At 52.5% G+C, this 69,076-nt stretch overlaps 6 protein-coding genes across 7 annotated transcripts; 3 read left to right on the top strand and 3 right to left on the bottom strand.

Annotated features, from left to right (window-relative positions):
- Positions 1 to 16,572: 16,572 nt before the first annotated feature.
- LOC100903325 (chymotrypsin B) lies at positions 16,573 to 17,812 on the top strand. Of its 2 annotated transcripts, none has more exons than XM_003745192.2 (3): positions 16,573 to 16,896; positions 17,091 to 17,324; positions 17,413 to 17,812. In XM_003745192.2, exons 1-3 carry the CDS (start codon positions 16,593 to 16,595, stop codon positions 17,760 to 17,762), a joined length of 888 nt encoding a protein of 295 aa, XP_003745240.1. In that variant the 5' UTR covers positions 16,573 to 16,592; the 3' UTR covers positions 17,763 to 17,812. The 2 variants fall into 2 exon arrangements, with proteins under 2 accessions (XP_003745240.1, XP_018495797.1); XM_018640281.1 differs by having other exon boundaries at positions 17,091 to 17,328.
- A 409-nt stretch (positions 17,813 to 18,221) lies between these two features.
- Positions 18,222 to 20,388, top strand: LOC100905345 (cathepsin L1). The gene is made up of 8 exons (XM_003745206.1): positions 18,222 to 18,266; positions 18,356 to 18,463; positions 18,602 to 18,787; positions 18,970 to 19,164; positions 19,273 to 19,444; positions 19,563 to 19,683; positions 19,883 to 19,970; positions 20,272 to 20,388. The coding sequence occupies exons 1-8, from the start codon at positions 18,222 to 18,224 to the stop codon at positions 20,386 to 20,388; spliced, it is 1,032 nt and encodes a 343-aa protein (XP_003745254.1).
- Positions 20,389 to 23,112: 2,724 nt separating this feature from the next.
- On the bottom strand, positions 23,113 to 27,335 carry Mcm10 (minichromosome maintenance 10 homolog). The gene is made up of 18 exons (XM_029112005.1): positions 27,326 to 27,335; positions 27,122 to 27,213; positions 26,950 to 27,029; positions 26,737 to 26,866; positions 26,437 to 26,559; positions 26,269 to 26,359; positions 26,093 to 26,171; positions 25,896 to 25,992; positions 25,688 to 25,798; positions 25,250 to 25,465; positions 25,001 to 25,113; positions 24,760 to 24,916; positions 24,574 to 24,686; positions 24,375 to 24,489; positions 24,120 to 24,263; positions 23,745 to 24,017; positions 23,342 to 23,604; positions 23,113 to 23,233 (listed from the first exon to the last, which is right to left on the bottom strand). The coding sequence occupies exons 1-18, from the start codon at positions 27,333 to 27,335 to the stop codon at positions 23,113 to 23,115; spliced, it is 2,328 nt and encodes a 775-aa protein (XP_028967838.1).
- Positions 27,336 to 28,857: 1,522 nt separating this feature from the next.
- Positions 28,858 to 39,043, bottom strand: shn (zinc finger protein schnurri). Its single transcript, XM_029112004.1, has 13 exons — positions 38,695 to 39,043; positions 38,069 to 38,569; positions 37,563 to 37,822; positions 37,232 to 37,418; positions 36,619 to 37,008; positions 35,635 to 35,873; positions 35,274 to 35,533; positions 34,996 to 35,179; positions 32,247 to 32,485; positions 31,489 to 31,946; positions 31,095 to 31,276; positions 30,196 to 30,916; positions 28,858 to 30,032 (listed from the first exon to the last, which is right to left on the bottom strand). Exons 1-13 carry the CDS (start codon positions 39,041 to 39,043, stop codon positions 28,858 to 28,860), a joined length of 5,145 nt encoding a protein of 1,714 aa, XP_028967837.1.
- A 10,028-nt stretch (positions 39,044 to 49,071) lies between these two features.
- LOC100903180 (14 kDa phosphohistidine phosphatase) lies at positions 49,072 to 49,691 on the bottom strand. Its single transcript, XM_003745191.2, has one exon. It carries the CDS (start codon positions 49,556 to 49,558, stop codon positions 49,202 to 49,204), a length of 357 nt encoding a protein of 118 aa, XP_003745239.1. The 5' UTR covers positions 49,559 to 49,691; the 3' UTR covers positions 49,072 to 49,201.
- Positions 49,692 to 49,947: 256 nt separating this feature from the next.
- l(2)10685 (5-methylcytosine rRNA methyltransferase l(2)10685) lies at positions 49,948 to 52,339 on the top strand. The gene is made up of 7 exons (XM_003745203.2): positions 49,948 to 50,187; positions 50,459 to 50,667; positions 50,763 to 50,886; positions 51,001 to 51,358; positions 51,460 to 51,608; positions 51,806 to 51,930; positions 52,075 to 52,339. The coding sequence occupies exons 1-7, from the start codon at positions 50,101 to 50,103 to the stop codon at positions 52,337 to 52,339; spliced, it is 1,317 nt and encodes a 438-aa protein (XP_003745251.1). The 5' UTR covers positions 49,948 to 50,100.
- Positions 52,340 to 69,076: the final 16,737 nt, after the last annotated feature.

The raw sequence follows: 69,076 nt of genomic DNA, 5'->3' as shown, positions 1-69,076 counted from the left end.
CCCCGACGGCCGAGCTGACTGCTCAGGGTGCCGCACAGCTGACTGACTGCTTCACCTGGGGCAAGAAGAGCTCTGGTTGACTGCCCGGCAGCCAGTGAATGTTGTAGCCCCAGTGTCCCCACAGCAGCACTCACTTCATTATGGGCCCTTCGGGGTTTTTTGACGCCTCTCCGGCCTGCCTGCTCGTGTGTTTGTTCAACGGGGAGCACGCGTTCCGAGTTTGAAGGTGCACGATGGGACCGAATAGTCTCGTGTGGCTGGGAAGTCCTCGATGACGTGAGGAATTGACGGAGCATGAACCGCATGAACCGGTATTGTCGATACCTCCTCTTCGCTCTCCGCTCCGTTTCAATACCGCGTCAACCGTTTTTAGTTGATTTTTCCTTTTGTGGGATTCGCAATCGACGGGGTTTTTCCTCTTTCACGGTAGAAACTCAAATCGAGATTTCTGGCGATAGAAAATTCTTCAGATTATAAAAATAATCCGCGCCCAGATGCATGCAACCGCAACGCGATTCAGTCTCGGGAGCCGAAGTGTTTCGTCTGACGTTTGTGGACCTCGTTCACATGAGGGAAATAAATAATATCTGTATTTGATATCCGCGACTCTGTCCCCTCGCTTTGTTGAGCTCTCACGGTGAGACGGATGACTTCGTTTGAATGATCAGAGAGCTCTCCGAGCGGTGCACTGTGATCCAATTCGATTGATGTCTCTGTTCAGTGCTTCACTTCTCGAACTTGGTGAATACTGGATCTGACTAGTGGGGGAAGACGGCGCCAGGAGAAGGAAAAGGAAAAACGAAGAGCCTATGGGGGAGCGATAAGGTGAGAACCCAGTCGGCTCTGGATTGCTCAGCTTGCTTCAGTGCTCCAATGTTCTCTGATGCTGATGAGATTCGGACGTCTCCGATGGATGAGTCGCCCCGTTCCTCACCCGTCGGATGGGGGGACGAGTGGGTGGATGAAGTGACTGGAGGTGAGTTCAGTGAGGGCGGGGTGTGGCGACGAATCCACAGCCTATGCGGTAGCTCGGAAGTCGAAAAGGTTAACTGAGCTCGGAGTCGGAAAGGGGCTCTCCATCTCGTTGGCAGGTCTGTCTACGTTCTGAATGATCCGGCGCGATCCTTCAGTCTCCTCACATCAACAGCGTGGCCTCGTCTTTCGGGCAGCGATTTCCTTTCTCATCGCGGGACAGTTTCCCGAACCCGTCTCTTCAGGAGGGCCCAATTCTGGTAGTTCGCAGTCGAATTCGTTCGCATCATCCGAGACTCGTTTCGGGAGACTGTCATTGTTCAGTTTGCTCGTCTGGATGCTCTCTCGGAGACCGCGGTACTTGACGCTGTTCTGCTGCAGGAGCAACGACGCCCCGGTGGCGGCAAAGCATGCTCACTGTCGGACGAGTTCTCCTCTTGCTGAAGACCCTCCTCGTTTGAGTGAGAGATGTTCGAGCGATCTAGTGCCGACGTCGACCAGATTCGTCCGAAAGTCTCCCGCTCAAAAGACGGACTTTCGTCGTCATTCAAACGACCAACAACCAGGCCATTTGCGCTGCCAGCACAACGTCAACGAGTTGGCCGAACTCCGTTTCCGAGAAGGCTGAAATCGGCTCCATCGAATCCGTCTCCGGCTCCAGATTCCTCGCGACCGACTCGTACGGCCATCGCTCCCCGGGGCTTCCGGACTGAAATTTCTCAGGTGGCCACAGCTGTTGACCGAATTAAACTCGACAGCCTCCGATCGAGTGACGCAGGTACAGGTGGGAGCCATCAACTCCTTCAATAATTATTTGGACAGCTAATTAATAGGGATGACCCGAAAATTCGAGAAAATATCCATCAACACATGTATATCTCAAAACAGGTGATTTCCGGAGAAAATGGTTATCCTGATACGCAATCATCGATTGCACCCAGGCGCAGACGAGTGGAGGTAGTGGAGTGTACATGAGTGGTCAGCTCAGAAGCGCTCGCCTGCTCGGGGGCAACACTCGATTCACTCAGTCGGTCGGTCGGTCGCTTATGATTCGCGAGAGACAGTTGAGACCTCTGGTACTCCCCGAATTATCCACGGGACGGTCTCGCAAGCGGCCCAGCTCTCGCTACCGTTAGCGTCATAATTTCAGGAATGTGATGAAGTGCGAAATACTTCACTCCTCGAAAGTTTCCACGCTCACGCCTTCTCGGAGCAGGCGCGCCCTCCCACTCAGTTAGCTGGGGAGGCGGGCGAGGCGGCAAGAGAGCTGCCGTGAAAAACTGGGCACTGCCCGCGCTCTCATACAGAACTCATATTACGCTTGATTGTCTTCAATTGTTCGCTGCTGCTGCTCAGCACCGACGGCAGAGGAGGCTGGAACGACAGCAGCGACAAGAAGCATCGAAGCGGTCTCACCCTTAGCGTCCGAGCATTATCCCGGTTTTTTCACTCAGGATATTGCTGTAAGAAGTATCAATGTTCTCGGTGCGATCGGTCAGGAGAAAAAAGTGATTCGTGATATCACCGGGACTCTCACGAGTCTGGGAATTTCATTGTCATCTCAATAGTATCCATACAATCGATGTAAAGCGTAATTTCGGAGAACCTCGCAGGCCTACTCCACGTCTCACTGCAATCCCTGAACGAATTCCACATATTACATTTCCGAGCCCAGCGGTCAGCGAATATCCCGGCCCACAGCAGCTGATATGTGTCTCAAATTTATGAGTTCTCGTCCGAATCTCGCTTCCGTGGTGGAAGGTGTTCATCGCACCCAAGGGCCTCCTTGGGTCTAATTTCTAAAAACTTTACAACGAGCCTCCTTCTACAGGTCCCATTGTGCTCGCGAATAATTGGCTAGTGGACCACTCGGAGCCCACGGGACAAACGAGACGATAAGGGGACAGCGCCGGAGAATACTAAAGAAGACGCCATTCTTCGGGGTAGCTTGACAAAAGCGAAGAAAAACGACCTCTCGAGTGAGTCGATCGGATCTTTACGAAACAGAGAAATATGCGCGGGAGGCGCATGGAATCCGTCCGGGTTCGATCATTAGCCCAAGAGCGAGACGTCATATCATACATGTATTTCCACTTATCATATGTATTTATGCTTGACCGCCCATTATGGGGGTCTCAGGCTCCCTTCAGGGGCGAGTTCCCCTCGACTGAGAGTTCAAACCTTGAGGGGACTCGATTCGCACAGACCGAAACCCGGAAACTCGACTTTTCGTTGGTCACTCGGCTCGAATTTTCCACGGAAGGCGAGACCGTAGTACCAGGGACATTCCGACAGCAGCCCTTACGGAGGATTCACCGGACATCTCGGCGGACTACCTATACCCTGATGGAACCTATCGGACGTACCACTGCCAGAAGGAGGATACCGAGCCGGCGTCCGAACTCCGTGACCTCAAACCTGAGCTTTGAGTGAGATGCACCAGACGAGACTCCTCCGCCATCGGCCAAGTACAAAGACCAGCTTGACGACCTTTCTTCTTTCCAGACGGGCGACCCGGATAGCAGCGTTTCGACATAATCCCCGAGATGAAGCTTTTCCGACGGGAGCCCTCGCATACCGTTTTATGTAAGGCTGCCATGTCAGAGCTCGCCGCCGACTCCCTGCGCCATAACCCGTTCCCCGAGTCTCCTAGACGTTCCTCCGGAGCGTCCCTATCTGTGCCAGTTGCCCGTATCGAATGTTCAATCAGTAGAGACGCCCTCCTCTCACAGAACTCTGTCTATCCGAGGGCGACACCTCGGTGCGATGCGGCTTTGCCATCCATCCTTCTATAAAAACCTCGTTGCTTGTAACCCGCCTCAGTGACTGCTGTCTAGCTGTCGGTCTGGTCGACTGGCTGCTTTCTTGACTGGTTGGACGGCCGGCCGGCCGACCCACCGACCGCCCGTTCGGCTCGCGGGTCCCACCTAATAGAGATGGCATTACGCCCTCGGGGGTCGTTGTGCGTGAAACCCTTTTCAGATATCCGCGCAATCGACACACCTTACAAGAATCGGTGGCACGCGACTACATTTATGCATGCGCGACTGTCACATGCGTAGGATGCGCGACTGGGAACGGATGCGGCGACCCTTCGGCTCAGATGGAAATCGCTTTCAATGAACGAGCGCGTGCGGTAGCTCACATGGAAATGAAATCCCGAAGCTTTGTCTCACCTAACGCCTAGATCGACGCCGCTATCTGTCGACATATCTAACTCTTGCCATATATAACCCCGTGCTATCGCTCGCTGTCGACTACGGCGAGTCCTGGAGTCGCAGGCGGAGGGCGGGCACTCGCCTGGGACTTTTCGATGGAATCTGCGCCGCTCGGAGGGAATTCAGGAATCCTGGGGGGAGCTCGAAGGGCATCGACAATGGTCGGCCGGCTTTCGGTATCACCTCGTCTGATATCACCAGCTCGCTATTGGGTCCGAAATCCTCCTTAAATGGCACTTTCGAACCCCCCGATTCGGAGTAAGTCCAGTGCCAACTTCGTCGTTCGAAATCCTCCTCTCCAGATGTGGCCATTGGTCGAATCTGCGAACGTTAGGGGATCGTCGTCATCTTCGACGAGGAGACCACAGTGGAAAGACCGGAATCACGAAAACATCTTCCCCGATTGCCAGAGGATCATCAAACTGATGGAGATTAGCTATGAGGCGAAAAAGAGACAATCGGAGGGGGAATCTTGAGGATGGGGCAGGGGGTCGAAAATAAAATTTACTGCTTCTGCAATCGTTCCCTTAGCGTCTCGTCCCTTGGTTTGAACATACCACCCTGTCGTGTGTCATCCGAGCTCATTTCCAGCTTTCGATCTCCCTCTCTTGGGGGCTCTCCCCATTTTCTCCGACGCCTCTCCCCGAGTCCTGTTGTCGCCGAACATCTGTGGCCTCCCTGTGGCTTTCGCGGGGCATCGTGATTTGTCCCATCTGACAATTGGTTTCCGTCTCCGGCAAGAAGCCGAATCCTCAACCCGTTCCCTCTCTCACCGTCATTCTCTCTCCCTCACCGGAACCATCGGATAAATTGCCATTTCCTCTAATCAGAGCTCTATTCACGGTATTTTTCCATGTTTCCCCGAATCGAAAATCGTAGTCATTGACAAGTCGGTGAAGTCGGCCGAAACCAGCAATATTCGGAGACGAGACGGATCTTCTCCCCTACCGCGCTGGTTTCTCCAAACTGAGAATTTCGCTCAGCTCGAAACAAAATTAGATCTCATCTCTTCCACCCCTGTACGAAGCCTAGCAGGCGGCTGTTCTCACTCGCGGTACAATAAGCTCGCAGATTGTGTCTAAAACCGGCTTCTCGTCGAAGAAAAACGATCATGGAAATAAACTCCGCCGCGTTCTCGAGGAGCCAAGCTTTTGGAGCAACGCAGCGGGTCGTGGAACAGCGAGCCCGGTCAGTCAAGGTCCTTGATTCGATCGCTCTTTCCTTCATCCTCTACCGCGTTCCCCCAAATCGGCTTCTTTTGATACAACAACAATGATCATCGTTATACTAAGGGTTCCCTCCTTCGATTCCTTCGTTATTCGTGAGGTCTCGAAAGTCGCTCCGCGACGCGCAGACACGCGCAGTGACTCACAGTCAGACGGGCTGACTTCACAGCTGAGCGAACGTTCTCACTTACTCCTGTTGAATCCTGATGAAGCCGTTCTGAGTCGCTGGCGGGAATCGAGCAGCCGACGCAGGGGTAGCCGCGGCAGCGGGGGCAGCAGTCGGCCGGCGAAACCCCACCGAACGGAGTCGGCTCAAAATTGGCCACTTCGATGCTGAACTTGTGCGGGTTTCGTTCCCTGCGCCCGCAGTCTCTGACAAGTCGACTTCGGCTGACTGACAGCGCAGTATCGGCAGTTTTGACAAATTCCGTTGGTGTTCACCGCGCATAGCAGGCCACCGGCGCGCCGGAGTCTGTTCGCTCGATTTTGCCTCGTGCTTTTCGTCGCTGCGTCTCCGGCCGATTCCGCTTAAATCCGAGTCGTAGAAGAGAGGGAAAGCTCCGATACACATCCTTTCGGAGGCGTTCAGCATGCACGCCGAGAATTATTAGTTTCCACTCTGAGTGCACTTCACATAATAGACTCGAAGCGTAATCTGGAGTTCGGCCGACATTGCGGGAGAGAGCTCATCTCCCGGCCCCGCATCCGACGATCACAAGGTCCGACGGATTCGGCTCATTCAAAAAATCATCCGAGTCCCGGAGCAAAAGAAGGAGAAAACGGGGAAGGACGACGACAAGACCGGAGAGCGAAACTAGCTAGGACTAAGGGATTATTTCAAACACGGGCGTCGGCCAGCGTCCCCCGTCGAGACGGGGGAGCTCATCGGCGGCCGTTCTATTCCGCCGTCTGCCCTGCTCTGCGTTCAAGTTAATATGGACAAATTGCTCTATAACCCCTCTGGTAGCTTGCTCGTTCGCCCTGCCATTCACTCACTCACCGACCAGCGGCCATCAGACCGAGTGCCTGGCGGACGCATCGACTTGATGGGCCATAGGTCGCCACAGGACATAAACACAACATTGTTTACCCCAGTTGAAACGTGCTCCGCACCTGAGCGTCGTTGATACAGCGCTACGCCAGCTGAACCCGGGTTCGGGTTTAAGTTCCGAGCGAAACTCTCATGTTCGTTTCATTGAACATCTTTACGATTCTCGTTGGCGATGCTGAAGCTTCCTTCTCCGACCTCCACTTGGAAGCCGACGCCGAACGATGCCTTCGTCGAGCGTTCATTCTCCGAGCTTCATTACAAAGTTGAGAATAGGCCGAATATTCAGCTTATCTCTTTATATGTACTTGGCTCCATCTATCTGCCTCTCTCTCCCCTTGTCGCACATCATTTAGGCATTATTCCGAGGCCGGCGGAGGAGGCGCCCAGAAGATCAAGCGAGCGAGGAGAAGCGCGCGCGTATCTATGATGTATGAGCAGGACTCGGGTGAGCTCCGAGCGCTGCATTTCGTCGCTGTACCTTATTCGCACAGGGAGCAACGGGAGCGAGGCAGTCTACGATGTTTCTTTCGATTTTCCTCACTATGAAGAGATCGACAAACACGACGAGAGATTTTCGGATCAAGCATCTACCGGGGAATTCCACCCCCTGCTGCCCGCTCGCTTCCGAATCGGATCGATACGAAACCTTGAGACAAAAATCCGTTGGCGAGTGACATCGCACATCGATTTTGAAGCTGAATTGAGCCAAGAAAGACAGGAGGGTTCCCGCAGAGCATGGACATTGGGAATTCGATCCGAAATCCCCGTCATGAATGAGGTGTTCCTCTTGTTGAGGTTCCGAGAAAAGGCCTCGAGCCTTAATACCCTCCGTTTCCGAGCCAATGTCGCGAGTGTTCGGGATAGGTGCTCGTTCGTGGGTGTCGCCCCCTCCTCCCTATTCCCGCTTATTGAAAGTAAGCACCTCTTCAAAACTGACGTTACCGTTGACCTTCGTCTTTTGATTGAGTGCTTCGAAGGCAGGGAGGCGAGTAACGATTGTCTCCTCCTTCGCAAGCCTCTCATGAAGATACAGGCGAATCCTTTTGAGTGGAGCAGAAAGAAGTGGCTGCTGCTGCCAATGCCTCTGCCAGTGCCGACGATGGACGGTCGCTTTCCCTTCGATCGGATCGAGGCCGGAGCTCGAATGGACGCCCCCCTGGACGGACGGCTTGAAGCTGATCCGTACGTCGTTGTCGGTTTCATTAGAGCGAGTTAGGCTTGCTTTCTTTCTTCTTTTCTTTCATTCAATGGAGGCTTACGCAAGGGAACGAGCAGCACCGCCGGCCGCTCGGCCAACCGCCTTTTCGCTCTATCGCCCACCGGACGAGCCAACAGACGCACCGATAGGAAGCGACGAGCCATTCGAGGAAGAGACACCGTCAATGTTCACGTAAGGCGTGCCATGGCACTCTCGTCTGTGGAGCACGCGGCTGAAGCGATCGTAAGAGGAAATTAGAGAGGTGTTATAATTCGAATGAAGAGGAAGGAGAGGGATCGGAATTAAATCGGGAGGGCTGGAGGGAAGCTCTAGGGTCACTATGGGGCCCTGGTAGAGTCATCTGACGGAAACAGATGTGTTCTAGTCAATAGTTCGAGTTCGAAGACTTTAAACCTTGCTGGCCCCGCTGGCGCCCCTCGACGACCGCTTAGAAATCTTTTAATTAGATCGCGAGCAGAGAATAAGCGTCGCTCGCAGCTGAAAATTATTTCCGAGACAAGCTTCAAGTGGCTCATAATTAACGACTATCGTCAAGTTGACACGGAGTCTCCGAAGAGAGAAAAACGCATGGGGAGATATTCGCCTGAATAATCTTCATTGAGATCTGGTGAGCTTATTTCTCGGGGCCTTCGCTCGGAGAAGAGGGACCACGGATTTTTGAATGGTGGACCATCGGTGCGGTGGCATAACCTCCGAAAAATCCGTCCGATGATGTCTGAGTCGGGGCAATCGACATGAGGATCCTCTCGTATGACGAGCGGCATCTCGTATGAAGAGGATGAGCAAAACATTGAGTTCCCGGCGACGCCGACGATTCCTCCTCCATGGACGGTTCCTCCGTGCCGAAATTTCGCCAATACACACACCCATTGGCTGACGGTGAAATACGGGGCGGCTCCGCCAGGAATGCGGTGAGATCTCACGGCATCGAAAATTATTCCATTCGGTCCGTCCATGATCCCTCTATCATGTCGACGTATTTTGAGTTTGAGTATTCATGGATCGGCAACTCCTCAAAGTCCTCGTCTCCCGAGTGCTCCCCCACGAGAGCCCCGTTCGTCGACCCCGCTGGCTGAGATTGGAGTCGGTAAGTTGGCGAGAAGTGAGTTACATAAAAATGCTCCTTGGATTTCGGTTGGGATTGCTCCCGGCGTATCTCCGAGATTGGGATGGCGGGCCCAGCCAAGCGGGAGACGTGAGAGGAGGGATATCACAGGGCTGAGGGGAGCTTGTTTCATGCGAGAATGGAAAGAAAAGCTCGAAAAGAGAAAGTCACTTTCAGAAGCGTAAAAACGGACCGTTCATTAAGTTAGGAGCGAAAGGCCCGCGTGGTTTGGATTGCAAAGACTCTTGCGAGTTCGAGGACTTTCTTCCCGACTGATTCGCCTGGTGTGGCATGGAAATGTCGTTCTCACCTCCTGAGAGGTTGGAGCGGGGTCTGCCGTCCGTTGGAAACGCCACAGCCGTTCACAAGCACGCAATGGCGGAGAGACAGAAAATTTCGTGTCTGCTTCATATTCAACGAGGGAGTCTTCCGAGAGTGGGGCCGTGGGGAGGGGGTGGGGAAAAGCGCAGGGAACAGGAGGCGCTAAATGAATTCAAAATCATAAATATTCATGTATGATGTGGAATCAAAACCTAAAAGAAGAAGAATGTCTCGAGGCCAGAGTAGCGGTAAATTCCTCCAAGTAATCCCAGATTTCATCGCTGCTTTCCATTCGCGTACCACGCAAGCGAGCGGGACTCGATCGCATTCGAAAGCTTTCCTCAGAATGCGTCTGACGCACACTGAGTTTCATTTCGGCGGCGAATTGAAGTCTATGCCGGAAAGTTTTTCTGACGGAACACGTTGGACGATGGACGAAATATCCCAAGGGAGAGGGGAATAGGCAAGGGCGAGCGGTGAATTCACACAAGAGAGGAGTGACTCAGTGGCCAGCCTCTTACACCCAAGGGCTCTATAAAACGAAACTGCTAATAGTAGATTATCGAGATTACGATTCGGAGCACCACGTCTTTACCCCCAATGATCGTATATTGGTTAGCGAAAAAGTACGGAGAGTGCTGAGCAGCTCCTGCAGCCTACTGCTAGTGGATGGTTTCGGCCGATCGCTCGCCCCGAATAAAGGACAGCTGCTTCTCCTTTGGCGGAGGAAGAAGGGGCTACTTGAGAAAGCACTCCAGTGGATAAGCGGAGAAATTGCTGCGTTGACCAGCCCGTCGACCGTGGCGTGCCATGCCAACATGCCTCGTCCCTTCTTGTTGCGAATAAGCGTTTAATGCCTCGCGAGCGGGAGAATTGCGAGGCACCTCCGACCTACATAGGAGTCCTGAGCTCTTCGATGACTCTAAGAATCAAGTATTTCTGAGCGATCTCTGATTTTTCTTCCTTCCCCCCTTGCGAACGGGCACTGTGTAGAGGATCAGTCGATCGAGTCCGAGGCTCCCGGGTCGCTCGTGCACCAGTTGTTCGAAGACGGAACCTCAAGAACTTGCAGGCTCTCAGACTATCTCGAAGTTCTCGCGTTCGATGGCCGACTGCCGACCCGGGATCCAGTCGACGGACGCACGGATGGATGGACGAAGCAAACTAGCCTCAAGCTCCGAACTCGGCAGCGGACAGTCTCCGCCCAACAGAATCGGAAGAGAAGGGACATTATTAAAAAGCTGTTTGATTTCCCTTCCCGGGCTGCCGACCCGAACGAGCCCTACCATCGATGCTGCTGTCGTGAGCCAATCTTCGAACCCATCGGATCTCCTCGTCGCTGAAGCGTTGCCTCCTCGTGTACTCGAGGCCGGACGTCGTCAGTCCGAGCTTACGCGGCGTCCACAATCAAATGGCATGGACCTGAGTGGGTTTCATCTGATATTTGCGCCGTATCCGGGTTACCCAAGGACGCGTTCTTTTTCGCATGCCTTGTTGTCTGGAGAAGCTCAACGGAACGGAACGGCCCGCGAGTTCAATCTCCGAGTTGGCGCAGCAAAAGTTTTGGTTGAATAGCGACTGCCGGAAAACGAATTTTCCCGCGGAGTTTCCCGTACGCGAAAGCCACCCGCAACACTGCTTCGTTTCGCATTCATTTTTTCTCCCTTGACACCGAGTTCCGACTCGCTCAAATCCGGCGAGAATATTCGTGGAGCTCCAAGGTTTACCGTGATCATTGATCATCGTAAGAATTTCATCGGGGTCTATTCGCAGCTCAGTATTTATGGAATACAGCTGAAGACTTTCCACGGATGTGAACGCTTCCGGAAGCCGGTACTCGCTTCGGTTCACCGTGGCCGCTCTCTCGCGTTACGCCATCGAGGGATCAATCGCAACGCTTAAGTGTTTATCCAGGAGCGAGGATATTGAAAGCGAGGATCTCTTTACCCCCATGATGATATTCGACGAATTGAAAACATCAACAGATATTTCGGGAGACAACTTTCAAGGGGAAATTCGAATGCAGACCGTGTTTGGCTTCATTAGTTTATGAAAGTCTCGCCTGCTTCTCGGAGTCTCCTCCGAAGCCTTTTATCCTGCGAGAAATGAGTCTCGTATGTGTGCGGAGGCTTTCGAAAGCGACTGATGACAACGCAACGCTACCGCGTTCTCTCGTGGAACGAGTCACACGGGGCGAATGCGACCATACCGCTGCAGTTTGTATACGTTAGCGATACTTCGCAGTCACGATGCTTCTATGCCAGGATCGAGTTCAGCGCCAACCGGAGCTGGATTGAAATCACAGCTGAAACGAGCGTTTTCAGCAACACCTTCGGTCTCACACAGTCAGTTGTGCTCTCTACGATAGCAATCAATCTATCGGACTCGCCGTCGAATACCGAGCAGCGCAAATATTTGCTTCGACGACCCCATTCCTCTGATGACGATGAGACGAAGCAGCACTCCCGATTCCGCGAGGCAATAAAATGATTAGATGCTCGCTCGGGAAGGAACTTCCATTCTTCCCAATGCCGGAGGAAAATTCACGGACGGCGCGACCTGAAGACTTTTCCCCGAGGGTGATCTCCATCGGAGCAGTTGTGATGATGATAACCGAAATTATATCTTCACGAAAAAGGGCGGAAACATTGGGGTCGACAGATTTTGGCGAAATAATGTTCGCCCCGAATGCAATACCCGCCGAAATGGAAGCAGCGGCGCGTCGTCGTTCGGAGACATCGCGGCTACGTGCCCCGCGTCTTAGACACCACCATTACAGCCTGCCGAAACGGCTGCCCGCTCCCTCGGTCGCCCGCTCGAACAACCACTTCGGACAACATCCCGAGTGGGGTGAGCTGAAAGTGTGATCTCCTCCGCTGCAATGACGGATCACTATTTGGGAGAACTGGATTCGCTTCCGTTGGCCGAAGCCCGTGGTCGATTACTAAATATCGCCAGCACTTCTCGACACGTCGGTAGAGAGTGTCCGAAATGTCCCCTGTTCCTCTCCGAGAGCGACCGCTACCAGCAGGAACGACAATCTTTCTTTTCCTCTGATCTTTCTCAACCGACGAGAAAGACCACGGGGGGGGATCGAGAGGAATTTCCGCCAATCCTGAGGGCTCGCGCCTCGCGCACGGCGAGTTCCAATGAATCGGTGGAAACAGCGGGAACATTGTTTAAGTTTTGGGATTATTCTCGCGTATTGGAGACTACTTTGTCCCACGATGATACAGCTGGAGCAATCATAGGGCAAATTGACGTGGATCAGTACGTCCGAGTGCTAGAATTCGAGCTGCTGGGATGAATACACGGATTGCATGTGTCCAACAGGAGATCACGAGGCAGGATGGCGATGTTCGGATACCCACTCACCGAAGACAGGACCACTCGAACACGACCATACGCGAGCTCAAGATATCCGGCGGACTCGGAGCATGTGCCATTAAGGACAGGAAGCAGGACATTTTTAGCAGTGTGTCTACCAGCGCCTCGCAAAAGATCGTACCCGTCGTTTGCAGATAATAGCATCCGTGCATCTTACCGGCACCGACCTGGTGACGGCACACTTGCAGAACCTACGCGAAGTTCACTTAAAAAAACGAGAAGAATATTTGTTCCTTCCGGCGCTCGAAGGCTTAAAGAAGAAGATGAAACATTCCCGGTGGCGAGAAAATTCCCTTTCGCGCTCTTCGTTTCGCAGGGACTCCCGTATGATTCGTGAGCCCGTCGTGCGGCCCTGAGTGCTTCCCGTGTTGCCTCCTAGCCAGTGGCCATGCGGTGGTGAGCGCCCTCGAGTCGTACGAGCTGCGGGCTCCCTGCCGCTTAGACGGCAGTACTGCGTCCAGGAAACTCTCATTGCATGAGACGAAATTCCCGCAACACCAGAGGATGATGAAAACTCGGTTACGAGCACCGAAACGGGGATCGAAGCAACCAGCCGTCCTCCGATCCTTTCCCATACGCACAAAATCCATGGCGATTCTGGACCGGCACCACACCTCTCCCGGAATGGAAGCTTCTGAACGGAACACACACCCTGGTCATTCATTGCTGTCGAACCCTCGACGCGCTGCGACCTTACGGGCTCCTTCGCCTCCCCTGATTGGACGGCTTCAACACGTGTGTCTGGAGGGAGCAGCGTGATGTTTCTCCGGGCCGATTCCCTTCGAAAGTTCTCCTAGTTCCTCGGCGTCGCAATCGATCAGTTCGGTGCTTTCCAGTAATCCGTCAATTAGGTAGTTGAACATTGGAGTCAGGCTATCGTTCAAGACGTGCAGCTCCTGCTACCGTCGCAGCTGAGGGGATTCGCTTTCGAAGTAGTAGCTCGAGTCACGGAAAGAGCGGAGCGTTCAATAGGAAGCACCGAAGACAGCGCTTCCCGTGAGGCCAAGTGCCATAGATCGCAGCTGACGACGGTGTCCAGCTGCAGAAGTTGGCGATTCGTTTTTTTGTTGCGTAGAAACGTTCGACTCCATCGGCTGCGGGTGTCGTGCGGTCGGTTCCCCAAGGACTTGCGATTGAATCCGAATGTTTTTTCTTTGGTTCCACGACGCCGCCCGAAGCGCAGTGGGCGACCAACGGACAGATTGTTCCATCGAGCCCTGTGTTTGTGTACAACGCATGGAGTTTGTTTGCTCGGCTTTCAAGGGAAAGGTGGAAAAGGCGAACGATTCGAGGGAGGCTAACTAAGGTGGGGGACAATCGCTCCCAGCTGTATGTAGGCTTTCTTCCCTAAACGAGATATTCCACTATTTGGATAAGGGGGGAACAGTGTAGGGAAATCCTATAACGATTCTTCGAATTCGCGTAACGGACTGCTTATGGCTTCCTTTGAGTTCTGTTCATTTCCCGCCGGTGCTGGCGGTGGCTGGGAGCTGTGAGAGAGCCGGAGCGACGCTGCAGTGAAGTCGAGCCGTGCTCAATAACTTCTACTGGAATGAGGGGATGTTTGGCAGTCGACTCTAACTTTTTACGAACGATGACGATCATCAGACCCTAATGACAAGGACCGAAAAAAATAATCAAGCGGCTCTTCAGGTCATGTCTTTTTTTCCGGTCTGATCCCTTTATGGAAAATCCCCGAGATCGGTTTCGCCTGAGAGTTGCATCACTCCATGACAGTTGGCCGAAAGAGCTAGCGAATCCCACATAGGGCACATCACAATCAGATGGAATCCGAATGGAACATAAGTTCACCGAGAACAGCTGTGTTTGGCTCTACAAAGCAATCTTGTTTTGGTCGGAAAACTCGTGCTCTCGATTCCGCGCGCTTATTACTACAACGCTACACATCCAGCAGCCATCTGTCGAGCTACGGAGACTGTGTTGTTGTGCGTAGCACCTCGCCGAAGAGCCACCGGCTCTGTTTGACCCACCCTCGTTGAATCTCCGAGGGACCCGGCCTCGAGTTCCACGTTCTGCATGATTCCATCTCCATCGCTCGTATCGGGAGCAAAACAACTCCCGATTCGACAATCGTCTCTTACGATCTCTCTCATCGCTACTGTGCTACCGCTTGAGTGGCTTGAAGTAGGATCGAAAGCAACGGCGCGGCGCCACTCCGAAATATCCATGGTACGATACTTTCACCGTGCGCTCGTCGGAAAGGATTCACAAAACCTCGAAGTGCGCCGACCCTCTCCATTACCATTAGTCATCCCGGATAATACCGATGCTCACCTGCTGAACCAATAGTCCTCGTCCATGGGGTCTAAATCACCAGCCAAGAGAGCTATTTCCTGCTGCAGAGAGTCTCTGATATTTCGTAATTCTAAAACTTCCGAGCGTAGTTCACGTATTTCGATACTCTGCTCGCAAATGATTCGTGATTGCTCCTCGACAAGAGCGGCGAATGCAACTCCATTTTCCACTGACAAGTCCATTTTGATAGTCCGAGTTTTCGCTTGTACCTCGAGGACACTGACGACAGTCGATCGGATTCGAAACACAGAAAAAAAAGTCCACCGAAGCGCCCTCACGATCAATACTTCCAGAGCACAAGGGGCGCGTTCACGCCGGCATCAAGATGAGAACCCGACGAGATCTGCCCTCGACGGAGGTTCGGCGCACTCTGGAGCCTGCGGGGTCTGATGGACTCTTCCTCTCGGGAACCCTCTCCCCGCGGGCCATGTGCTTCGAGGCCCGGAGTTTAGGTACACGTTTCCCGAGAAATCACCGCTCCACTCCCCTCGATGAGGTATCGAACACTGAGTTCTCTTAAGTCCCGTCTTTTCGGCCCCTCCAGGGGTTAATATTCCAAGCGGCGCAACCCCCTATTTTCCGCTCAGAGGCTGCCACTGAGTTGCCGCCTCAAAAAATCGAATTGTGCCAGCGGTGCACGGATGGGTCGCTGCGGTCGAGGAAGTTCCGGTCGAGCTTTGATTCTTGCAACTTGTTCTTGGCTTAGGTACAAGTAAATGACGAGGATTAAGATCACATTGCAATGCTTCGATGTCGCCGCTCGGAATCGACCGCCGCAGGCTATGGACGACATGGCTCTATCGAGAATCCGCCCGAGCGTAATCCCAAGGCCATGGCCAGGTATTACGTAGAGTAGCGCCAGGAAAAATTCGAAGAGTCGCTTCCATGAGATCACTTGCGGGAGCAGCAGCGGCGGTAGCCTCAGTATATAAGTCAAGAAATCTGAATAGAGAAGTGTCATTGCCATAGCACAGTACTATATTCAAAGCATCAAAGATGATCATTGACATTGACCCCTCAGAGGACTCTCTGTCAGAACAAATCGGAATGGAATCGGATACTAGCCGAACTATTGGAACTCGCGCTCTCCTTGTATTCAACAGAACTCCTGTTTTCGCAATCCTGCTGCCCAGACTCTTTGAGACCACTCCATTGAACTCGAAGGCTAGTCCATCTCACCAGCGATTTCGGGAAACGATTTGATACTTAGCACATGAATAACATTCCGATTTTGATTGAATATATTGATGATCATGGACCCAATGAGTTTATAATCACACCAGCCCTCTGGTAGAGAGGTTTCTTACGGGCGTGATTTCAGAGACTGACCGCCACAACTTCGCATCCCTAAAGTACCAAAGGGGCGACGAAGTCGTTGTTTTTCTACGTTTTCCGAAAGAGGGTGTATCGGAGCGCCACCAAGATCGAACCTGCGAAACTGCAGATCATCCTGCGTCGTTTTATCATTGGGACAACTTGTTTTGCGCGCGGATGGGCCCATTCTGCTCCGGACTGACTAAAAATCTCAATCTCTCTAGGCCGTCGAACTTCGCACTTTCGTCGTCGATTCCACGAAGCCCGATCGCGCCGTCCGGATTGGCAGACGTCTTCGATTCACGAGACGGCTGCTCCATGTACTAAAACTTTGAATCGTATCGCTAATCTCAAACAATCGGCAGACTGAATTGTTCGGCTTATCCCCCAAATCCGGAAAGCGCGACGATTGCGAGTATAAGAGCATGCGAGGAGCAGGGCAATTGCGTTCGCCCCGGGTGGAATGGTTGAAAGCATGAGGTACCTCATAGCCTTCGGTTTTCTCGCCACGGCTGTCGGCCAAGAGTGCGGAGTGCCGAACGACGCCAGTGCGTACATTGTCGGCGGGGATGCGGCCAGGAGACTCGAGTTCCCGTGGCAAATTTCTCTGCAGAAGTTCGAGAATGGTGTATGGTCCCATACTTGCGGTGGCTCGATCATCGATAAAAACTGGGTCTTGACCGCCGCTCACTGCGTCGACTACAGATTCCAGGGTCTTGAACCATTGAGGGTGGTGGCCGGCGAGCACGATCTCACCAAGAACGAAGGTCAGCCTGAACTTCGTATATCTACTCCTCGCAATCCTTGAGTTACTACGCACTCCGGGCTCTGCTCCCCAGGATTTTTCGCTTCACCGTTCGAGCCGGAAAATCAGCGCCGGCCGACTTTTTGTCGCCGAGTATAATCCGTGAAACGTTGAGCATGACGAGTTCCGGTGAGATTTCGATTTCACTTCTTGCAGGCACCGAGATCTATTTTGCGGTTAATCGACGACGGGGAGATATTGCGATCCATCCGCAGTGGGATAGCGATATCGTTGACTACGACTATGCCCTCATACAGCTCGACAGACCATTGAACTTCACCGGAGCGCAGTCTCGTCTTGCTCCAATCTGTTTGCCAACACCTGCCGATGCTACCACTTTCGATGGCATGACCTGCGTCGGTAGCGGCTGGGGCGTCACAAAACGGAACGGTCAGTGAATGCGTGAAGTCTCCGCTGGGCCTACACGGGAGCCCACATCGATTACCAGAGCTCACGGTTGTCCACCTTGATTCTTCAGGCGACAAACGTCACGTACCGGCGCTCCTCCAAAAAGTTGTCTTCAAAATTCCTCCACATCAACGATGCGTTGCGGCCTGGCTCCGAGGCGGCGTCCTGGGCGGAGCGGTTCGGCTCACTCCGCGACACATCTGTGCCGCGAGCGTTCAAGGAGAAGATCATGGAGTCTGCAATGGAGATTCCGGTGGACCCCTGCAATGTTTCACTAAGAACAACCGATGGACCCTGGCGGGAGTGGCAAGCTTTGTGAAATATTGCGGCTCCGCTGCCTATCCCGACGTTTACGCGCGGACCACCTTGGCACTTGACTGGATCGAGCGAGTGAAACGTGTTCGCACCCGTAATGCTTGAGAGAATAAGTTCCGACTGAAGACCAGAATAAACATGTCTGATGTTCGTTATGAGAGCTTTTGATTCCTTCCGATGGCCTGCGTGCCCTCTTCATAATCTTCCAATACTCGGGAGGTTTGTATGGGAGGGGAAGGTTCGGTCTCAGCCCTGGAGAACCGTGAAATTCAAGGCCGTCCAGCAGCATGCGTCGCACAACAAAATAGTTTGCGCTTAACTTCTCATTGAGAGGAGTCGAACCCAAGGATCGCGGAGCAAGGGTCGCGCGCTCTGGCGCTCTCGGCCGCCAGAGGTCCGATGGGGACCGATTGCTCCTCCTGGAAGAAGTGGATCTTATGCGTGAGCTGCCTAGCCACCGCCGGTAGTAAAGGCAGCTGACGAAGAAGGATCACCCATTGAATATTGTGAGCGGTTCCTCTTCATAGTATTCCGCGGATTACCAGTTTCCACAAAGTTACAGCCATGGAGGTCGTCGGCATCTTACTTCTGGCCACAGCGTTCGCGGCTGTGAGTCTTTGCGGGGAAGTTCTCCCTCTGATTTCCGGGTCATTCAATGGTTTCCGAGATCGCTACTTACCACCTCCGTTCCCCTCAAGGCGAGCCCGTTCCTGGCCGCTCGTCGACGTCTGATCGACGGGCATAATGCGCGTTTCGACGCCGGTTTAGAGAATTACCGCATGGTTCTCAACAAATTCTCGTCTATGGTGAGTCGATGTGTGTGTGTATGTATGTATCTGACTTGAGGCATCAAGCTCCGGGAGATCACAGGCAGGCGCCCATCGGGACTTCGGTGACACGAGGGAATCAATGAGCTTTAGACTGCCTACCCGCGATTATTGCAGACGAAGGAACAGCTTCGGCAGTTCACTGGGGAACTCATCGACGGCTCGAACGCTGACGCAGATTCCCCGCGAGGTATCATAGATGATTTGGACGGGGAAATTCCGCCCCCCTCTGCCGACTATCGGAACCTAAGTTCTCCAATCCGTGACCAGGACACATGCGGCGCTTGCTATGCTTTCGCATCGGTGAGCGTAGACTAGCTCGATTCGATCATGTCGCATGCGAAGAACGTGTGAGAGATCGTCCCGATTCGATCATGTCGCATGCGAAGAACGTGTGAGAGATCGTCCCGATTCGATCATGTCGCATGCGAAGAACGTGTGAGAGATCGTCCCGACTCGCTCATTATTTATAAATCGATTTCCAGGCTGCTGCGTTAGAAGTCCACCTCCGCTTGAAGAAAGGGGTCTTCGATGAGGTTTCAGAGCAGGACATCTTGGATTGCAGCACAGCTACTCATGGGAATAGGGGATGCTACGGAGGCAACACCATGAAGGTTTTCAGATACATCAATGAGAACGGTTTTGTCACCAAACGTGACCGCTACCCTTACGAGAATAAGGTGGGCTTCTTCGGCGAGAGAGGTTGGATCGAGCACTATAATCAGAGCGGAGGAACAATGAATCTCGAAATTATCCTCTCAAGAAGAAGTCTCTCTTCGTTTCCGAAGCTCGGTCGCTGTCGATCCCAGAGGGAACACGCTGCGGGAACCGTCGACGGGTTCGAGCTGGTCTATGGAGGCAGAGACACAAAGGAACACAGGATGAAAGTCGTCATCGGACTCGATGGCCCTGTCACCGTGATGCTGCAGTACTTGCCTGAATCGTTCTACGAATATGACGGTGAGCGGGAGCTTTCACGAGATTCACACGGGGACTGTTAGAGTTTTGAGCCGGAAAGTCTGCCTTGGTTGCCCGGAATTCTTTTTACTCAAAATGAGGTTGAATCGCTTTCTCGAAGGTGGTATCTACGACGATACCAAATGTGGCCAGATCGATGCTGAGAACCCTCTCGCTCACGCCGTCACCGTCGTTGGGTACGGCTCGGAGGAGGGGAAAGATTATTGGATTATCCGTAACAGGTGAGCGCTCAGCCCTGATCGATTACAAGGAACTCATCACATTTGTCGCGAGGCCATGTGAAGTTTCCGAATATTTCTTGACAATCCACGGATAACTTGCTCGCCACGCATCTGATATTCGCTCGGAATTCGGGGAATCGGGAAAGCATTCAGAGTCACTCCGGAGCAGCCCGTCAAGCCAACTCCGACTTCTTTTCAGCTGGGGAACGAAGTGGGGGGAGGAAGGTTACGCTCGCCTGGCGTTCGGCAAAAACGTCTGCGGCTTGACAACGAAAGTCGTCCTCCCGGTATTCTCGAGATCCGCCAGAAACGAGTCAAGATTCGTGTCGACGGTCCCTCGCTCGGGGAAGAACTGAGATCTTCCGGAGCGGAAAATTCTAGAAGCCTAATAAATCCCTAGAATTGTGAGATTGATCATTGATTGAATGGGGGAGGAGCCTCCTCTCGATGAGTGGAAAGGGGCTATATCATCTCTAGGAATGGTGATTGGATGAGATTGTTCAGCTCCGCCTAGTTTCTTGCTTCTCATTATTGTTTCCTATCGACAAAATTCGGAAGTCTGCATCCCTCGACCCGATGCTTCGACAGGTTGCAACTGTTTTCAAACAGAAGTTCCTTCATTTGAGCGATCCCATTTTGAACGGCGTCGTCCAGGAGTGCGACATTCATCAAAAGTCCCAGATCCCCGGATGGATCTCGCAATGAGCGTGAATGTGTCAATATTCTATTAGCATCGTCTAGACGCTATGTCTGAATTTCTTCTCTTCACCGCGGACTTTCAGGAAGTTGGAATCTCGTATGAGACGAATCAGCACCTTAGGCAGATAGGGGGATGCTGGAGGCTGTGCAGCGGTCAAATCTGATGATTCCTTTTATCAAAATGCAGATTCTTCGTGATATTGGGCGGTCCAATTCCTCATTCAAGGCTTCAAAATCTCCAGGGATGAGACTTAGCCAGTCACTAGGGTATCAGCAGCAGGTGAAAACTCTTCGATACTGAAGGATATCCATGAAATCTTGAGATTTCCTGGGTCTCATTCTCTCGGTGATTCGTCCAGACGGTGCGACGCCCCCGAATCCCCTGAGGACGGTGGTGAAGAAAAGGATCAATTCGGAGTGGGATGACAGTCGCGAACAGGCATTCCAAAGACTCCAGACGGCGTAATCATCAGACCGGTTATGGATAGATTCCTCCCCGGCAGGCAGACCCACTTGCTGCCAGCGCTGTAGGTTCCGGAGCGTCATGTAATCATGTACTGCTACCAGGAAAAGATGGGGAATCGAAGATGGTGTACGCCATCAGTCATAAATTGTTATCGGAGTCGGAGAAGAATCATCATTCGTCAAAGCTCGACTGTCGGCAGTTCTGAGTCTTGAGGGACTGCGGCACAAGTTCCGCGGTCAGGGATTCGTAGTGGCGTCGGATTGTAGCGCGGTCGCGGCAATAAAGTCGAAGACAGACCCACCGCAATCGAATCCATGCTTGAATCAAATTTCGGAATCCGAACACATAATCGAGCGGCTGTGGGCATGAGTCATGCTGACGCGCTCAGTGGTTTTCCATTCGAACTGCAATCAGCTACGACGATCAACAACAATACGAGTAAACGCGTGGTGTCTAGTCCGTCCACTCAATGCAGATTGTAGGCACCTGTGTCTTTCCGATCAAAGTTCCGGGCAAGAGTCGAACTCATCTGATTCTACTGGAGCTCTTCCCCGCCCATACTGGCACTACCAGCTTGCAACAGTCTAGAACTGATTAAACGCTTCATTGCTCGCGCAATGAAGCAGTTCATCCGATTGAGTCCCCGATAGTATCTTAATCCGCCGACATGTTCCATCCCTCCGTTCTGGGATGCACCGATTCATCGGGGCCCCCAACAAGCCTTACACTGACTGTCAAACGCTATTTGATGGACAGTCCGATCTCACATTCGCGAGCGAATCAGAGCTTTTATGGGGTGGTAACTACGTAAGGAGATCCGATGGCTATACATTGTGTCTACATTCTGAGCGCCTTGATTTTGATTGGAATCGGGACTCATCTTTATCGCAGCGAATATTACGTGAGACTCCTGCCTCGCTTTCCGTGGAGCCGGGAACAACACAACCCGCACGACTGTCGAATACCTATTGCAGCTGTCGGCCTCTTGTCCGCAGCTCCAGAAGGAGATGCATCAAGCGGAAAGTCGCTCGGAGAACCATCAGAATTGTAAGCGAAGCTGCTCTGCACTCCGAACGGAGGATCGATACACTCGGAAGTTATCCGCGGAGGAAGAATTGGATGAATCGGCGACTGCCCCTTTGATCAGAGCAAGGAAAGCCTCGGCTGCTCCTACCGCTCTAGAAGAATCAGAATCTCTCCTATTGTGCTATCTGCAATCTTTGGGAGGTCCCCTCTCTCTCTCATTGATGTGGAATAAGACACATTTTCATGAGCATGCTCATCTTGCGACCGCTCCCGTTCAAACTGAGACTCATGTTGAGGAAGCCCTTCCTTCCAGAGCTCTTCCATAGACCAAGATTCGAGGCTATGATGTCACGGAAAGAGCAGTGGTCATATACGACTTTGCTAGCGCTGGTTCCGATTCACGATTCTTCAAAGATCCTGGAGGACGTTAGGATTCGAACCAAGACGATTCCCGACTGCGAACGGTTTCGTGCTGAATCCTGATGCCGTGTCCTTCGCGATCGTCCACGCATTCTTGAGATGGTCCGAACGCCCGAACTCAAAGCGCTAAGGCGGGTGACTTCGAGGTCGACTGTGACAGCTTTCAAACAGGTTCTTCGCCAGGTCCGGGAATCCTGAGGTGTAGGGCATCGACAATGGTCACCAATTTTCATCCTATCCTCACGAACTTATTCGTCGGTCTCGGGGAGCGCAGCAGCTTGATTCCTGTCCAAATCACTCTCAATCCAATGGGGAGGCTGAGAGGCTTGCTGAACTAGAATTATCGCTCGGAGGGCCGAGATCGCGATGGTGCGCTCAGTGAATTGCTGTTCGCGTATCGTAATGCGCCTGGCTCATATGACAAGTCACGATAATGAGGTTTGCGATGCAGGCGACACCATGAAGGCTTTCGTTCAAAGCAATGAAGATCTGTTATTATCTATTTTTTCATGACCTATCCTCTTGTTAAAGAGAGAGAGAAGGGATGATCTGAATGAGCGAGAAAGGTCCATATCATTCCTGGGAATGGTACCGCTGCGCCTAGTTCTTCGCTTCCCATTACGGCTATCCATCGAAAAATTGCATCCCTCGACTCGATCTTGCGACAGATTGGTAGGTTAGGTAGACAGATTCTCCTCAATTCGAGCGAACGAACGCTTTCGTCCGGAAGTGCGACATTTATTGAAAGAAAGTAGTCCTAGATCCTCGGATGGATGACACAATAAGCGTCATCGTACTTCTATACATTCAGCATTTCCCTAGATGCTATCTATGAATTTCTTCTCTTCACCACGGACTTTCAAAATTTCATAATCCATCTTGGGTCCTTCTCGTTCAGACCACATCGCCACGCGGTTCCAACTCGACCCACCGCATCGTCTGGAATGAAGAATAATCACGAATGAAGAGTCATCTACATACCGAGTTCGACATCCGATTCGCGAGAGTATCATGGATCACGCGCCCAATGACTCAACCTATGCTTACCGGCATGGTTTCGAAGGTAACTTGCTGAAGCTAACGGTGCGGTTTTTACAATCTTGGCACTGGAAGAACCTCTTCGTAGCGTCGTGCGTCTTCGTTGGATGACCTTCTTTCCGGCACAGTTCCGACGCGGTGACAGCCGTGTAATTACAGACGGAGCACGACACCACCTTGACCTTCACGGACATAATGGAGCACATTTTCTGCTCCAGAGCTTCCTTCTTTTCGAGCTTCGCAAAATAAGCAGCTTTTGCCTCGTCCTCGGCCTGCAATACAGTCTCTGGTGTCATTACACGGTCCGCCTCGAAGGAATCGGATCTCATTCCATTCCAACTTCCTCGAATTTCGGGTTCTGCCCCGCGTATTTCTGAGATCGATTCCTCCCGGGGAGCACGCTACTCCGAACCTGATCGATTTCGTGCTGGTGATTGGACTTGGTTGACAACAATTTTTTGACATCGTCGTCATCCACTTCTCGGCCCAGCACCATCCGTTTCTTGGACTTTGGAGTGACGGCAGCATGCGCTTCATTCTCATTTGTGTCTTTTTTGCTGGACGCTGGAGGAGTCGACTCGATTTTTTTCAGAATTTTTTCCTTGTCAACGGCTTTGCGAACCGCGTTCGGGTCCTCCCCGGTCAGTGTGACTCCTTTCTTCTTCAAGACATCGAGCGCTTTTTCCTGAGAATGGACGGTCCAGGATGAGTCGTCGAGCGATGGTCGAGTGGTCAGAGCGATCTGTACATCACCGCCAGATTGACGTTCACTGCATTGGCCATCTACCGCTCTCACCCTGCTTGTTTTCGGAGATCGGGTCGGAGACAGGAGATCGATCATTGCTCCGGGACGACCACTGAGAACCGGCGTTCGCGCCAGGAGTTTTTGTCTAGCCGCATGTTGTCGCAGCATATCACCGGGACTGAACACCTGAGGCAGGAATATTAAAATTATTCAGGATCGAAAAACCAGGGAACTGCCATGAACATCCAAAATTTCTTGGGGCGATACGTGTTCAAGAACGATAAAGAGATCACCAGCCTTAGACGTGATGACACCATTTTGTTGCTTTTGGACGTGAGAGGGCGTTTCTTCTTTGCCCAAAGCCAGCCGCATGCAGCGTGCTCCTGGTCCTTGATATTTGAGACGCTCTTCCCTGAAAGTTACAGACTTTCAGAAAAATGCCTCTTTTCGCTGAGAGCCTGCACGAGCGCATCGCTTTCAGGAACGCGGATTTTACATGAACTCAGCCGTGGGGTCTCTCGGCTGCTGGGTTGCTCCAGATTTCTTTCTCGCCATCAAGTTTTCCAGTTCTGCGTCGGCTTTGCGCTTGAGTGACAAACTTTGCAGTATCTGAAGAAGGAATCAGTTACAGACATGCGTGGATTCGATGGTCGGACGCTGTGAACGAGGCTACGTGACTCACGAGGGTCTCTTTCTGCTTCCGCTCAGCGTTCGTTGAGCCTCGGGGCCGCATCGATGCTCGGCTCTCCGCCGTAGTCATCCCTTTCGGGACGCCATAAACTCCCCCGGTTGCCTCGAAAACAGCTTTTTTGAGTCGATTCGGATCTGCTCCGGAGTAACTGGTAAGGAGAGAAAGATCAGATGATTGAGAGCCCGGTTTTCAGCAGAGGTATATTCCGTGAGACGATGGAAGGCACAAATACCTCGATTGGATCTCCGGTCTCAAGGTACTCATTTTGTTGAACTCCGCCTTCACGTGGTAAACGCAGAATGCACATTGAGATTTATTCACAACGTTCCTGCACTTCTGGCCGCTCTGCGAAGTAATCATTCGGGTCGATCAAGCAATGGGAGTCGCTTTCCGAGGGAGGCATTCTCTGGCTTTGCGTTGATCCCGCAATCTATCCCAAGAAACCCATCATTCGAATATTCAAAATTTTTTCGGTAGATACCTTCGCTCGTCCCTGGCAAGTAGCGAAATCCTGAGCATCGCCGATTTCCAGAAGTTTGCCGGAATAATCGATGGTGATGGCTGTATCCTGGGATCCCTCTCTGTGGGGGAGGGCTTTCGGATTCAAAAGTCCGATCACACGCCCTTCGCGTAGCTTTTGCCACAATTCGATATGAACATCGCCGAACAGGAAAAGTTGCACGGCCGTCTCGAGATTCTACGATTGTAAGGGAAGTTTTCAGTTCCTATCGTGTGAGAATAGTGCCAGTTCCGGAGGGGACACAGGAATGGTGAAACGCCGATCATATCTCCACGCGCGCATCCGAATCGCTCCGTGAGAATCTCTTCTCTGAATGTCACCAGGTTTTGGTAAACATGAGCGGAGACTCTCTTTAGCAGCCTCCAGCCTGACACCGGAAAGAACACTACGACAACTGACCTTCAAATCACCGAGTTTGATTATAGAGAAGAGCTTCCCGCTCTTCGAGGAAGATTTCGGATCACTTCTTCCGACCACAACGCCAATCGTCACCCAATCTTCATCCTGGTTCTGGAAGCAAATCAAGTTTCTCATCGAGTGACATGCCCCATATCGAGGAGTGCTAATTGTTGCAGACGCTCTAGAGATCCATTCCGTCCGAGCTCACCTTCATTCGTTGCAAATAAGACGCAACTGTCGAAATCTTGATCATTTTCCGCCCGCTCATTTTTATGCCGAGAGCATCGGACGATATCACAGGGTTCCTGCGAAAACAGAACGCCTGAGGTCTGCGGAAGATTTGCCGGAGGATTCAGCTCCTTGAACAGCTCGGAATGATCCTCGATACCTCCGCTCATCACCTACCTCACACGTATCCCAGAGAAAGGATCGGTTTGAACCTCCACCTTTTTCTCGGAGCATCCGGCTGCTTTGATCTTTGTCCCTGAAAGGTAGAGACAGCCGATCTTGAATGATGCGGCGATCGAGGGTCGATGGTTTTCGTATACAGCGGACGAGAGGAGTTCACTAGGTTTGCTCACAGCCTTCTTGTTCCTTTGCACTCATCGCCGGCTTGAACGGGTTCTCGCGTTTCCTCTTCTCGAGTTCTTTTCTCCTCAGTATGTCGTTGACCTAGACGGATATAAAGTTGGGTCCTTGATCATTGAGAATATTCGATTCGCACCGCTACTGGCTGGCTCTCGCTGTACCTGTTTCCCCGTCGAGTTGAGATAATCATCATCGTCTGATGAGCAGTCTGTGAGTCCCGTATGTCCATCCAGCCCTTGCGACTGAGAATTGAGCTCATCATCTCCATTTTGTGCCGCTTGCTCCTGCGTTCAATCGAGAAACTCAGCGAGGAATCGTGGCAAGCGCAGCGGTTCAGACTGCGAGACTAGAGTAGAGAGGGTTCCCCTCCCCGAAGGACAGCGGGTCCGTGCAGGAAGACACTTTTGCATCCAGCTAGGGGAGCAGGCTCTAAGGCATTGTCATAAAAGGAAAACACTCACTCGAGAAGGTTTGGAGGCTGAAGCCAGAGAAGAAGCATCATTTTCTCGCTCCAGGAAACCCTCCGAGGTTTTCGGAGACTGAACATTTTTCTCCTGCGGGAGTTCCGCTTCCTGCTGCTCATCTGGCTGTCTGGAAACGACATTCGGCTGCAAATGAGCCCCGCGATGTCTCTCCAATCGAGGGAAGGATTTTAGTCAAGAACACGAGCTTACCGCGGGATTTCGACCCTGAGGGTCTCGGATTCCTCCTCGGCTGCTGCGACAGATAAGCGGACCTCTGGGTTCTGGGGACTCTGGGGGGAAGAATGAGGGAGCACTTCGGTATGTTCGAAGCTATATCTTGCACCCATCTCTGGTGATCGATGGCAGGACACAGACGACTTACCGAAATCGGTTTCTCAGGCGAGGGGGCGGATGCCAGGTCATTCTCCAGTTCATCTAGATCCTCGTCAACCAAGTCCGCCAAAATGTCGATGTCTGTGGGGGAATTCAGAATAAGGCCATTTAGAGCTTCTCGAGAAGCACCGCTCCAAGCAGCTGATTCTCATATCCTAATCCGACTTTCAGCGCGGACTTCTGCATGACTGACCATCGTCCATCTCGACTACCGGATTGAGTTGAAGGCTCCGGATATTGCCCCTCGAAAACTGCAAAGCGCGGAGAATAAGAAAAACGAGAAGTTTCTTCGGAACGGGTTTTCGTGTTGCTCGCGGCTTCTTCGCGCCACAAGTATCCAAACAGATGATGACGCGCCTGTCGCGATACCGAGGCGGAGCACCTCCTGTTCCTCCTAGGGCTCATACATGCTGAATGGATTTCTGGAACAGGCGGGCCCTTCCTATCAGTACCGCGCTCATCTCCGAATAGATGATTTTCTTGCCTCTGTTTGAGTCTGAGCAGTACTAAATTCCGATTCTGACGTATCGACGACGATACAAGCTTGGACTTAGTCCGTCATTTAAAGTTCCTTCCGCGATTTAGGTGATTTAAACATCGGCTTGTGGCGCGCCCCGTTTAGCTTCCCGGGGATTCCCGATTCATTCTTTGAAGGAAAATTTATCCGAGAATCAATAAGCCATCTCGCGGCGGCGATCGAACAAAGAAACTTTGCGGGGGAATGATATCGATGATCCCCGTCCGCGACCCGACTCTAACATGGCCTCCATAGTTTGCTACGTAGTCATTCCCTTATCCTTATCTTCGAAAGCGAAGACGCTGCGGAAACGGCGACCACTAGAACTAGTGTCATCAGATTCCCGAGTCGAAGAACGTTACGACGCGTTACCTTCGCGGCGATCTGGGAAGCGGATATGATCCCTATAAATATAGCCCGTGCTCCCCCCTATAGTTTGACGCCTTCCGGAATATCCTCATGAGCTTCTGGGGAATCGACTTCCTCAGCGTAAGCACATGGAACTCTTCCGACGGACTAGAGAAAAGGAACAGCTTGATCGATGCTGAGTTATCGACTACGGACCCTCCCTCGGCTGGGAGCCAATCGCTCGTCGCAGAGATGAGTCATCTCTGACTTTATTTACAGATTTCTTCTTATTCATACAAGACAGTTCGCATGGATAATCCGCGGCTAGATATGTCATCGCCAAACGGGTGCTTTTTCCTCGAAGATTGAAATGGCTTAATTCCTTACCATCTACAACGCTAAAATTCAAACACAATGGATCAGCTTGGTCTAGACGCAATGGTAACTCAATATTACACTAGTCTCCTCCTCTGAAACGACCAAACTATCATCAAGCAATATATAACACGTGATTTCCTTCCTATTTAACATTGCTCACAATTCGCAATTACACCGGTTCACAAATGGGTGAAATAATTATTCTATCATGCGTTCAATCACGTAAGTCATGCAATCAAGTATCGCATTCAATCGCTCGTCATCTACGAATCATCACCAGACAACTCAAGAGTTTGTTGCTGTTGTTGGTGTTCGTTGCTTGGGATTCAGGGTGATTCGACCGATATGGTCGCCCGCCATCGAAATTTATGCCCACCGGATACCATTCACCCGAGCGACGTTCTCCGAGTGAACGGTCGCCTATAATACGGAAAAGATTCCTAACAAATCACTCGAACTTCATACTCCTCTCGCGAGATTTTTCAAGAAATGTTGTTATTATCCAAAGACAGCGCATCGTTCTCTAAACAATATGCGTTGAAGGCGGTGCCGTGTAACGCGTCCGCGTGCTCGGTATGCAGATGGACCTGCAGCGATTTGGCGGACTTGCTCACTTTCCCACACAAATGACAAGTGCAAGAAGAACGCGGCATGTCTTGGGTCGGCATCGATTGGGGAAGAATCTGCTGTTGTTGTTGCTGTTGGGAAGCTGAGATGGGCCCGTGCGGCGCAACATGACTCATTACATTTTGGGACAACATCGCCGGAGCCATTAGGCCCTGATGATGGGGATGCTGAGCGTAGTCGGAGTTTTCGAGAAGTTGCATCATCGGAAGCTGATTCGCTGAAGCCAGTGGAGTTGCGGGCAAAGAGGGTTGTGGATCCAGGACTTGTGGACACATGGGGTCTGGTTGCGACTGAGCTTGTTGTGACTGCGGCTGCAGCATCGATTGCGGACCCATGTTCTCAGGAGCTAAAACTCGTAGGGCCTGCTGCATGGGAGGAAGCGGAGCTTCGATTCCGTCGTCTTCAGGCTCTGAGCCCAAATCATTCGATCCGCCAGCCTCTTTCCACCTGAGACTGCATGGCTCTTGTTGATACAGACGCTGTGCCAACACCTGCAGACTCTCGAGCGAGTTCTCGCAGTCTGTGGTGTCGATGTCGCTGAGGTTCACTCCGCTCCGCTCAAGCTCTGCGTACATGCCGAATGGGAGCTTCCCCAGACACTCGAGCTGCATAATGTGGGCTTTCGAGCGGAGGTGTTTCGCCAGGTGGCCGTGAATACGGAAAGCGATTTTACAGTCGTCACACTTGAACGGCCGGGGGTTGTCAGCCGTAGGAGTACCAAAGGTTAAGTTCATGTTCACCCGGTTGAAATGCGATACCGAGCGTTTGTGCTTTTGAAGGTGACCTCTGGTACGGAACGACTTGGCGCAAGCATCGCATCGAAACGGCCGTTCGAAGTAGTGGATGTTCACATGCATCCGAAGCTGGGACATTTTGGGAAACGATTTATGACATATATTGCACACGCACTTGCCCTCCTCGGCCCCAATGACAGCTCCCGTCGTTGTCCCCGCGCTCATCGGGACATTTAGCGGGACATTCCCGATCGAAGTCGGAGTTGGAATGCCTTGATTCCAAGGACCGGGACCGGCTGGAATCGGAAATCTCAATTATCGGAAAGTCCCCGAAACTAAGCCTTTCGAAGCGTATCTGACCCCTCCCCGCCTTTCCCTCCCGATATATCGAACGATGATGCCCCATGCCTGGAGCGTATTCGTAAATGATGTTCGCAAAATGTTGTCTCGATTTCTCACCGTTTTGAGCAGCGTGGATCGGCGGAACGTTCTGAGCCGGTTCCCGACTACCGCAATCTCTTTCTTCGGGTATGTACTCTTGTTTTGGCACTACGAGGGGCGACGTCATCCCGACAGAGCCGTTAGCCGATGATTGCGAAGCCCCCTGACTAAACTGAGGCAGCTCCTGACTGGGGAGCTGCGTTTGTTGCTCTGGTTGTCTCTGCGATACTTGACACTGCTGCTGCTGCGGCAACAATCCTTGCTGTCCCATGGGGGTTTGGGAAGTTTGACCGTTGTCGTCGAGCTTTCCGTCGGTCGCCGTTTCGAATGGCAAACATTGGACCGGTCGGCTACTCTCATGCGGATTCTCGGTACCGACGTTGAAGCGATCCGAGGCGGACATGCTGCTCGTGGCGCCGCCGAAAATGCTCATCTGGGGCATCGGCTCACGAGCGAACGATCGCGGCGGCTGGGAGACGATCCCTCCGGGGAGAATCTCCAGCCTCCTGGCGCGTGTCGATCCTACTCGGAGATCCATCGGCTGGTCGCGAACAATTCCCGCCGGAAGCGACAACCTTTCAAGTCTCCTATCCGGAAGACTCGCACCTTCGGCGACTAGTCTCTGCTGATTCGCATCCAGCCTGCCTTCGACGGGCGATTGTTCTAACGACAACGACCGTGGACGAAACTCCAGGAGCACGGGACTACGCACCGGGTACGCCTGATTGTTCATCAGATTCTGCAACAAAATCGAATTCGCTGCGAGTAATGGCTGTTCAAGAAATTCATTCTCAGGATTCCAGCAAAATATAGGGACGGCGAACAAGGTTCGAAGACCCTATGATCTAAGCCGGTCTTCGACGAGAGACAATCTCCCATGGTGGAATGCGGGGAACTCTCCATTATCTCCCACATACCTGCTTCGGATCCTCGACCGGCAGATTGTGAGTTGAGGATGGCGGTTGTAAAGCCATGTAGGATCCTTGCGTGGGATCCGCGATCTCTTCCTCGATGGTATCGACCTGGGGGGTCCTCACACAAGAACTTTTTTTCCGAGGAGGTTCCGCGACATGCGGCTCGACACCTTTGCGAACCACACCTAAATCGGAGAGATCAGGTGAGAAAATGGAAAATTGCGCTCGATATCGATGCCGCGTCGAGGATCGGCTTAAGTACACACAATCATAAAATCACGAGTGGGATTCCTTCTCAATATTTTGTTGGGGGAATCTCCATTGGGGGAACGACATGACATCATGTCGTCCCTACAGAGTCGATACCGATCATGACTCATGAAGTGGGAATGCTTACCTGGGCCCTCGATATTCCGTTTCCGAGCCTGATGCTCCATCAGAGCGGCTCTGTCCACTGGGGGACTGTTCCTCGTGTCTTGTCTTCTCGTGTCGCAGCCGTTCACCTGAACCTGAACGACAGTACTTTCGGTGGAACTCTCACCGGTTTCGGCCGATGATTGCTGCTTGCTACTACAATCGAGTTTTGCCAAATCGAGAAGTGATCTGGCTGCTTCTTGCTCCCTTGACTCCGTGACGGGCAGTCCGCTTTCTCCGTTCACCAAGGCCGGAACTCGGGCCACTGCGTTGCCTTGCGACTGTTTCAAAGCTTCTGAGAGCCTGTTGGCCGGAGTGAGACCCAGCTGTGCAAGGTCAACAGTCCCCATGGAAGAACCGTTATGGTGAGACGCGACGACGGCGGCCGGGAGAGCAACTGCCCCCGCGTTCAACGCAGGCAGCGCCTTCTCCGTCAACATGCTGCAACGGAATCGCAGTGTGTCAATCATCGATGCCGCGCACGGAAACGACTCAGGTTGCCGGAAATTATTCTAGTCTCACAACGAATCGTTCTCCAGAGAGAAAAACACGGGCGTTCCGTTGAAAGCGGACGCTGGAGCAGATGGCTGCGACTTGTCTTGACGGAAGCTGTGCGGTCGGAAAATGTCGAACTCGCACTTGTAGTAAATCTCTTTAGGTTCCACGCCTCGCTCACTCGCGAGCGAGCAATGACTCAAACGTCTCTTTCTCGTAACCTGCTTTCGTTGCAATGATACTCACGTGGCACCGTTGACTGCCTTAGCTGGCTTGCTGTTACTATTGATCTTGATCGTACTGCTGTGGTGGCTGTTAATATTGTTGATGATGATATTGTTGCATGATTGCTGTTGTTGTGAAGCTTGTAGAAAATGGTTCGTGCTGCTACAGTTCTGTTCGCCTTCCGAATCTGACTCGGTCTCATGGTCCTCGTCTTCGTCATCTACTTCACTGTCCGATGGATGCTCTCTCCGTTGCTGCTCCTGGAAGGTTGATGACGAGCCATGAGTTGATTTGACATCGCCTTGCTCTCGGATACGATCTGTCGTTGTCGACGACACACACCGGGCTCTTTTCCGCTCATCGTCGAGCTCTTGTTTTCGCTGGCGGCTCTCAGGCACAAGAACAATGACTAACCACAATGCGCTCCACTGCACAGCCCACTAAAGGAACTTCGTTCGTCTGTGCTCCAGCGGGCGACCCCATGGCGCCGACGCCAGAGATCTCCAATTCTGAGACAACGCTCGCTCGCTCGCTGACTGTCTGAGAGTGAGAATCCTAGACAGCCAAAGAGTTGTCGGAGGAGGAGTGAATTCATGCATGAGTCGATGTTTTGTTTTTGAACTCTCCCAACTCGCTCTTCACGTTCGAATTGAGCCGCTTCGAATGCGAACACCGTCGAGCGGCTGGGGATGCACGTTTCCTCTAAAGGACGACGTCATGGGATTTGCTCGAATTATTATCATCGACTCATATCAACATATAGCTGATCGACCCATTCCTCTGTTTACGATGGGGGGCAAAAGTCCCATGATCCCTGAGAGAAGGAAGTAGAATCTCTCCTAATGGAATCCGACACCAATTTCCACGGTTCCGCACTATTTATTTCTCGAGCGAATGGATATTGCATAACTCTCTTTCCAGTGTGGTGAGGGTGATATTCTGAGCCACGTGAACCCTTGCGTTCAGTTTCTGTGTGACGGAAGTCTGCGGAAGTTTGCACCAGAATCTAAAACGGGCTTGTACCTTTTCTCTGCGAGTGAGAGATGTCCCGCTTCTCTCGATCCAATTCCCCAGTGTAACTACGGCGGCGAATAATCGCACGAGGGCAGAAAGAAAATACGTGGATCATTCCGTACAACAAGGAATGAACTACGACAAATTATTGAAGAAGCCGTTCTTGGATGATAGCATTATTCAAAATTGTTGGAATGCCGTTCAGAAGTTGTTCTTCCAGCGTCCTGATTCGCGAATCATCCGTTTGGGTTTGGGAACGGATTCTTGTACTACCCGCGATAAGCTTTTCTCAGAGGCTACCCATGTAAAGAGAGCGCGCGAGCGGTGCAGCCGAGGTGCGATTCATCTAAAGGTCATCACCGATCGGGTTACCCTCAGCTGGAAAAGTGTCATCGGATCCGGGGAATATTCGCACTGGAGTGGACTAAATTCGCGAGCCAGGCTTTTGAACGTGCGGATAATCACTTGCGGGACGGAAATGCCGCGTCACTCGCGCGTACACAATCCGCGAAGGAAATTTCGCGGAGTCATCGAGCCGAAAATTCGAAAGCGGTACCGAAACAGCTACATACTTCTCGCGAGTCGGGAAAACAATCCACATGGCTTGTACCGCTTGATGGTTTATAGATTCTCGAAGTGGGATGATATTGTCCCTATCACGAGGGGCTCTCTATCCTGCCTCGATCTGGCTGGACGCCAGCTCTGGGAACGATTCTGGAGACACTGGACTTGAAGACAGTCTGTGGGAGCACGAGCTCGATCTCACTCAGTCAGACGTAGATTCTGTAAGGACTGTTGCTCCCCATGAGATATCATACGTTGAAGGGACGCCCGTGCGTACGGTTTGAGACGCTCCCATCCGAACACAATATGATCGCGTGTCCCCAGAAGCGAGAAAGCGAGTACTACGCCGCGCCACTCGTTTTTTATCGCACGGTGATTTTCCGCCTTGTAGTGACCAGAAACACTTTTTGAGCGTGATCTTACTAGGACACGGCGCGGCGATGTAAGAGCCGATGACGCTGCTTCCCAGGAAGCTGACGTCACAGAAGAGCACGCCGACCTTGAAAATGCGGGCTGAGTTCTGGTTCGGAAAACGCCGCTCACTCAGCCTCAGCTGCGCTTAGGGTTGCTCAATAACGACATGGAAGCTGCCGCTGCCACCAGGTATCCCGGCTTCACAGTAAAGCTCGTTCACCGCTCGAGGTCGTGGCCACCGCTGAGGCCCGTTCCGAGCAAATTTGAGAATACTGTCGCTTTACCGATCACCGTGAGGACTCTGGAGCTTCGGCCCGACCAAACCGACGGGATCACCGTGATAGGCTCCACCTGGGAACCTCCACGGGGAGGATCAGAGGAGCGTAGCCCCTGTGTATAGTCAGCCGAGGGAAAGTGAACGAGAAGCTCTTACAATACTACTCCGGTGATGATTCACGGCACGGCGCACGCGGAGAGTAGACGCTTGCGCCGGCGTCGTCCAAAGCCGAAGCCGGCAGACCAGGAAATGGACTCAGTTTCATGTAAATTGAGGAGGGTCGGAGCGGGAACACCGCGTGAACGAAGGCAAGATTGTGGCCTATTTTTGCCATTGGAATTATCAATGATTGAGATGGGTACTGGGTTAGTACCCCGGAGCCCGCAGACCGTTCCGTGTAAAAGAAAAGTCGGATTCTGGTCGAGCAACCTCTACGATGAAAATCAAGCTCCTCATTTCCTGGGAGCACTGGAAAGCTGAGATTCTTCTGAGTTCTCTCACCTGTTTCGCTAGTTGCTCGTGGTCGACGTGCGAGTCGTCTATGACGGTCGGCACGGGTACGATACCAAGTTCGACGCATTTCTTGTGGTGAGCTTTCGATTTCATGTGCTTCGTGAGATTCCCCTTCGTTTTGAAGGCAAACTCGCAGTGTTTACAGAAGTAGGGACGTAAATCCGTGTGGGTTCTGTAAGTATGAATCGAATATCAGACTCGGCGTACGTACCAGAAAGGCGGAAGAGGCACGTGTGGCGCCTCACTGACTCTCGAGGAATCCGTACCTGATGTGCTTTTTGAGCATCGATGGCTTTTTGCATCGGATACCGCACTCTTCACAAACGTATTTTCCGCGTCCACGTCCCCGGACGTATGTGTAGTCCTCATTGGATTTGTAACCGCCTTCACAGATCTTTACTCGTTTGGGTTTCTCTCCCGATCCCATACGCCACTCCTCATCCTGGCTAATCTCCTCGACCGCCGACTCGTCCGTGAAAATTGAGCTCGAGTCAAACTCCGATCCAGGCTCGGTGACTGTCGATTGCTGCAAACGGATAGGCTTCAAAACCTCAAGAAGAGACTCTTGTTTCCTCGATCAGCCTCGATCTCGATAAGACCAAGAAGTGACTGCAGATAGATGCGAACCTTTCGGGAAGGCGGAAGACTTTCGAGATCGTCCTTGATTGAAGAGTAGTCCGAAGTTATCGAATGCTTCTTCGTTGACATCTTCGCTAACCAGTATGACGAGTGGGTCATGTGCAGCGGAGTATTCTGGGAACTCCGCGGACCTTTGAGATGAGGTGCCACAGAATAAAGAGGCTGGAGCTGATCGTGCCGCCACTGCCGGTGGTCCGTGCATTCCAACAGTCCGATTGGTTCCACACCTATAAATCACCAAACAATGCCAATCCGTCCGGAAGCGCTCGAATTCGGGAATCCCAGCGTTCCATGGAACGCGTCAATCTCAGCTCGGGAAAAATTTCGCGGTATTCTGTCGAACTATTTGGACTCCGAAATTGCGATTTAAGTACAGTGAGTGGCGCTCATATGTTCTACAAACGATCTCGAAAACAGCTTCGCCCATCGAGTTTGAAGCGGGACACACGCCGAGACACTGTTAACAGCGAGCTGCGTTAGAAGCCGACACACCGCCGACGGCCGGCTGGCCGGACCGATATTTCTTCGAGCGTCACTGCTCTTCACTTGATGAACATGGCTTCGCGGGAAAATTTTTGAAGAATACTATTTTTCGTCAGAGCGTTTTTCTGTGGCCGCCGTCTTTCGCTGCTCCGGAGGAGCGCTCGATTCGTCACGACACGGAATGGCAGCGGACCATGGGATCAGACGCTCTACTGGCCGGCAGGGATGGCCCATTGACGTCACAAATTCACGGAGCGGCGTCCCCGTAGCTACGGCGGCTCGACGCGCGATCATTGTGCTATGTGCCTCGTTTCGCGCGTTACGGACGACGTTTTCTCTTTTCTTTTGTTCCTTCGAGAAGTCATCGGCTGAAGAATCCCCGATGATTCCAGTGCGCCGGATGCGAATCGCTTTCGAATAATCATCGAAGGAAAAAATTATTGAGCGGAGACGATCGAGTTGGGGATCTCGAAAAGTGGCCACACCTACCTAATTGAAGCTCGTCCCGGTAAGGAAACATGATCCAATTGGAGTACATCGAAAGGCGAGGATCGGTCTCCTGCAGGACGAACATGGGCTGTGGCCTGTAGATGCAGCAATACGTTGATCTCGTCGACACCTTCAGGCCGAGATATGTGTAAGCGTGCCCATTAATGTAAGTCTGCCGGAAAGACTTCTGAGGCCGCGGCGTTTCGGGACTGATTAGGTTTGAGCCAATAAGGACGCTTGGTTGCGCGGGCAGCTCCAGACTAGTGGGCCGCGCTGGTTTGATCACGGCTACAGTGTGGCTTGGACTCGTCACGGCGGAATTGACGACGCTCGTCGATGCGACACCCGCCGACGTGAATGTTGAGGTAAAGGCTGATCTGATCGCTTCAGCTAGGGAAAAGCGAGGGAGAAGTTAGACAAACTCGGACATGACTAGTGCTTTTCGAGCATCAAGCAATCAAAACGGAAGAAAACTCAACAACAACAAGAGCAGCAACAACAACGTCGACAGCGAAAACTCAGTCAGACGACGGCGATGGCAGCCAAGACGGCCGAGGGCCATTGGAAAGGAACAGAGAGAATCGAGCCGCTTGAGGCGCTGCAGAATTCTTACCTTCGGAGCCCTGCTGGAGCGCAGACTCGGGCGGAGCGGGTGTCGTCACGATGACCGGAAGCGAGAGTTGAGTTGAACTCAGAGACGAATTCAATCCACGCGTCCGCTGTTCGTTCTTCGGAGACAGGTAGGCAGGCTCGGAGAACTTTCGTTTCTTCAGCGGTGTCGCATCGGATCTCTTGATCACCTGAGACATCGAACAGCGCTTTGAGTTTGAGGGACCCTCTCACTCTAGATCCGTTCCGAATGGGAGCGGAAAGTCTTCGGTCTGGCTGCGGAATAGGAAAAGCGGAGATTCGCCGAGTCTTCGAATTTCCGGAAATTCGCTCACCGAGACGTGATTCTCATCCTTGCGCGCTTCTGCGTTTCGCGGACAGTGGTTGCTGGAGTGTACGTGCAAGTGCTCTACGCTCCCGAACGAACTATTGCACGCGTGACAGGTGAAGAATTCCTTCGCGTCAGCTGCGACGGGTGGCGGCGGGAACGGAGCCCTGGACTTGAGCAGCAAATCCTTGATGATGCTACCTTCGGGGTTCGATTCCCGCGACCAGGCAGGGACTTCAACACTGGACACGCGCCGTGGGTTCGCACCTTCGGGAGAGAGACGGGTCGTTACTCCCGAGTTTCCCGCTCCTGGGAGCCGAATTTCAAACGTGTCGGGTATCACCGATAGGAATACGCTCCCGAGGACGCATCGCGAAGTGTCGAATGCGCCGGAGCGTCACACGCGTCGACCAATCTACTGTCCGTCGGTATAGCATTATTAAAATTTTGATTCGCTACTGGCGTGAAGTATGGCGAATTGAAACGTCAATAAGCCGAACGAGACATAAGAGCACGCACCTGCGAGGAGCGCTGTCTGCAACTTGGACCTTCCAAGATCGAAAGAACTGAATCTCCGTGTCGAAGCTTTAGAATCTCTCGATACTTTCCGATACAAAGGATCCGTCTCGACGATGGCGGCGTTCTGAGAAATAATTTTCGATATGTGTTCTTCTAGATCTTTGGGACTGAGCTGCGAGCTCTTTTTCGGCGAAGTTTTCCGCGGAGACTCCAAGAGCTTCCGTTTTTCGATGAGGCCACCGATCTCGGAGGCGATCGCTCCGTAGATTGTCGAAGGCTTAGCAATGTCGATCTCCTCCGCTTTCTCGCGGATACCGTTGCTCCGAATATCTCCGGCGTCGTACGGCGTTGAGGAAGAGCTGACCACGGAACATACGACGCTCCCGTCGTTAGAAATGACTTTGCTATGCTTCGAGAGATCGAACGAGAATGTGGGCGCCGTCACCGAAAACGTCGTCACATTCGTCTCTGCCCCCGAGGGATCCTGCGCGGCTCCTGCACGACAGGAGAAAAGGAAACGGGATCGAATTAGTAGGCGTTGACTCCAGCTCGGTTCCCTCTTCCGTACGTCTGCGAGAGCCGAGTTCCTCCGTGCCCTCTCCGGGGTCTCAGTTCCTTACCTGGGTTCAGACTTATGTTTGTTTGAGTTTTATCCTGAACGATCATCAGTGGCTCAGTGTGCATCACGGACATCTTCCTGCGAGCAGCTGAGATCGTGGGAGTCGGCATGGATCCCGCGGCAGCGTTTGCCGCTGCCGAGGACACTGTCTGCAAGGAGCTGTCTGTGGTGTCGCTGGTGCCACATTGCGGCGTGGGAGACGCCGGTCGGGGGGCGAGATTAAACGTAACATGATGGTGCAACTGGTGGAGGTGATTGAGGTTATAATGTCGATTGATTGGGTGGTGGCCATGCACCGAAGTTAGGTCTGTGCCAGCGACCGTCACGATCTTCAAGGGAGAGGCAGCCATAGCGCGCTAGCCGTCAATTGTGATTTACATAGTAGCGCTGAAAAGGGAAACGGATGCCTTTTAGTCTCAGAAGATTTTGGCCTCCTCAGGAAACTCGGCTACGTCCCGAAACGACACGAATAATTATCATGGAAAGCCGAACCCCTCGGGATGAATTTTTTCCCTCGCGAAAAAGTCCGAATCGATCAATCGATGGGCTCGTTTCCAATTATATCTTCCCTGGAGCCATGAGAATCCCGGTCGGAGGGGAATTTTAAAGGGAAAACCCACGTTGCCGTGTTTCCCTTTCCCGGAGCGTCCTGCCAGACTAAAAATACCCCCTCTTAGCACTCCGACCAATTGGAGCGATCCTGAGCGAGCTCGGTGCCTCCTCGGTCCAGGGTTTCCCCGACTCATTCCCTCGCGCTCCTCGAGCGTTCTTCGATCGCGAATCAACATTCCAATCTCCGAGGCCTGTATAATCAGAGGACGAGCCAGAATAGCGGCGCCGGCACATCCCGCACCCGAGTTACCCGTCATGATAGGCAGAAGAACAATCGCGGTCGAGCTGGCGAGCTCTCATTGACTTCACAGAACGGTATTCCCTTCGGCTACGTATATCGGCGGGACTCTGTACGATTGCTGGAGTGAGCTTGGCTCTGTTGGGAAAGCACGGCAACACGAAGTCAGAATTCCGATTCGGCTCCTGTCTAATATTAGAAACTGCAGGGTCTCCCTGACCCTATGGGTCAGTAACTCCCGAGCACGAGAGAATTGCATCACTCGTACGACGCATAGAGCCGTCGAACTCCTCCCGTGAGGTCGCCGGATCCGGAAAGCTCCGACGTCTTTCGTTCTGCTCGTCAACAGGCCGTCCGGAGCGTTCGGTTCGAATTCGCGACAGCGGCCCCCAACTTCTCCCAGGACATCCGAGACAGTCCGAAGAGCCAATGAATGATGGAATGCTCCTTGAACTTTCGAAAAAGTTTCCCGGTGTTATCTCTAAGGGTCTCTCGGAAACCGATTCGGGACAGAGACACCTTCGGAAGCCGTATCTGTAGGAAAAATTCATACGGGATCCAGCTGCTTCCCGTAGAACAGGTCGCGTCAATATGTTTGGATATGTAGCCGATCGACTCGAGAGCCTGCCATTGGAACGACCTGAACTCGAATTTTTCTCTCCGCGTCGCAATGGCAGCTCAATGGTAGGCGGGCGGGCGAACGAACGAGCTAGCAAGGAAGCTTCTGTCCGTCCATCCGACGATAGAAACACAGCTGACCTTGAAAGGTCAGCCACGATGAGTCATTCGGGTCTAGAAGTCGAGCGAGCCTCTTATCAATATGTTTGTCGAGAAGCTTGACTCTGGAGTTCCATTGGCTTCACGTAAAATCGGAACGCTCGCGATTGATCTGGAACGACGGAAACCGATCGAAGCCGATAGATAGTGGCTCACGATGATAAGCTCTCGCCAAGCAGCGTCTAAGGACTCGTATGATTTTGTATAGCGTACCGAAGTCCCGACCCAACTCAAGCCGTTCTCAAGAAGGTCTGGGCGTTCTACAGCCCAGATCTTCGATGCCCATGCAGGAGCCCGTCTCTCGAGTCCACATCGCGTTTATCTGCGAGATTCAAAACAGGCCACTTGTGGTGATACCGATAGTGCGAGATGAATAATTGAAGCCGTCGACCGGTACATCGACCGAGCGAAGAGCCTGGCAGACTTTTCCAAAGAGTCCAAGCAGGGAATTCTATGAACTAACGTGGAACATTCAGGAGAGCGCAGTTCCTTTCCAGAGGGACGAGGAGATTCGTCTACGGTCGGGAACACGCGTGATGCGTCATCGCAGCTGACCGAGCGGACTCCGAGCATATTGCAGACGGTCGCGACGACGTCGTTGGGTCCGAATCAGCAGGAGCGACGCTCAGGAGGAAAGACCGAAAGTGTCAGCATGCCATCGTATGAGGACTCCCATAGGGACTTTCATTCAACTCTTTTCCGCAGCGACATTTCCTTGTGGTACCTTGTGGATTGCTTGAGTTGGTCGAATTGACCATCAGCTCAAAGTTCTCGGGAGGTGGAAAAAGTTTCACGCTCAATTTTCACCGTCAGGATCAAGCACGGCATTCCCTGGTACGGGCTCAAAGTGAGAGATAACGAGAGGATTTATCGAGTTTTCCCGAGCTCCTAGAGATAGGTAGATCCAAACGTTTCGCAAGAGTTCGCCGGCTCAAGCGATCTGACAAACGTTTAACGACCCGGTAGTCAAGCGATGCTCTCAAGTCAAGCGACAGGATACCGACTCGTTCGCTCGCAAAGTAGCGATCGCAATAGAAACTCGGAATAGTGCGTACTCTTGTACACACCGTCTCTGAGTCTGAGATTAAGAAGACCAGACTCGATCGCCCAGACAATGTAGGCACCGAATTCTCGATCGATTGGTGACTTACATTCAATCGTTTCTGAACAATCGACTTGTCAATCGATGGTCGTCGCACCGCGAACGCAGAAAGTGCGTCATCACGATTGTCTGTCCGATTGGCGGAACTTCTGATTTCACTCTAGTCGCACGTGCCCGCCGGCGGACAAGTCAACAAACCACGCGATATATCCGGATAGGGGCTTCGGAGTCGCTTTTCGCTCAACTTTATTTCTACCTCGACGTCGGGAGTGAAGAGAAGGAACGACCGTCTACCGGTATGACCACCACGGAGACTTAAGCCGAGGACAGAGAGACGCGTTCCGCATCTCTACGTCGTTCTCTTGAGCAAGCTAGATTTCTGGCTGACTGTCGGGCTGGCGGCCTGGCTGGTCGGTGGATGGCGCATAGCAGTCAGAATGCCGCGGCCTTACTCTCGAACTCTCTCACGACTTTACTCACCGCTCACTTGGCTCGCTCGTCCGTTTGCTTGCTTGCCGCTCAACGATAGTTACAGCGGCGGCCCGGCAGACAGCAATGCTGCGCCACCGAGGCCACCAAACACGTCGCTGCCGCCATCGTCATTCGCTATAGCTGTCGTACGACGGGAAAGTTTACCGTAAATCGTTGCCCAATCGCTCCAACTGACGGTCGATATCGTTTCGAGAGTCCGCTGACGACGCTTTCTCCCCCCACGTCCCATGTACGGGAATACGGGAAGGTCCGGGCACTCGAGAGCGAGGCCTTGTTCTTTCCAGAGCTCGCCCCCTCCCCGCCCCATGTCCCCGGACTCCGGGCGGGATATTCAAATCTCATTGGAGATTCCATAGAATAAATTCAGACACAGCAATCTGTACTTGAGATATCGTTCTTAGCATGCATGAGCTCATCCCCTCATGGGATCGGCAGGGACAAAGTTCCAGAGTCAAGGCTATCAAGTGGGTACGCAAGAGACCCATGGAGTGAATTTCAAGCCCACGTGTGGCAGAAATGAACGGTAAACGAGCTCACTGATGCGGCTGAAGCGGATCGCCAGTCCCTCCGCCCGCCGGACTGCCTAGCGCACAGCTGTTTCTGGCCTCTGACGCACAGAACGCGCTGAGCATCACTGCTGTTTGACGAATTCTCTTGAATTTCCTTAGTCCAGCGATTCGTCGACTCGATACTGCCAGAGGATACTTTCTACGCGAGCCTCGACGATACGCTCGATGTACTTCGTGTGCGCTAGGTACGTGCTGGCGGCCGCCGTAAACAATCGTCAATGATTAAAAGGAATGCGTAAAGAGTTTGTTGCGAACGAACGTCCGGCCATCATCGTCTGAATCCATCTCCAGCCAGTCGAGTAGCTGCGGACGCCGTCAGTCGACGTAGAAAGGGCAACAGTTCTGCTATTAGTCCAGAAGACCAATCCGATGAGCGGACCGAGCCAGCTTGAGACGAAACAAGGCGAAAAAACGCAGCTACGAATAAGCGGATACCGATGTACGATTCCACAGGAGACACCGTCAGCTCCTCCTCTTCCAGAAAAATGTCGTCGCATTTTCCATGACGCGCATTCGATCGTTAGCAGCATCCGCCATCTCTGGGCCTGGTCGAGCGTTGATTGTGGCACGCTTAGCCGTGAAACGATCGATACACGGAGCGTATGGATTTTCCTCGACATTCATCACACACCGTGATGGTTGCTTCTTCAATGATGACCGTGTCGTCCGCGTAATCTCCGACGCCGCGCCGCAGAAATCACGGCGAAATCTTCGAGAACTGTCGCTTGCGATCCGGACCTCGGTCATTGGAGAAGTCGAAAGGAATTCCTTCGCTCCTCGTCCATGATTCCGTATCCAGACTCTCGGCCAATTGACGTTATCTCAAGGAAGTGGAATTGGATGAGGGAAAAATTCGAATAACGCCAGTGAAAGCTCAGAGCCAAGCATTCGCTCCTGTGGCAGCTTGCATTGCTCAACGTCGTGCGTTCCGGTTCTGTGCAGAGCGGTTCGACGTTGACGTAAGGCTGATTCGAGGAGGAAGGCTATACATCGCCGTCGGCGATTCTGTTGCGCTGTTCGGCCGGTGCTTTGGAAACGTATACGGTATCCAGAATAGCAGTCGACTACCAGAATTCACGACGCCATTCCAGGCCGTGACCCGACTGAGCCACGAAAGAAAAGCACCTTCCTCTTGTGACTCGTGTGATCGTTCCACTCGTACACTGCGCTCTCGCCCTCACACTGGGTAGCTTTGTATCGCTGCGAGGAGAGATTTCCCGCATGGCAACAGCCGCAGAGAGCCCCTTCGGCAGCTTTTCCAGAGTAGGTCGGAGCCTCAGAATCTCGCGGGTTTCGATTGAGAACTGAGCAATCAGTACTACCAGTTAGCATGGGTCGGACAGGAGCGAAACAACCCCCGTTTCCGCCCGTTGCCGAATCGGCGGCTGATCGCGAAAAAATCGAAAGGAAACAGACGAGACGAACCATCTCACGACAGAACCAGCTCGTCCACTCAAGTCGAAATTCCAAGTCTCTGGCCGTAGTCCCTCCAATGCGCGCAGGAGTTCTCTCCCCATACGTCAGAGCTGACGTCGACTTGCTGAGTGAAAGCCGAAGAAGTCAACTGCAACGGCGATGATTCAGCTCCGGGATTCACCTACTGCCCGTCCAGACAGCCAGGTGCTCACGTGGGAAAAAGTCATCTTCCTTCTGAATTGCAGAGCTTTTTTGAAACGAGATCTCTCCGAGAGACTCGCGTCAGCTGCAGCTCAATCGGTAAGGAACCTAGTGAGCCACTCGCGAGCGCGCTCGCCATCCCTTGACTGGCCAGACTGTTGGTACAGGTAACAACGGTCGCAGCAAGGGCTTCCCCAACAACAACAGCAGCGGCAGCCGCAGCGGCAGCGCAGTGGCGGCGAGAACGACATTCGCTGCCACGGTGCGCTCGCCAGATCCGAGTGACTGAGTGGGATTACTCGTCTTGGTTAGTTGTTTGTCGGAACAAGAGTCCCGATGGTCACATGCTGAATCATGGGCGCTGCGGCCGAGCGTCGATCAGGAAGACCCTCGAGAGAGGGACACGCTCACCCTGGGGGGCGACGCAGCTCTGTCTCGTGAAATGTGCCAGATCAGGGCACGACATTAGGAAACGCTTACCCCAGCGACAGTGTGCCGAACATCGACCATCCGAACGAACATCGATGCTCCTGAGTTCGTCCTACGGAATTTCGCGAACGGTAACGCCGATTGAGTGAAACTCAAACGAGGAAAACACGGTCGGCGTGTCTATGGAGATATCTCCACGACCAGCACAGATAGTAGCGGAGGCCAAAGGTAGAACTGAACGCGGATGACGTCGCCGCTGTCGTCGTCGTCGTGAGCGTCGTCGTCATCAGTCGAGAGAGATTTCCAGTCTATAACTCGACGAGCGCTCGCCCACCGTCGGACTCAACGACCGTCGAGTCCATTCTGGTATTTTCCCGATTCCGAGACTCAAGTATTATCAACGGCTCTCTACCGTCTCGACGCCTCGAACGCTTGCCTCTCTTGACCATCCGACGGACCTTCTTCCGGTTTCTCGCAAAACTTGCCCGAGCACGGCAAGGCCCCATCGCCGAGTCGGCCTATATGACGTCCCCCGGGATGAGCGAGCGCGGCATTCGTCGGGTTCCGAGACCAGTAGTTGGATACAAGGTCGGCATCACTCGGAGTCTGCGCTCGAAGCGGGAATGCTCCCAGGTTCGGAACTCCCGAGAACGATAGGGGATCCCGGTGGAGGAAAAATTAGAGACCGAGCTTTGGAGCGCTCTCTGTTTACGAGTATCATCTGGACGCATCTTTCGCGCAAACCCTCTCCCACGCATCAGGAATAATCTATGCGCCGTTACGATCCGTGTCATTGGGCTTTATCTGTCGCAGACCGAGTTTTCCACTCATCCTCCTTCCGTTGGTCCGTATCAAGCTCAATTGAGCTCCACTGAATAGGGGAGCCCTTGGAAATCTGCGCAGATGAGGGACGGTATATCAGTCATTCGATCGATCCACCTTTCTATCTATGAGTCATTCTCTGCGTCCCGGAGCCCTCATCCGAGAGTTCAGCCCTTCACTGCGAGCGGGACGCGCGAAGCCTGAGAGCTCATCTTCCTGCGCTCGCGCACATCCCTGAGCGAGATCCGAGCGGTTGTGGCTCCGAGCGGTACGATCCTTCGACAAGCCAGCTTGTCCCTCGCGAAAGTTTCCGCTTTGCGCTCGGTCTCGGCTCCCACGCGCTTGCCCCACGATCCACTGCGCCCCCCCCCAACTTTCTGGCGCAGAAAACCCTCATTTGTCACAGGTCACCCTAAAAATTTCCGGTTATTCCTCATGCGGTTTTCGCGCTTGCTTCCGACACGGAAATTCCGCGACGTCACCGTATAAACGCGAGAATTTCACTGCATTGTAGAAAACGCTGGGAGAAATTATCTAAGAAATTCACCGCGCGTCACCAAGTCATCGCACTGTGATACTGCACGCGCGGAACTCGGGGAAGCTACGCGAGGTGAGAAGGGGATTTCTTTCGCAGGTCCGCCTCGGTATCGTTGCGAGTCCCAGGACAGATCTCAGCGAGTTCAGCCGAGAACTCGACGAAGAAAATAAATTCAACTCACCTCTCGGAGAGTGTGTTCTCGGACTCCGAATGAATACTCGCGCTGTAGGATTCTTCTCTGCGCACTTATTCCTTGTCGAGTTATTGCTCTGAATGTCACTCGCACTTTACTCTTGACATCGATAAGACATGCTGCTGCTGCTGTTGTTGTTGCGACGCTCGCTCCAACGAGAACAACTTCTCCCCGGAGAATGAAGCGCGTCCTCCTCCTTATTACTCCGCGTCGGAATCGATGAATTGAGCGGTCGAATCTCCGTCGAAAGACAGATATACACCCACGAAATTCTACCTATTGCAGGTTTCCGCTCAGGGTACCACGGGGCGAAGTGTAATCACTCACCGCAATCACAAGCACTACGTGATTCACCTGCCCGAGTTTTCTTCCTCTCTCTTAATCCCAGTGATTTTCCTACATGTTTCAATTCACATAATGCTCTCGTTTATATGACCGTAGACGCATTCGGTATGCTCGTCGTTGCCGTCGCAGCCGCCTCCGTGTCGAACATCATCTGTTTGCGTCTCAGAAAATCTTCTACCGCTCTCTCAGACGGCCAGTCCTCGACGCAGATGAGAATCGCAATTATTGTACTCGAGGTACGGGTTCATCTGATCTCGGATTTCGATCCCACCGAATTCCGATCCCACTTGGACGAATGGAGCAGAGGCGACGACGTCGAAACACAGTGTTCGGTGATCTTGCCACGACCAGTAAGAGTGGAATCCAGACGACGACACACTGTGGTCGGATAGCGATCCTGGTTGCGGTGGTGGCGGATGGGGTCTACTTGCTTTGCAGAGGATCGCGCAGTTCCCGCATTGATTTAGAGCCGGTGGCTCCGTTGATCACTGAGTGAATTTGTTGTTGATTTTTGCAGTCGGATGGCCGACGACGACGGTTGTCCGTGCGTCTTTCTATCTATCCGCTGCCTCCGTCGGTCGCCGCGATGTCTGGCGCCGTTCGAGCTGAATGCGATGGTTCGCTCGCTCGTTCGTTCGTCTGTCCGCTCTTTTCCACTCACTTTCTCACTCGCTCAGCAGCACCGCTGCCGCCACAAGCGGCTACGGCAGGCAGGCAGCAGAGTTCAGCAGCTCGATGATGCCGCCGCCGCTGTGGCCGCGATTATCGCTGGTCGTCGCCGCGGCCGCCAATGTTGTTCCTTCGGCGTAGACAACAACATCGCCGCCGTCGTCATCATCATCGGAGCCGTTGTCGTCGACGTCGGGAGCATCAGCACGTCTTGGTGAGGATTCCCCTCGCCGCTTGCGGCATCGGTGGACATTGCGCCGACGCTGACGCCAGGGTTCTAGTCGAGATTTCTGCGGGACGGGCTTCCTACATTGTGGACCTCCCGAAATGATGATTCATGAGCGCGAGGAGCACTGCAAACGACGACCTCCTTCGGAAACAGTACGTCGGACGTTCCGTGAGCCTCCAACGCTAGCTTGAGGCGACGGTGCTCTATGTCCGGAAGCAGACTGGCGCAGTTCGGGCTCTCCTGGTCCGACAACGTGACGTCACCAGGGGCAGGCAGGAAAGCCCGAAGAGAGGGACTGCCATCGGTGCCACCGCCGCCGCCGCTAGCGCCGAGAAGGAGGGTTCAACCGTGGCTCGACGGTTCTTTAAACCTATTGCCCAAAACTCTCTCTGTGACCTGTGGTTCTGATCGAATTCTTCAAAAACGTCCCGTGAATCGTCTTCTGGATTGTCGCGGTCGCTCGTCCTTGCGATCTCCGAGAGGAATCCCCCATCGAGAGTGGGATGGGAATCGTCGAAGGACGGCCGCGGGGTAGATTTCCTATGGGCAGGTTTCTACGATATAGAGTTTCAAGAACACAGCTCGGAGTGAAGATCCAAATAGCATCGATCCGGGAGAGCAAACGAACGAAGGGAGGGTTTCCCCGAGATCGGCTGGCTGCATGGCTAGCCGACGTACAAGGTTGTCTCCGCGCCCGACTGGCTGGCTGGCGTTCGAGCCTTTCCGAAAAGCCTCAGTCTCCGATCCGGTGTCTCTCCCGCCATTGAGCCGCCTCGCGAGCCGCATTGGACTCCATGGAGACGGATCCGGGTTGGGAACGTGCCGACTCGGGTAGTCTTACGGCGGCAACCTGAGAACCCCTGGAGCTGCTTTGAAGGAGAGGTCTCGGATTGTCCATCGATTCGCCTTACCCCTCGATATTCCGGAATTAAACCCATCTCTGCTGTTCAGCCCCATATGATCTGCTATGGGTAGCAGCATTCGAATACCCGATATTCGTATCCATCAGAAAATTTCTACTGGAATAAATTCTCCGCGATGCGGATCCTTCTAGTGATCTTGGACATTCCACCGCTTATTGAAGTCACGGCGGCCTTTCCCCGCGGCATCCCTGGATATCCTCCAAAAGGACCTCAAAGGTCCTCCTCACATGTCATCGGCCGGCGTGAGAGAGTTCGTTGGCCTGGGGCGCCTCAGAGCTGGGGGCCGGAGTTCCATCGGTCCCAGCTCAGGGAACCTATTCCGACGTTTGCCCGAGGGGAGTCGTAATCAGGGAGCTCCCAGAAAAAACTCGTATCACCTCATTCTCCGTCGGCACAGAGTTGTAATCTGGAACCTCGAACTCAACGACTTTCATTCGTATCCGAGCCAATCTACTTGAGACGTCTAGGCTGCGCAGACGAGTCGACTTCTGCTTGGACCTCAAGTGATATCAGGAGAAGAGCAAGAGATTATTCGTACTCCCTGAAAGTTCCCCACTAGGCTTCCGATGGCCAACTCCACGCGGAAAATATTTCGAGGACAATTTCCTGTGATAAAATCTGATCCTCTAGTACGTTTGGCTCATTACGACGGGCACTACCCTCTCTTCTTTGCTCCGTGCCGACCTGTAAAGCCCACAACATCGAGACGAAGGAGTCTCTGCACGAGAATTCCGTCTCGAGCGGAACACCGAGTTCGTCAAGGTCAGCATCGGAGATTCCGCAGTCCACGGATAATCCCAGGGAACGAAAACGTTTGAATGAAACAATGCATTTATTGGTCACACAGGAGATACCAGTTTACCTACATCGATTTTGTCAAGCTCGTTGCATGCCTATGAACAGCGATCGATAGACTCATTCAGACTGATGGCGGAACGAGTCGATGTCTTCGATTAGTAACCTTCGTTCGTCCAAATGATGTTATCGGGCGGATACTCAGCGAAATGCTTCTTCAGAATATCACACGTATCGGTATGTTTCGCTTGTCCAAGATCGACCGAATAGCCGAAAACTTCGATGCGTTTCTCCTTAGCGTTGTGCAGGATTCTTCCTCCTCCCTGAGGTTCGAGGTCGAATCTGTCATCCCTCTCGATTTCTTTCTGAGCGAGCTCGTAAATGTCCATGTGGTACGAGCACTTTGCCGACCCTCTCACTATGAGTTTCGAATCGTCGGAATTCTTGTCGTGCACTCGGATTAACACATACTTGAAGCGTCCATCATCGATTTTGACGTCCGGGATCGCCTCCATGAAGATCTCTCGCCCAGCAGGATGGTCGGTCAGCGAATCGTGTGGACACGGAGAACAGTATTCGGAAAATGTCACGCTCCGATTCTGAGACCAGTTTTCGAACGATGAACCGTCCTTGCGCGGACCGAGTCCCGAACTCCACGGAGCTCCCGCCGCTAACGTTATGTCCAAAACAAAATGTGAAAATCGATCGTCTTTCAGTGATCGGCGCACGGATGTCCACCGCATATTTATACATATACTAGATACTTCGATTAACCCTCGGACGCGGATTTCGGCGAAGCGTTTTCCGCGACGCGACCGAAAACCGCGCAATTCGACTCGATGCTGAGTGAGAGCTCAGCCGCATCGTTGATGGAAATCACAATCGTCAACAACACGGAGTGGAGGCACAAAAAGAACACCGGCTGATGCGCGCATCTCATCCGCCTGTTCCCCGTGCACTCTGAGAATATCCACGGAAATAAAAGGAATGATTCGCTGACGGTTCCGGCTCCGACTTCCTCGTGTGGGTTCAGATCCGAAGCGGAGCGCGGTGATTCATGGCTGCGCTACTCCGATTGCGGTGGGCGAAGCTCCACGATGGGTCCCTGGTGCGCGAATCCCTCAAACTTGCCGTGGCTCATAAGGTGGGTGACATCGGATCGAATGCTGCCACCTGGTCAGAGATGCAGAATAAGTGTCTCATCTGAGCCCGCGTCGATCGCCATCCTCCGCTCTGGGGGTGGTATCGAGGAGCTGAGTTTCGGTCGGCATTGTGCAATAGTCCCGCCAAACATGTGCTCTGACTTCCAAGCTTCTCGGTTTCTCTGTCGAAAAAGTGTTCACCCACTTTTATCGGTAGCATGAAATGAGATTGATTTTTCTAAATTATCATTGAACCCTGATTGAACCTCGCAGTCCAAACTTGCTGTCAAGAAACTGCCGCCGGATTTCGCACTGGAGCACTTCGACGCTTTCTACCCGAGAGTTTTCGGAGCAACGGAATGGAGGTCGATACGCCTGGCTCTGCTGAGTCAAAAAAAGTACTGCGCTGTAATAAACCCCTTTGCCGAGTCGTCCGAGCTGCACGAGTCAATGAAAAATCTGGGTGCGGAGAGGATTGTCGCGTGAGTAGACAAAGCCGGAGGGGGCGGGGGGCTTATCGGGGAAGGGCATCGTGCAGCGCGTGGAGAAGCTTGAACATCGCTGTTGCTCTTTCCAGGGCGCCACCTGCGTCCAAGGGTTACGAGGAGCCTGAGGTGAACAAGGCGGAAATCCCGAAGCATATTCCCATGATTGAAGAGCAGCTTCCGCAAGAGTTCTTAGACTCTTCGAGAGTCATCAAGGTATTCACGGGGCCGTCTTCCAGTGTGATTCGTTCCGTAGTGGTCGCTTGGGTACCGCATCGTTCGAGAGCTCTACGCGAGAAACTCTCTTCATCTTGCGTTTTCTATTTCCAGAAAGGGCACAGTGAACCTTTGCTCAGTTTCGTTCCTGCGACTGAAATGGTTTACCAAGAAGATGTAGTTCATGAAGAAGACTACTTCAATTTCCTGAAACCTGAGGCTGAGATCATGATGAAAACTCACAAACCGATCCCGTTCCCACCTCTCAGCGTTTACGTCTATCCCGCTTGCTGTGTGTGGGATTTCCCCCCACCACAGGAAAACGGGACAGGGATATTCAATTACTATTTGATGGACGCAGCGTCGCTTTTCCCCGTGATGGCCTTGGACATACAAGAGGGGGACAACTTCGCTGATTTTTGTGCCGCTCCCGGGGGCAAAACGCTCGCTGTCGCATTCTTGGAGAAAACAGGTACAACGGGATCGGATGTAGGGAAGGACCCTACGAACTCAGTTTGAATCGAACGGATCAGATCTTCGGAGCGAGGAGACATCACCGCTTATCGCTTTCAGGCTCTCATCTGTGCACTGATGAATCTCCGAGTCGGGTCCAGCGGCTACGTCGTAGCATCACGTCATATCTCCCAGAAGAGCTGCGGAAATCAATCGCCGTCAAGCACATTGATATGACTCGGATGTCGGATGATATTCTATACGATAAGGTGGCCCAGGATACAAACATTCTTTATTCTCGAATTATCATGCCCACTGGTTATCTGTTATCTCCGGGAGCACTATCGAGGTGGAGGTCGAGTCAAATCGATCTGTCAGTCCGAGATCTCGGAGGATACTGCGTGCTCTTGCCCGATGGCTTGCGGACGATTCTTCATTCGATTATTCGATCCCCCCTCCGTTTCAGATTTTGGTTGATGTACCGTGCACAAACGATCGCCATTCGCTTTTCGAGGAAGATAATAATATTTTCAGAGGGACTCGAATACAGGAACGGCTACACCTTCCGCAAACTCAGTCGGCGATTTTGAAGTGCGTTCAAACATCTTCTTCTCGCCATTGAATTTTCTGGAGAATCTTTCTTCCCGATTCAGGCCGCCCATCTCATCATTCTAATCGCGGAATCAGAAGTCATTCACTTATCCTCGATTGTGACACCCTTCCTTCCATTTGCAGGCAAGCTCTCCGGAAATTGAGGGTTGGAGGAGCTCTGGTTTACTCTACGTGTTCGTTGTCTCCGATTCAGAACGATTCCGTCGTGCACATGAGTGTACAGAGCTTCAAAACTATGAAGTTCGTCGTCACGAATCTCGGACCGTCCTTCGAACCTCTGCGGACGTATTTCCAGCTGCACAAGTGTCGATACGGCCAGCTCGTCCTTCCTTATCTTCCGAACAACTTTGGTCCTATGTACATAAGTCGAATCGATCGAATCCAGTGATCGTCGGTATAGCTATAGCTTACGCTTAGAGCATTGTCGAATACCAACTCTCGTGAATGAAGAATCATACAACGCCCCCGTAGTCATAATTTTTGATCATCCGGAAGGATGTGAGGCGGCCTCTAGAGAACGCTGAGTGGATCAGGCGTATCAGGGCCACGGCAAGCTGCCTGAATATTTCCGAAGAACAGACGCCACGCTCCCAAACATTCTATCAGCGTCTCGTCGTCGCGGCAATACTCGCCCTGCTTTCGCTTGCGGGTCTGCAACTGGGGGAGGAAACTTCCCCAGTTTAAGTTCTAATCGGAGATGCATCTTCGAAACGGCTGTATCCGGATCGTTGTTCGAACACGCGCGAAGAAGTCATCCCATCATATGTAGAATCGTCTTGTCGATTGAGTCACACTCGAGCTCGCCGTGATTACACAAGTTGATCATAGGCTCAGCTCTCCGCCACGCGAGGACTCGGAGTCTCGGGTCGACGATACATCAAGTGAGGGCGATCGATCCCGGCTCTCCGGGTCGGCGCGCCCGAGCTCTACCAAGTCAGGAATTAGGCGAAAAAGTTCCGCAGTGTATTTCTATCAGGATTCAACAAAGCTCGCATCGTTCCGATTTCCTCAGGACGAAATCGGATATGAAATTTTCTCTCCTGATCCTCTTGCTCCTTTGTGAAGCGTGAGTCATCCCAGTGAGTAAACTGAATATAATGGCGCATGTCCGAACCTCTTCGATATCTTTTGCAATGACTCACTCTAGAACTTCATCCAACTCGACTCGAGAACGAGAGAAGCGGCTGCGCCAGAGAATTCTCGACCTGTTGAAGCCGACCCACGAACTAGATCTCGGTAAGGTTATTTGGAGAAGCGCGAGCGTGGTCATCCTCGAGGACTACTCGTCGCGTTTCGATACGATTTCCATTCGAATACGTTGATAAGTAATCACGAAGTTCGTGCCTTGATGAAGATTATCCCCCGAATTAAGAAAGAGGGACACTAAACGTAAGCGTGGACATCATCATCGACTCAGTGACCGACCTCAAAATACTTCGGATGGTACGTCCCCCGCCCGAGAGACTCTTCCAAACATAGAATCTTCCTCCACCGTGGGGACTTGAGAGCTGCGACTCCGGAAAGCTCCCTCTTGCAGGAGTATGAGGTCAGGTTGAGGCTCTTTCTTACCTGGGAACTCAATGGCGACACGCCGGAAATTCGGCGGAAAATCTGGAGGCTGAATCAGTGGGAGCCAGTCGTCTGTCTGTGGATCAGGGTCACGTCGTCCTCGCCACGGACGATGTGAGGATGGATCCTGAGAAATTCTATCTATGTAGATGGTTCTTCTTGTTTTCCACAGCTCAAGTCCGCTGAGCATTTGTTCCCAGCTCTCTCTCATATTGGTACCGCAGGTTTATTTCGAAGAGGCCAAGTTGATCACAGTTCCGTCAGAGACCGTGAGGCCTGTGGGCGTCCGGTATTACCGCGATGAAAGAACATCAAGATATTACAAGGAATTGAAATCCGTTGCTCCCGTCGAGGAGAACTTTTTCCCCCGATCGGAATAGCTGCGTGGCTCCATGGGCGGCGACGATGCACGGTAAACCGTATTCTCGGGCGACGACGGCTCTTCCACGAGGAGAAGGGGGCACGTCAGTCAGCTAGACACACTCTGTAGTTGGCTCGTTCTAAGCTGCTCCTATGGTTCAGGAATGGCCAGAATGGGGGGATCGTGCCTTGGAGCCGCGTTCGACTCTCCTGCCGGACCTGGAGATTCTTGTCAGGGCTCCGCGCCGAGGCGAGAAAGATATCGACAGCCTATCGGGGACTTCGTTTCATTCCTGCCGGAATTAGAGGACGAGCGGACTCTGAATCCGATCTTGGTTTTGACTATCCGAGAGTCTCTTTCGGGACAAGAGGCGATATGAATCACTCGCGAGCAGTCTGGGCGACTGGGAGTGGATCATCAATCATCAGGAAATATTATTTGGAGTCAGTGAGCACGTCACGGAGACATCTCCTGGTGTGCATGATGCTCATCATTGAACAACAGGACTATTCATATACATATATTAAACTCCTCGTCCTGTGGGGGCTCCTCCCCGACCTCGTTGACCACCTCGTCCACGGAAATCCCCGCGTCTTCCTCCACCTCGCCCTCCGCCTCTGTTGTTTATGTCTTCTTTGACCATTTCGATCACCTCGTCGGGTATCCGGGGAAAACGAATGGTGTTACACCTGACGTAGCACTCGGGAATCCGCCAGACTTTGTCTCCTTCCTGTTCAAGAGAGCATCGGTCAGGTCGGTGAGTGATGTCTTAGAACAGAGATCTGCAGGTGGTAAGTATTCCGATATGAAGTCTGCTCGAAGGACTAAAATGTGGTGGAAGCATACCCTTGACTTACAGATCACTTCTCCGAGGTTGATATTCATCCAATTGTCACAGCTGACTAGGTGACCGTTGTACGTTTCCCCATTCTTTAACTCCACCAGCTATGAGATAGCCTCATATCATTACGAGAAACTCGAACTCAAACATCCGAGCTCACTCCTCGGATCCTAGCCAACAGAACGAGGCGTAATGCCAGCTGGAGCTGGCAGCTAGAGCATCTTTTACGACTCCCGCAGAGGATTCCGTCGCTAATCGGACTCACTGAACAAATTCGGAACCTCCATTAAGGGTTCGGTTTTTTAAAAAGCCAGATTGACTCTCCATCGGATGATTCTGAGCGGTTTTCAGGGGCGACAAGGGGAGCTGTAGAAAAACGTAACACGTGACGTCAGCGATATTCGCCCGAAGAGCCGAAATGTAAGGGGGCTAAACGCTCAGTATCTCTATACGTAACGTCCGACAGACTCGTCCATACCATTTTCGCAGAGAGAGGGACTTTCCCCGGGAGATATCCCAACTCGCGGCTTGGGGGCCCTGTTTCACACTTCTGGTTTGAGCGCTGCGAGACCTCCTTCCCGCCGACGTCGTCTGTGAGGTCGTCTGTCGTGAAGTAGCAGTCATTGCAGTTGAATATGATGTGCTCCAGTCTCTCGGGCTACGGTCTCACTTATTGCAAGCCGTTTCTGGGTCAGTGGAAAAGAGTGACTTGTGGACACTAGTGGGTAGGAAGCCTGCTCTGGAAAGCGCCAGGAGGGCAGATCCCTTGCTCTTGTCGTAAATATTGTAGCGTTCTGATAACGAAGGTGGGGTTAGCAACGATGGTTTATTGTGAATGAGCACGAACCTCCGACGAAGTTCCCTTTCTCTTAGCGGAACACGGGGCGACCGCTTCCGTCTCGACACACTCTCGCAACTTTCGGATCCTTCCTGAGCGATTAAACCGTCTTGCCATCTTTGGCTGTCGGAACGGCGACACAGTCATGGATGACTCTAAGACCACGCTGCTTCTGCCAGGACTCCGACGAAGCTGACGAATGTGGCAATTCGTCACATAGCCCCTCACACAACGGCGAAGCCGTCTTCCAAGATCAAATCGTTCTCGCACGCGACGCTCCGTCACTCGAATTCGGGGGTGCTCTGGATTTCCCCTATCATGGCACGACATGACGACTTTCTCACTCAGAGAACCAGGGACGCACAAGCGTCCATCTCGATGAAGAAGATTCTCTTCGAGGGCATATTTCACCTCACCCGCAGCACGGACCGCGAGCGACCGGTGTGATGGGGCCAACGTGACCCATACTGTCGCATCCCCGACCAGTGGTCTACCTGCGAACCACGATGACAAAGTAAGGCCGTCAGGACGGAGGGCAGAGTTACGCGAGAGGCCCGTTGGCTCCAATCTGTTTGGAATTTTCGCGGATCACAAGGCGTTAGAGATGACGGCGTTCAAGGCTCTGTGACGCGAGTGACGGCCGCTACTGCGCGGACAACTCAGACAGTGTTCACCTGGAGCGGAGACTGGACCCGTACATCTCGCACAGGCATGTGGAGAGCGTAGAGGGAGTTCCAATCGGAGACCAGCAGCGATGCGGGGTTAGTTGTTTTCCAGCATCGTGCAGATCGGAGGGGATGGCATAAAGCCATTTACCACGGGTTGGGTGGAAAGAAGCCCTGAGTCTCGCTATGACTCTGTCATCGACGACGCCTCGAATTAGCTGAGAACGTCTTGATGATACGATGATACGGTCGAGGGAGCGCTGCGAGATTGCGTCCGGAAGGGTATTCCATCTAGACTGGAACCTCTGGGTCAAGAGGGCGATACGGGAGTCCAGATCAGTGGCTACGCTCGCTGGAGAGAAACTTGCGGCTAACGACCTGAGTTGGCTCAATGAGCCCAGGTGCGCACTAGAAGCCAAATCGTAGACTGAACGAACTCCCAAGCCACCATAGGCGATGGGAAGAGAAGACTGCAACCAGGGGCTGTCTGATGACACGTTGAGATTGAGAAGCGTGCATCAGCATAGGCGCAGCTTCAGGTCGGAATCTTGCAGAACCTCTCGGAAGGCGTCAGCGTCGCAACAACGTAACACGAATAGTAGTCGGGGGGCTGAGAGACTGCAGCGCATCAGGAATAAGGCTGGATGAGCGTCGAGGATCGGCAACCTTGAGCACCATAGATCTATGAGGAGCGACTTCCGGGAGAGCACGCGATGAATCGTAGCATCGTTCAAAGGCGCTCCGAAGAGCTCGAGCTCATCTTCGCCCAGAAGTCGAATGTTCGGCGAGGTGCGTCGGAGCGTCTGAAGGCAGACTGCGCGAGCATGAGCCGCATCAGACAGCACAGCAAGTTCGCATTTGCAGTCGTTGAGCTCTAAGCCGGAGACAGCGGCAAAGTCTCGGACTTTTTCGATGTCAGCCATGACAGAGTCGCATGAGCCCCCCAGCACGCCATCATCCAAAAACCATGGTCGGAATTCTGACTCCAGAGTAGAAACAAGCTGATGAAGCGCGATGCAAAACAGTGCAGGCCCACAAGGGTCACCCTGTTGAACACCGTTCTTTGATAGAATGATGTGCTCATTCCAAAATAGTTTTGTTGGAAGTCTGTATGCTTGGTGGATCATGGGGTAAAGCTAGGGGAAGCTAGACTGGACTGAAGTGAGGATGAGGTCCCTTCGGAGCGTGTTGAAGTCCAGCTTGACCATTAGTTTTCCGGAGTCCTTGCTCACTTCAAGGAAGCTAGACGCGGCATGAACGGCGGCCTCACAACCACCCTCGACTCCAAAGCCCACCTGGTGAGGAATGACCAAATCTCGGATCGACTCTTTGTTCTTCCGGATGACGACTTTCCCAGCCAGACGGCGGAGGGTGTTGCCAATCGCTTCTTTCGGAGAGCTAAAAGGTTTGCCCCGTAGAATGTGTCTTAGGCGAAGTCAGGAAGTCTGCCGTTGATTACCATTACACTCAATTTCGCCAGGGCGTCGACTAGGGGACAGAAGTCATTATTTCTCAACGAGGTCTTTGAGATGGCGAGGTCGGAGCCCGTCAGGGCCTCCGCTGGAGCTTTTCGGAAAACTGAGTAAGCCCAAGCGGATCTCCATAGGGGACACCCAAAGTTCATCGACGGAGGCGGCTGAGGGTAGGAATGTGGAGAAGGCATGTCTGGGTGCTTAAGCTCGCGAATGCGATGGGTTTCGCCGTCCGCAAGAGCCGATGCATCGGTGGAGAGCAGGGTACGAGACGCTGCGGAAACATTACCCTGAGAGAGCTTGAGCTGAACTAATCGAGCGGTGGAATCCGGAGTGATGACATGAGGTCGACCACGGCTTCTGGCGGGGGACGGTGTATCGCGGAGATTTCTCTATCGGTGGAAAAGCGTGAGATTTCCTCGGATAAGGGAAGTGACCTTCCTCGCACTCTATCGATTGGGATCAAGAGGACAGCGGTAGTGAAACTCCAGAGAGAAGACCATGACGAGAGATCATTATTGGAGCAAGCTTCATGAAGAATGTCCGTAAGCTCAGCGGCTGCGGCAGCTCTGATGGCGCGGGGAATGATCGAGATGAGTCTGGAGTGATTTCGCGAGACATTGATACGTTTGATAAGCACGTCCAAGGGCTCGATGGCAGGGATAGCTGGGGCAGACGAAAGTGGGGGATAGTGGCTATCCCCCGACTACTCAACTTGTTCCTCACAAAAAATTCTTCTCTCTGCTAGCTTTCGGCTCCCATGCGCATCTCCTAGAAGGCACTGCGCCCCTCAAGTTCCTGGCGCAGAAAACACTCATCTGTCACAAATCACCCTTAGTATTTCGGGTCATTTCTCGTAGCGGTTTTCGCGCTTCTTGCTTGTTAAATTCTTCTCTGCACACTTAGTCCTCGTCAAGTTATTGCTCTGAATGTCACTCGCCCTTTACTCTTGACATCGATAGGACATGCTGCGGTTGTTGCGACGCTCGCTTCAATGAGAACAACTTCTCGCCGAAGGATATAACGCGTCGTTCTCCTGCTTATTCCACGTCGGAATCGATGGATTGAGCGGTCGAATTCCAGTCGAGAGACAGATATACACCCACTAAATTCTACCTATTGCAGCTTTCCGCTCAGACAACTACGGAGCGAAGTGTAATCACTCACCGCAACCACAAGCACTGTGTGATTCACCTGCCCGAGTTTTCTCCCTCTCTCTTAATCCCAGCGATTTTCCTACATCTTTAATTCACATAATGCTCTCCTTTATATGACCGTAGACGCATTCGATGTGCTTGTCGTCGTAGCCGCCTCCGTGTGAAACATCAGCTGTATCCGTCTGAGAAGTTCTTCTATGGCTCCCTCAGATGACCAGTCCTCGACGCAGATGAAAATCGCAATAATTGTTATGCCCGAGGTACGGGCTCATCTGATCACGGTTTTCGGTCACAGAATCCCGTTCTCTTTCCTGACGACCGAAGAAGAGGGACGACGGAGCACAGTGTTCGGTGATCTTGCCTGATCCTTAAAAAACTTGGAAAGAATACAATGCGTGACAGGCAGTCGCGAATGAATCTTCCGGATAGTCTCCGTCAATTGTGTCCTGGACGATCACGCCGATGCGGTCTCCACGAGGAATCCCTCAGGCGAACTGCAGAGCTGGAAGGCGGGTTGGAAATCGTTGGGAGATGGCTGCGCGATGGATTTTCTATGAGCAGGTTCCGACGACAGAGAAATTCCAGAACGCGGCACTGAGTGAAGATCCAAATGGGCATCGATCCGGGAGAGCAAACGAACGAAGGGAGGGTTTTCCCGAGATCGGCTGGCTGCAAGGCTAGCCGACGTACAAGGTTGTCTCCGCGCCCGACTGGCTGGCTGGCGTTCGAGCCATTCCGAAACGCCTCAGTCTCCGATCCGGTGTCTCTCCCGCCATCGAGCCGCATCGGACTCCATGGAGACAGATCCGGGGTGGGAATGTTCCGACCGGCTCAAGAGGTCTCGCAACCGCAACCTGAGAACCTCTGTGGAGGCTTCAAAGGAGAGGTTTTGAATCGTCCATCGATGCGCATTCCCCTTGATCACTCGAAATTGTCTATTTCTTCAGACGCTCAATCTTTAAACAGCAGCATTCTGATACAAAAAGGTATCTATCAGGGAGCTATTAAAGGAGAAGACTCCCCCACAAGGCAGATCCTCCCGCTGATGCCGGTGCCTCGGCGCGTATTGAAATCGCGGCGAGAGTTTTCCGTGGCGATACGATCGCGTCGGAAAATTTCAACTGTCTCGATATCTCTCCCGCCGGACTTGAGAGAGCTAGCTGGTTCAAGCTGCGAGCTGGGTGCCGGAGTTTTTGCGGGCCCAGCCCGAGGAGCCTGTTCCGGGATTGCCCGAAGACGGATATAATTACGGAATCACCGGGGAGAATGATAGTAGCTACCCTTATCGCTCCCCGTCAGGAGTAGCTCCGTATCTGCAGCCTTTGACTCGATACCCGTAAGATGCTTTTTTCCGCAACCGCTATACTGCTTCTGGCGTTCGGATAGCGCAGACGACCGCGCTATCTAGGCCCTCATAGATCGAGTTCATTGCTTCTCTTTGGAATCTGAATTTTCTCGAGAGATAAATCGTATGATTACCCGGGGTGAGAATCTGCTCCGTCGAGAGAGGCAGTGGAAGTCAGCTCCTCACTCGTGAACAGTGTTCCAGTCTCGTGTACGGATATGTAGTCTCTAAAAGATGGACGAAGGGAACTCTATCCGGGATGTCTTTCCAGAGGGTACGCTTGTGAGGCATTCTATTCCTCCTAGATGCCGCGAATTCCCCTAAAGGAAGATCCACGGGAACGAAGACGAAATTCTAATGAAACAATACATTTATTGGTCTTACAGGAGACACCAGAGTACTTACATCGATATAGTCAAGTTCGTTACATCTCTATGAACAGCGATCGATAGGCTCACTCAGACTGATCGCGAAATCGGCCGACGTCTTCGCTCAGTAACCTTCGTTTGTCCAAATGATATTATCAGGCGGATACTCAGCGAAGTGTTTTTCAGGATCCCACATGTGTCGATGTGTTTTGCTTGGCCGAGGTCGACCGAATAAGCGAAAACTTCGATGCGTTTTGCCTTAGCGTTGTGAAGAATTCTCCCTCCCCCCTGAGGGTCGAGGTTGAATCTGTCATTCTTCTCGATTTCTTTCTAAGCGAGCTCGTAGATGTCCATGTGGTACGAGCACTTCGCCGACCCTCGGACTATGGGTACCGAATCGACGGAATTCTTGACTTGAACTCGAATTAACACGTACTTGAAACGTCCATCATCGATTTTGACGTCAGGGATTGCCTCCATGTATGCTGTATACTACATATATCTCTCGCCTAGTACGATGGTCGGTCACCGAATCCTGTCAGCCGCTATCGAACAGCCCGAGGACACGAAGCTCAGTATTCGGAAAAACTCACGCTCCGATTCTGAGTGAGACCAGTCTTCGAACCGACGAACTCACGCTCCGATTCTGAGTTAGACCAGTTTTCGAACCGTACTTGCGCGGACCGAGTCTCGATCTCCACGGAGCTCCCGCCGCTAACGTCATGTCCGAATCAAAGTGCGGATATCGATCATCTTCGAGTATCCGGCGGGCGGACGGACGTCTATAGCAGAGATCAGCGGAAACTTTTATTGACCCTTCGACGTGGATTTCGTCGAAGCGTTTCCCGCGACGCGACCGAATACCGTGCAATTCGACTTGATGCTGAGAGAGAGCTCAGTCGCACCGCTGAGCGATCACACAATCGTCAACAACTCTGAGTGGAGAATTGGAGAAGAACGTTCCATTAGGCACACTAGGTAGTCATCCAAGAAAAAACGAGGCAAATCCACAAGCTGCTTCTCGAAAAAAGTACCCGATCAGAGACTCTTCCGTTCCAGTCCTCAGAATTCGATGCGAGCAATGGTTGGTTCCGAGAACTCCAGAAGAGGCACAAGGTCCGGATTCCGGAGTGTCCTCCTGCACGGGGAAGCAGCTTTTGCCGATAAGATTGCGGCGGATGAGTTCGCGGAGACGACGTTCGGGAAGATACTCGAGGAAAAAAAAATTCGATAATCTTTTGGAAGCCACTGAACTCCAGAATATCCTTTTTCAGGGATTAGTCGAAGGTATCAGGCTCCAAGGCATCCAAGGAGCTCGACACTCTCGCGGTGCGGTGATGCCGATGGCTTCCTGCTGAAACCAGCCCTCATCAATAAATCCCAGAACCCAAGAGCATTGAGATAAGCGCTCGCTGCCGGTGTTCGGATGCATATAAGAGCTGGATAACTAAGTCACTATCGGCGAAGTGGTTTCACGACAGCGTAATCCCACAGGTCAAGAGGACTTGGCCGAATTTAGAAACAAAATCGGGATCGGACTTTAGATGATTTCGCACAGACATGTGACAGAGGACTGGGCTTCTCTCTGTAGATATTTCAAGCATTGTGATTCCCGCATGAAATGGGACACAGCGCTGAAGAATAAATAATTAGCCTTGGCACAATAAATGCCGTTTTTCACTCCAAAAATTGAGGCTAGACTCAATTTCCCGGATGAGCCTTAGCCTCACCGACAAAAATGTCTCGCTACGGGCCTGCATGTGCCTGTAATTTTCAGCATGCGATTCAACGTATCGCAAGAGTTGATTCTTTCTTCGTCACGGATCATGGTCTTGACTTGGCATACACTCTGCTTTATTTTGATGTCACAAGCACGTTATGTTATAAGACTTTCTATTTCGAATTCGACCCGCGCACTGCGGTCTCATAAATATCGACATTGCCCCCGGAAAAACACGTGGGGTTTTTCTTCGTTAGATTGACACAAGGCTATGGGGGCTCTCTCTTATTTACAAACATGAACTTAAGATTCCTTAGCTATCTATATATAATTTATCATATCTAAATTTTCCGCTGGTTGCGGTGTGTCCGATCCTCTCTCCACTTGAGTTACTTCCAGTGGTATGAGGAGTTGAGCGGGAAGTCGCGATATTGTCCAATTTTCGAAACCGACTGTTTACGTTCTCACGAGGCCGTCCCGGCCGGGATGTGCGTCCAAAGCTCGGACTAAAACCCATCGGACTCTTGGCAGGTTATCGTCCTTCAAGAGGCACTTATCGTTGATTTGAATGGGCTCCGCTTCGTCTCCGCTTGTTGGCTGAGCGAAGCATGAGAATGTACTCACGGTACCATCTGATGGACAGGCTGCGGAAATAAGAAGACCTCATCCTTTGCGCATCTCGAAGCTCCTTGCCATCAATCTTGCCGTTCGGACCGAGTCGGTCAAGAGGCTCCACCGATGCGAGGGGCGTTGTCGGTGGACCACCTCACAGGAGATGACCTGGAGTCAGTGCGGTTGGGGCATCGACATCGGTAGAAGCATGCCTAATCGGGCGGTCATTGATGACCGATCCGAGCTCCGCCACGATCGTGCGGAATTCTTCGAACGAGATTTAAGTCGAACCCAAAGTCTTTGACAAGGCTCGCTCAAAGGTCCCAACTAAGCGCTCGTACACCCCCTCCCCGCCGCCTCCGAGAGGCTCGTGGGCAGATGAAATCCCATTCAATCCTAAGCGCCGCCAGCAGCGACCGGAAATTCTCGTTTCTGCATGAATAACGCCTTGATCTCAGTTTCCGCTTTGATGAAGGATTTCGCAGATGAGATGATTTTGGAGATGAATTTCGAATTTCGAACACGCCGGGTAGATGCTCAGGGAGCGGCGCAGGGCTAGATGAGTCTGGATGGTTGACATCGATTGTACCACCTCGAAGTGTACCACTAGCAATGAGGTGAACATGAATAGAGCCACGTACATCTTCATCTTGCCATCATTCGTTCGGGCGTAGAAGGGACCACAAAAATCCAGTCCGTTTGTCTCGAATGGTTTGAGCAAGGCGACTCGCTCTGCTGGCAGCGGTGGCTCGAGCTGGCTGGCATAGTGACGAGGCCCCTCGAAGCGGCTGAGAATCTCCGTATCCGATGCCCACTGCCGGAGTTTGGAGCCCATCTCGGTACTGATGACTTGTTCCCTTTCCAGGTTCTTCGACCACGAGTCCAATGGTCTCCTCCTGCAATCAGTCTCCTGCCTCACAACGTGAAGGGCGGTAGAGACCCGCACGGATCGTAGCTCGACGCCGCCAAACTTATTACGAAGCCTTTGGTTAGTCTCTCTTGACTCCGTGCCCGTTCGCCAACAGTGGCGAGACTGAACTTCCGGGTATCTGTCGTTGAACACCAGAGAATTCCAATAACCTTGAATATACCGCTAGTGTTTGTTTCGAGGAGACGCGTCTCGGCCCCGCTCTCCACCACGTGAGCGGCGACCTCCTCAGAGTTCGCCTTCCATTTGGCGAGGTCGATGCCCGCGCAACTCGGAACTTTCCTGAGAAGATCGATGAAGGCGATGGCTAGCTCTTCAGAGGGTGGACTCCTGACGAAATCGTCGGCGTAGACGCGGGCGCACGTTTTTGTCGAGCGTCATGTCGGAAGATCATCGGGACGATCCGTGCTCGGTACTTCTACAGAACAGACACTCACGAAGGGGAACTTCCGTCTGTAGCCGTCCGAAGCACCGTGATGGCTCGCCGCAGCAATAGTGTAGTAGCGAGACCGTCCTCCGTCGGAATCCTTTGGAGCGACCCGCGATCTGGCTTTCGAATCCACATTGTTCTTCTGAGCGTTCGGGTTGACGGCAGCCTCGATGAGTCGAGCATCCTCTAAATCGTTCACGGGTTGCTTCAGGAACTCTATGAGCTTTCGAACGTCTTCCGCCAATTTTCCTCCTCCGGCGGCACTTGTTATTGTTGACGTTCCCGCTGTGGAGAGACCGCGCTCTTGGTGGTTGTCGTCTAGTGTCTCCGAGGAGCTTCGAGCAAGGGAAGCGAACCGCGCTTCCCGGCGCTGCTTCTCTTTGAAATCTTGGCGTAGTCTCAGCGGCAAATCGGCCTCGATGGAGGATTTCAGCAACGGCGCCATCGACGAAAGCGATTGGCCGAGACCCTCCAGGATCTGCAGATTGCGCTGCACAGCCGTCAGCAGCCTCCTCAGGCCTACAGCGTCATTCGGATTGGTGACCCGCGGTCTGATGTCTCGCAATTCGGCGAGGACCCACTCTCGCTCGGTGTCGATGCGAGAGAAGTTCGACTCCAGCAGCGACCACGCGACGTCGTAGTTCGCATCGGTCAGATCGAGCGGCTCGACGAGATCCGTGGGCTCTCCGAATAGATATTTCCTCAGAATCATCAAGCGCTCGCGAGGCCTGGTAAATGGCTGTCGGTCAATCCAACACTCGAACTGGGCTCTGAAATTTCGGAATTTCGGTCGCTCGCCGCTGAACTCCTCAGGGGCGAGGTCCAACTCTTTCGATGATCGATAGACTGTTGTTGGGGCGAGGACGTTGGAGCCCGACTGGGCTTCGGGATGAGTGTCAATCGGCGTTGATTGAGTCAAGACGTTACCGAACGTTACACGTCGGCCCGTTTGCGTCGCGTCGCTGCTCCTGCGGACTGGAAGAGCTCTGTGGCGCTGACCTCGACGGGTCTGAGCCTGTTGGTTAGCTGTGCGATCTCCCCTCGCACTTAGCTCCCGAACTCTTCGATTGAATCCTGTTCTTTCTCCATTTCCTCAGCGCTGAGCACCGCTCGGTCTATCTCTCGGATATCTTCGAGAAGACGCTCGGTTAGCGTCAATCTCTCGGCGTCGGACAACCCCTCGGTTGCGATGCGTTGTTTTGCAGTCAGACTGGCTGGCGGCAGCCCGAGGAGAGTATTGCGTTTCTGCGTTCGCGAGCCTCGCAAGGAGCTAAGCGTGTAGCTCGTCTCGTCGACCTTTAGCGCGTGATCGGCGAAGGGTGATTTCAGATTTCGGTGAAGGCTTCGGCGAAGATTCCGGTCACGGCACCAAATGTGATTTTCAGCATGCGATTCATCGTATCGCAAGAGTTGATTCTTCGTCACGGGTCACGGCTGGGCATACACTCTGCTTTATTTTGATGTCACAAGCACGTCATGATATAAGACTTTCTATTTGAAATTCGACCCGCGCACTGCGGTCTCACAATTATCAAGAATCTCCCTGATACGAAGTTTTCCAGAGCTTCATGAGCAGTGCAACTCAATTTCCCTTCAGCCGGGGGGTCTCCAACGACTTTTTCAACTCCACGAATTTCTTTGTCTTCTGCATGAGGAATCGTGGAGTCAGACTCCTCCGCTCTTCTGCGGTCGGCCCTAACCTCTAAAGGGATGAAAAAGGCTGCCGAAGCCTTGCGAAAGCATTTCACCCGCGGACACGGGAATGACGAGGCGGCCATCGGGATCATGGGGAATATAAATCCGGAATGTTCCGTCATATTCGACAGATATGTAATGAGCTGCCGAAGGCGGCTTCCTCCACCCCAACACTCGAGCTTATTGGGTCGAATAGATACTTATATGTCTTCTCAAATTATTAGCTGAAAGTCTGCGAGCGAAGTCCCACCCTGGAGAATTTCGATGCATTCTCGAATTAGTTGCTGAAAGTCTAAGAGCGATGCCCCTCCCTGGCGAATTTCGATACCTTCTCGAATTATTTGCCGAACGTCTACGAGCGAAGCTCCTTCCTGAATCATTTCGATGCCTCCTCGAGTTCTTCGGTGAAAGTCCACGAGCGAAATCCCACCCTGGGACATTCCGATGCATTCTCAAGTTCTTTGCTGAAAGTCTACGAGCGAAGTCAATTCCTGAATCATTTCGATGCCTTCTCGAGTTCTTTGCTGAAAGTCTACGAGCGAAATCCCACCCTGGGACATTCCGATGCATTCTCAAGTTCTTTGCTGAAAGTCTACGAGCGAAGTCAATTCCTGAATCATTTCGATGCATTCTCAAGTTCTTTGCTGAAAGTCTACGAGCGAAGTCAATTCCTGAATCATTTCGATGCCTTCTCGAGTTCTTCGCTGAAAGTCTACGAGCGAAATCCCACTCTGGGGCATTGCGATGCATTCTCGAATTACTCGCGGGAGCGGGGAGTCTTCGAGCGGAGTCCAACTCTGATCATTTCGACGCCTCCTCACCCACTTTCTATGCCTCCGCCTAATTCAGCACCATCCCGTAGCGTTCAAAATAGGGCAGACATTTTCGGATCAACGATTGTAGAGTCCACCTTCGCTGGCGACACCACGTTTAACTGCTCGAAAAAACTTTGATTTGTGAATTTGAACGTCGAACGTAAAAAAATCTTTAATTATGCAGCTGTGGATTTCCAGTGAGTATCATCCTTTATTTCGATCTTTTATGTTGAAAAAATCAAATGAAAAAATCGAAGAATTGAAAATTGATCAATCAGTCATTGCGTCTTGCTGCAGCGTTATCCAGATGCGGGCCATCTCTCCTTTTCGAAATCACTCTCCGAAATTCTTATGACTCGATGCTCTCGGGACTAAATGCGCTTACAAGGGAAGTTCTCCACATGATGAGCGAGTTGGAAGCTGAAACTTGGTTGGAGTTCTAGTCGATTCGAGACTAGAAAAACCCTAGATTATTACTTCCTTATGAACAGTTTTAAAATTGCGGTAATTCCCCCATAGACCATTCGTACGTCTTGGTACGGCTCCTTGCAAGTTCCCAATGATTCACAATGACGTACGAATGGGCTCTATGGGGAAATTACCGAAATTTTCAAAACTGCGCATAAGGACGTAATATTCTAGGCTTTTTCTAGTCTCGAATAGACTAAGATTTCAGCCAAGTTTCAGCTTCCAACTCGCTCATCATTCCCTTGTAAGACAAGATGGGCTCATGACCGGATGCGTTCAGAGACTGTTCGCCCTCAAGGATCAGTTGCACTCGAAACAAACGTGCGCATGACTTGACGCGCTCGAATGAGTTTTGGAGCAATGATTGCCAAATGCGTGGGCGCGTTCGGCCGTGAGCGTATTTGTCTCGAGCGCGTATACGCAGGCTCTGAGCACGCGCGTCTCGAGCACAATTTCTCCCGCGGTTGGCTTCCATCATGGATATATAAGATTAACCTTTGAGAGGCGCTTCTCACTTCACGATCCTCAGCGCTTGCCAGAATTCTGGAAGATCGCTCAACTCGGACGTGGATTCTGCGGCAATGTAGCTGTGGAGTCAACCTTACTTCCTCTTGCCCGGGAGAACCATACCCAGATAAGGATGTAACGAGTTCGGGAATGACGAGATTCACGGATCATGTCAGGATCGAAACCGGGCCTATCACGGCTTTAGGCGCGACCGTGGATGCCGCGTACCTATTCAAACCATCATTATCCAAATGTCCTCTGCCTTCAAGAATGAAAAAAAAGAACTGCCGCAGTCCTACGTTGCTTCTCCTTCAGTCAGAACTGAGCAGGCAGGGCACCTGCGCTTGTCTTTGGAGAGGGAAACCGCTCCAAGTTGATCTGGCGAAGGCACTTCATGGTGTTGCAGCTAGACCATCGGCCGCTGCTGCCCCCCTCGAAACTTTGAACACAAAGAACTAGGGGGAACATACCGCGGCGAGGCTGAAGCACTGGGCTATACGAGTGTTCGGAGTCGATTCCAAGATCAAGTATGCCGAGACGGGAGACTTCGGTCAAGCCGACGCGCTCTAACGCCTCGTTGATGCGAATCTGGAGCTGAGACAAGAGGGTGAGCTCAATATCGCTAATCGAGTTGTCGGTTCGGAACGGGAGCGCCGACGTCTCATCGAAGCCTCACGAATCACGAGTGGATCCCGTACTCTGCAAGGTTACCAAGCGGATCGTTCGAGCGAGCTCGGAGAGAACCGGACAAGGAGGATCCGAACCTTTGTCCATTCCTCCAGACCGCCGATTCCCTCTGCGCGAATAAGAACATCGTCCTTTTGAACTATCGGGGAGTCGTCCCGAGGGCAATGGAAGACATCGTTCTCGGTCGACTCGACCTAGGTATGTATGTAGATCATCCCGGAATTCGTTGGATGACGGGGTTCGCCCAGTCACACTATAATTAGCCGTCCATGCCGGCGGACATCGAGTCTATGGTTGAGGAGAGTTCGCGATGCATTCGTTCCGCACCAAACCCTGTCGAAAGTCCGCTCGAGCTTTTACTGGACACTGCGAAGGTTTGACTTCGGTAGGCTCCGGAAAGTAACCGTCTTCGTCGTGGTATACGACAGCGTCTCCGGATACCATCGTGCACACTTAATGACGTCGAGGAGTTCCACGTCAGTCCGAATCTTTCCGTCGCCCCATCGAGCTTGGGGCCCTCGCACGCTTCCAGCGACCCAGATGAGTCATCCGTCGGTGTTGAGTCGACGTTCCTGTCTACAACATGCAGCGAGGTGCAGCGCCGGCGTCACGACGATTCCCAGGAATTTATCGACGTCGCCGACTGT

The sequence above is a fragment of the Galendromus occidentalis genome, unplaced genomic scaffold, assembly GCF_000255335.2.
Source record: "Galendromus occidentalis unplaced genomic scaffold, Mocc_1.1 scf7180000077479, whole genome shotgun sequence".
In the NCBI taxonomy this organism is placed as follows: Eukaryota; Metazoa; Arthropoda; class Arachnida; order Mesostigmata; family Phytoseiidae; genus Galendromus; species Galendromus occidentalis.
The sequence above is the reverse complement of the archived record's forward strand: the minus strand, read 5'-3'. Positions and strand labels throughout refer to the sequence as shown.

Coding starts and splice junctions, on each gene's coding strand:
- shn (XM_029112004.1), bottom strand. CDS start 39,043: ATGGCTGCCTCTCCCTTGAAGATCGTGACGGTCGCTGGCACAGACCTA. Junction 35,534..35,634: donor GTCTTCCGCCTTCCCGAAAG/GTTCGCATCTAT, acceptor ATCCGTTTGCAG/CAATCGACAGTCACCGAGCC. Junction 35,180..35,273: donor ATGCTCAAAAAGCACATCAG/GTACGGATTCCT, acceptor TCATACTTACAG/AACCCACACGGATTTACGTC.
- LOC100903325 (XM_003745192.2), top strand. CDS start 16,593: ATGGTTGAAAGCATGAGGTACCTCATAGCCTTCGGTTTTCTCGCCACG. Junction 16,897..17,090: donor CGATCTCACCAAGAACGAAG/GTCAGCCTGAAC, acceptor CACTTCTTGCAG/GCACCGAGATCTATTTTGCG. Junction 17,325..17,412: donor GGGCGTCACAAAACGGAACG/GTCAGTGAATGC, acceptor TTGATTCTTCAG/GCGACAAACGTCACGTACCG.
- Mcm10 (XM_029112005.1), bottom strand. Junction 27,030..27,121: donor CGCCTGAGAAACCGATTTCG/GTAAGTCGTCTG, acceptor TCTTCCCCCCAG/AGTCCCCAGAACCCAGAGGT. Junction 26,560..26,736: donor CAGCCTCCAAACCTTCTCGA/GTGAGTGTTTTC, acceptor GATTGAACGCAG/GAGCAAGCGGCACAAAATGG.
- LOC100905345 (XM_003745206.1), top strand. CDS start 18,222: ATGGAGGTCGTCGGCATCTTACTTCTGGCCACAGCGTTCGCGGCT. Junction 18,464..18,601: donor TCAACAAATTCTCGTCTATG/GTGAGTCGATGT, acceptor CGATTATTGCAG/ACGAAGGAACAGCTTCGGCA. Junction 19,445..19,562: donor ATCGTTCTACGAATATGACG/GTGAGCGGGAGC, acceptor GCTTTCTCGAAG/GTGGTATCTACGACGATACC.
- LOC100903180 (XM_003745191.2), bottom strand. CDS start 49,558: ATGGAGGCGATCCCGGACGTCAAAATCGATGATGGACGCTTCAAGTAT.